The sequence below is a fragment of the Tiliqua scincoides genome, chromosome 1 (genome assembly GCF_035046505.1).
Source record: "Tiliqua scincoides isolate rTilSci1 chromosome 1, rTilSci1.hap2, whole genome shotgun sequence".
In the NCBI taxonomy this organism is placed as follows: Eukaryota; Metazoa; Chordata; class Lepidosauria; order Squamata; family Scincidae; genus Tiliqua; species Tiliqua scincoides.
The window spans coordinates 206,611,725-206,682,995 of NC_089821.1; the positions used below are offsets into that span (position 1 = coordinate 206,611,725).

The 71,271-nt window shown below is 43.8% G+C and overlaps 2 protein-coding genes and 3 non-coding genes across 9 annotated transcripts; 4 read left to right on the forward strand and 1 right to left on the reverse strand.

Moving 5' to 3' along the window:
- Window positions 1–2,300: 2,300 nt before the first annotated feature.
- On the reverse strand, window positions 2,301–38,511 carry SLC18B1 (solute carrier family 18 member B1). 5 transcript variants are annotated; one of them, XM_066614723.1, is made up of 14 exons: window positions 30,860–31,075; window positions 21,936–22,075; window positions 18,574–18,669; window positions 16,789–16,862; window positions 14,230–14,377; window positions 12,485–12,641; window positions 10,549–10,685; window positions 9,283–9,384; window positions 8,967–9,058; window positions 7,893–7,988; window positions 5,957–6,031; window positions 3,807–3,900; window positions 3,669–3,718; window positions 2,301–2,842 (listed from the first exon to the last, which is right to left on the reverse strand). In XM_066614723.1, the coding sequence occupies exons 1-14, from the start codon at window positions 30,900–30,902 to the stop codon at window positions 2,776–2,778; spliced, it is 1,371 nt and encodes a 456-aa protein (XP_066470820.1). In that variant the 5' UTR covers window positions 30,903–31,075; the 3' UTR covers window positions 2,301–2,775. The 5 variants fall into 5 exon arrangements, with proteins under 5 accessions (XP_066470820.1, XP_066470846.1, XP_066470838.1 ...); XM_066614749.1 differs by having other exon boundaries at window positions 2,761–2,842; window positions 3,827–3,900; XM_066614741.1 differs by lacking the exon at window positions 30,860–31,075 and adding an exon at window positions 38,367–38,511 and having other exon boundaries at window positions 2,761–2,842; window positions 3,669–3,900.
- Window positions 38,512–38,633: 122 nt separating this feature from the next.
- On the forward strand, window positions 38,634–45,003 carry RPS12 (ribosomal protein S12). Its single transcript, XM_066614762.1, has 6 exons — window positions 38,634–38,696; window positions 38,839–38,883; window positions 42,228–42,344; window positions 43,234–43,336; window positions 43,621–43,722; window positions 44,914–45,003. The coding sequence occupies exons 2-6, from the start codon at window positions 38,870–38,872 to the stop codon at window positions 44,974–44,976; spliced, it is 399 nt and encodes a 132-aa protein (XP_066470859.1). The 5' UTR covers window positions 38,634–38,696; window positions 38,839–38,869; the 3' UTR covers window positions 44,977–45,003.
- Window positions 42,849–42,925, forward strand: LOC136638386 (small nucleolar RNA SNORD101). Its single transcript, XR_010793609.1, has one exon. It is a non-coding gene; the product is annotated as a small nucleolar RNA SNORD101 (small nucleolar RNA).
- On the forward strand, window positions 43,466–43,554 carry LOC136638420 (small nucleolar RNA SNORD100). Its single transcript, XR_010793634.1, has one exon. It is a non-coding gene; the product is annotated as a small nucleolar RNA SNORD100 (small nucleolar RNA).
- On the forward strand, window positions 44,413–44,539 carry LOC136638411 (small nucleolar RNA SNORA33). Its single transcript, XR_010793630.1, has one exon. It is a non-coding gene; the product is annotated as a small nucleolar RNA SNORA33 (small nucleolar RNA).
- Window positions 45,004–71,271: the final 26,268 nt, after the last annotated feature.

Genomic DNA, 71,271 nt, shown 5'->3' on the forward strand with positions numbered 1-71,271 from the left:
ATAACACCAGGGGACATCCACTAAAATTGAGTGTTGGGAGAGTTAGAACAGACAAAAGAAAATATTTCTTTACTCAGCGTGTGGTTGGTCTGTGGAACTCCTTGCCACAGGATGTGGTGATGGCGTCTAGGCTGGACACCTTTAAAAGGGGATTGGACAAGTTTCTGGAGGAAAAATCCATTATGGGGTACAAGCCATGATGTGTATGCGCAACCTCCTGATTTTAGAAATGGGTTATTTCAGAATGCCAGATGCAAGGGAGGGCACCAGGATGAGGTCTCTTGTTATCTGGTGTGCTCCCTGGGGCATTTGGTGGGCCGCTGTGAGATACAGGAAGCTGGACTAGATGGGCCTATGGCCTGATCCAGTGGGGCTACTCTTATGTTCTTATGGGGAGCTGGGAACGCCCAGATGGAGCGTTTATGGAATTCACCAACCCCAATCAAATATGGGAAGTAAACTATGCTTGTAGAGTTTGGGTGTTGCTTGGAAAGCAGGTATGTACTTGGGATGCTAAACGGGTTAGAAACAAGGGAAAACTCTGCTGCCCGGAACATAATTCTGCCACACCATGCAAACTCTACCCTAAAGTCATACACAAACGTAGGAACCTATGTTCTGACAATGACATTTCTTGATCTAAGAATAATTATGTCAAAGCCAAAAAGCACTTTTCTGCCAAATTAAGAACAGCACACATTTCAGAATGTCTCATATGAAGATACATATGAATATGTGGATAGCCTCCAATAGTTCACCAACATTAAACCAATGTTGGCTGTTGGCCAATATTTGAGCAAGAGAACATGTCAGTTTAGGTCAGTGATTTTCAACTGATGTGCCACAAATGGTCTGCAGGTGTGCTGTAGGAGTTAGTCAGGGGCATATCAGTAGGGCCATTGGGGATGTGAGCCGCCAGTGCAGTGTGTTTTGTTAATAGTAAAAAAAAAACCAATGGTGTGCCTTGACAATTTTAGTGCCTTCTCAGTGTGTCATGAGAGAAAAATGTTGAACATTGCTGGTTTAGGGAGTTATCAGGTATAGGGAGTTATTGGGTAAACTCAGGACCTGAAGAGTCACATTGAACAAACAAAGAAAATTTCAGATCAGAGCAGTTCTATTTTCACATGGAGAATCATACTAACAAGCAAAATATGAGACAAAGCAAGTGGCTTCAAACAGCACAATCCTATGCATGTTTATTCAGAAGTAACTCCTATTATGTTCGATGTGTCTTACTTTCAGGACAGTGTTATAGTATCACAGTCTAGGACAACTAAAGACAGAAGCTGCCTTCCCATCCCAGCCAGATAGGTCTTCAGAAGGTTTACCTCTTTTGTAGTTGTGCCCCCCCCCAGACATCTTTCTTTTTCCAATTCTTTGAACAGTTACCATTCATTCCTATGGGGAATTAGGACAGTGCTGCATTTGAGGGCATTTTAACAATAAAAGCAAAACCTGTCACTGCTCTTAATGTTGAATGGTCTGGTCCCCATGTTGAGATTCCCTCCAAGATTAGTTGATCATGAGACCAGATTAAATGGTTACTTCAGGCTGCAGACTAGCAGAGACAAATTGATTCTTAGAGCTTCTCAGGGGCACTGAGTGCCTCTTGCATACTCTGTATTGCAACAGGACTTAAGTGATGGTGAACTGATGACATGCCACAATGTTTGGGGGACATGCCAACATTTATCAGCACCTAACAACCAAATCTATTTTACAGGTATTTCATTTTTGTTATTATCTCATGTAGCTTTGCATAATACATAGCACCACAAATGATTGGACTGTATTTTTTTTTAAATAGGTAAAGAATTGTTTCTCTTTTGTTCGGGTGTATGAGACACACACACACAGCATGTCAGGTTTTGGAATTTTTGACATGTTGCTAACCTTTTGGATTCACCAACTGTCTATTCTATTGTTCAACTAAGCTAACTTTTTCATCCAATTGCAATTGTCTTGACTTAACCATCTCTTGAGGGTGTGATGGTGTGATGCCTGCTGCACAACTGGAGTTCCCAGTCCCCTGAGTTTTGTGTGTGACCTGGTCCCTTCAATGAAACAAAGACAATTGTTTTCTACATAAGAAACAGTGTCACATTGCAAATGAGTTTTTCTTTTTCTTTAACAGAAGAGACAAGCCTACATGCACAGGAGCTATATGCACACATTGAAGCACCAATTGCACACATTACAAGCACCTATGGCACAATATGTACAAGTGTCACAATGAAAACAATCAAGGCTGTCTCAGTAAGAATTCAGAGAAAGTACAGATGGATAGAACTGCTTTCATAGTGTTTTATTCTTTTCATTTTAAATTAGTAAACAAGAGTCCATTTTAGTAATCAGTTCAGCATAATGTTCTTTTAAAACTATTAACAAAATAAACTGGAATAAAATGTGCCTTCAAAGAAACTGGACCAGCAGGTATATTTGGTTCCAACCATCAGTGCTATTAAGTACAAAAGAAGAGTATTTCAATACATCTTTCACACTGTGCAGTGTATTTGACATTACAAAAGTACAAAATACTTCTCTGTAGATACAACCACTTCAAAGAGCTGATGACAGGAAAGTCCAAAATAAAAGGCCTCAATTGTCTGAAGTAGTACATGAAGTAGTAGTTATGAAACTACTCCTACATGAAGTAGTAGTTATGAAAAAAATCACAGTTCATTTATGGGACATTATGAAACAAATCGCTACATTTCAAGTGATGCAATTCATTGTTTGTGGGTTACTTTTCTAAATTAAACTAGTGAAGATTTATGTTTCACTTGATAAAAGATGAGTTCTTTCTTGCTCTGTGACCAAAAGGTTTTGAGGACAGGATCTGTTTGGAGACAAAAGGAGAGATTCTTGATGTTCTTTGCACACTTAATGCAATTCATGTGTCATATTTTCACTTTCTCTCTTGGGAGCATCATCATCAAGTGGAAAAAAGTGACATAAATTTAAATGTCGAGTCAAAACTTCTTACATCAGCTTGTTGAAAACTATCCCGATTTCAGCACTTTGCAAACATAAGTACCTCATATCAATGTTACTGTGTGTTTTTGTTCTTTATTCTACACATCTTCAGTTTCATTTGTTCAGGAAGCCATTTTGTCTTTTTAGCTACGGCAACACATCAGATTTTATTGATGCCATGATACTGTACATGAGGAGCATGCAAACAGTAACACATGGGACAGCATAGGCAATGAGACCAGCAGCACAATCCTATGCATATCTTCCCAGAAGCAAGTCCCACTGTATTCAGTGGGACTTATTCCCAGGAAAGTATAGGACTGCAGCCTTAATTGTTCCCATGAGCAAAGAGACAGAGCACTGTGAGGGCAAAGGAGTAGAAATAGAAATAAAATGGAAGCTAAACACCAATGAAACTATGCAAATGTTCAATACAGTGAGTAATTTAAGTTGTTTGGATGCATCCAAAACTCTATTTTCTAACTGAGAAAATGGTAGTATTTGGCACAGTCTTGCTCATAATGCTATTTGATCGTATTCAACAGATATGTAGATTAAATAAAACCAATTAATCCAGAAACAGACAAGAGAAACAGAATATGACAGTTTTTTGTAGTTTTTTTAAATCACGACTACGCTACTATTTTTCATTGATAGATTTGAAGGGGGAAAAGAAAATTTCACAGTACCTTTTTTTACAAAATGACTCATAGATATAATATATTCCAATAGATAATCCCTTGAGAGAGAAAAACAAAACAGTTATAGCATTTGTAATATTTCAAATACAGCCATAAAAAGCCATCAAGACATTTTGGTTTACATACACTTAACAGCGCCCATCCACCTTGTATAGTTGCAGCCCATTCAAAACCAAGCTTCTCATTTAAGAATCCACCCAGTATTGGCCCGACAAAAGATCTAAAGAGATTAGGATAAGAAAAGTGCCAGATTTAATGCAAATGCCCCCAAAATATATGAACATATTTGTATACTACTTTGAGCCAAGTTATTTCCCATTAACCCAACAAGAATTTAGGATTGTTTCTTGAACCGTACTCCTTGCTGCATAGCAGACAGCTTTTCAAAATGACAGTGGGGGAGGAAGTCTTCTATTCAAAAGGTGGGGCAAGATTCAAAAATCTCTCTGGCATTTACAAGTTCTCAGGCAAGCCAAAAAAAAGTTTTGTTGGATCCATGCCCTATTTGTTATCCAATATAATGAGACACTAGGAAATAATTCACACATGATTTTCAAGAACGATTCTACTCTTAGGCTCATGAGCTAAACCTGAAATAGGTATAACAGAACAGACTCATGTCATCAATACTAGAGAACAGCGACCTCATGGGCAAGCACATGAAGCCATTGTAGGGAATGGGAGCAGTGAGCCAACATTACCCACACCCCCATCCATTCCCCCCACTGCACTCAATCAAGGAACTTGTAATCGGAGTGAAATTCATAGTGGACTGATGAAAGCGTAACACCTATTTACAGAAATAAGAAGTCTTGTGACAGATTCAAAATTAGGTTTTTATATAGGTTGATTTGCCAACAGTTTGAAAGGGTTCTTTTATTTATTAATACTCTTCTTCCACCCACATTTTTCTTTTGTGAATTATAGCATTCCAAATGCTTACATTTAACAGTTTCAAGGTTTTATTAAATGTAGGAATTTAAATGACATCTGTAGAGGATCTACATGAGGTTGCTAGAATTTTTTGTCCCCACTCTTTTGTTGATTTCAACCCGGATAGATTATATTCTTCATTTCAGTGGTTTTCAGTTGAAAGTATTTTGTGAAAGGACACACAAGAGAGTTGACTGGAAGAGAGGACTGCAAGGACTGCAGTCATACTGCTTTTTACTCCTTAACCCACTTCTGCCCAGCCCACAGGTGTACACATCTAATCCCTGTTTTGTGTGTGTGTGTGTGTGTGTGTGTGTGAGAGTGAGAGTGAGAGTGAGAGCATTTTCCTGAAGTCTATCCAATAGTACAGGTATGCCCACATATCCACCAGAGATCTGTTCCACAGCCCCCCCCCCACAGAAATGGAAACCAAAGACTGCTTCCTGTTAACCATGATCTAGTTTTTGTTGTTTTTTTTCCAGTTGTCCAGCCTGCTGTGAGGCAGCCTTAAGATTGCTAGAAGCTTTTATGCTCATAGAGACCCTGTTAAGCAAAACATTTTTACTTGAGTAAATCCCAAAAACACATTAATGGGTGTGCGGGAGAGCCCTACATTTGTAGATGATTGAAACTTCAGGTACAGGATCTACAGATATGGGGCCCTACCTATATACAGCAAATGGCCAAGGAAAACTGGGGCAATACTTTGACCAAGTTCAAACAGCTACCTGTAAGTAAATAGTTTATCAAAAATACAAAGGGGTGGGGATGGATTGGATCATTAATATGAGGAAGGAATAAAAAGGGGTTATAGAAGCAATATTTTCCAGAACTTTCCTGCTCTATAGTCCTTCAATGAAGCCACTGGGCCTACCCCACCTCCACAACATTGTGAAACAGTTTGGATTAAGTGCTGTAGGGTGGGAGCAAGGCTTTGCCTACTGTCATAATTGCACGTCCTCAAGAACTGCTAGTGTAATGCCAGTGGATGGCCTTAGCACTACCTTTTGCTTGCATGATAGTAGTGATGGTAGATAAAGATTGTTTGATCAATAAAGATTGTTCAGTCACTCTTAGATTTGATTATGTCAGATTCTAATTGCACACAAGAAACATTTGAATGCTTTGTAGGTTTACAGAGCACACTGATTAGGCCATACACAGCAGAATCAGCCCAGTTGAACCAAATCATTCCGCCCTCCATTTGCCAAGCAAGAGAGGAGTACCAAGACTCAGCATGGAAAAGAGGGGTGGGCTATTGGATGGCATCCTCTTCACCCATCTAAATTGACATGCAGATAGAATAAGCAAAAAAAGTTGACATTCCATGACTTTCTACTTACCCAAGGGACCATACTGCACCGAAGAGCCCAGAAACTAGTCCTAACAAGCTTAATCCTTCCTCAAATCCATTCTCACTACAGAGGGAGAGATACAAAATGGTTACTTCCAGATATGTAAATACGTTCTACTGGCCCAAACAGCTTAAATGTAACATCAATGTAATAGAGGAGCTACTGCAGGTCTGCCTTTTTCATAAAGGCATAAGAGGAACAGTGATCACCCCTTCTCCTACTGTATCCCCTGCAGAAAGAATAAGGTAATGGAGTGTTGCCTCTTTGTCCCATTGCTTGTAGTACTCCATCCTGTTATACTACATCAGGGCTGCCCAAACCCCAGCCCCCAGGCCACTTGAGGCCCGCAGAGGGCCCCAATCCGGCCCCCCAGCGTTAGCCCCCATCTCAAATGGGCACTCGGCCTGCTGGAAACCGCCTGGACACAACTGCTCTTTGCAGGGACAGCAAGGAAAAGGCTAAGAGCAGGAGCCGCACCCATCCACAACCCTCCCATTAGGTTGGGGAGGCTGCAGCTGAGTGCAGGCTTTGGATGGGGTGAGAAGTCTTGGGTCTGTCTGTGCTGCTTGAGTTTGGCTTGGGGGGGAGGCACTGAGGAGGGAGAGGAAACCGAGTCTATTTGTGCTGATTGCTGCAAGGGAGAAATCGCAGGATGTTTGAATGCTGCTGGAGAGCATGTCTACTCAGCAGTAAATCCCATCAGGCTCAGTGGGGTTCACTCCCAGGAAAGTGTGGATCCGATTGGACTGTGAGTGTGCTTGGGGGGGGGGGCTGGCACTGCAGGGGAGAAGTCCCAGGGATGTTTGAATGCAGCTGGAGAGCATGTCTACTCGGCAGTAAGTCCCATAGAGTCAGTGGGGCTTACTCCCTGGAAAGTGTGTGTGTTGGAGGCGGGGGGGGGGGCTGCAGGGAAGAACTCATGGGATGTTTGAATGGGGAGGAAACCTACTGCTTTTGCTTGTTGGGGCTGCTGGCAGAGAGGGAGGAAGGTAGAGGTCCATTTGTGAATGGGGAAATGCACACAACTCTCTGCCTGCTTCTAAGTTTGTTTGATGCTGGGTTCAGGCTGGGGGAGGGACAGGGAGAGAGAGACAGGCAGCTCCCTTCTCTGTGTGAATGAGAAGAAACAAACTCCGGTCCTGAGGGGCTAGGTGCCCACCAGCTCCCTGACTGATTTGCTTTGCTCCTTTGGGTCTGTTTGTGCTGTGTTTTGTCCTTTGGGTCCGTTTGCTGCTTTGCTGCTGCTTGTTGCCAGGATTGGGGGAGGGGAGAGTGAGAGTAAAAACATGCTCCTGCATGGGGGGGGGGAGAAGCCCACTCTGACTCCTCTTAAGTTTGTTCTGTACTTTTCCCAGGGAAGAGGTGTGTTATATGTGTCAGGAATTATTTTAACAACACCCCTTTTCTGGATCTCATGTGTATTACAAAAAAGCTCAGTAAAATTCATCCATTCATATAAGTGCCATCTCTAATATATTCATTTATGTAAATGTATTCAAATTTGAAATGTAAATCCCCCCGCCCCCCACACAGTGTCAGAGAGATGTGGCCCTCCGGCCAAAAAGTTTGGACACCCCTGTACTACATCATACATTATGCAAGGATTTAAGTTACAAAACAGGGAGATAAGCTCCCCCTGCAGACAAAAGGCTGAAATGCAAGCAGCCTGGTGGTAAGTAGCCCATACCAGCAGGCAAAGCCCCTCATGCACAAGACAGCAAATGAATGAAAGGGGTGTCTGCAACATTCATAATTCATCCTTTATCACAGTAATCAATTTTGCACATTTAAACCATTCTAGCACAGATCGGTGGTTAATTACTTTGACTATTCAACCACCAGGTGCTGTCGATTAGCTCTGGAATGTGCTGTCCAAGAACATTTATTTTGTTCTTGCCAAAAGGAAAATTAGAAAGTAACTTACCATGCACAATTGAGTATCTCAGGGAATACTGCGATACCATTCATCGCAAGGGAAAAACCAATCAGGACCAGCATGAAAACAAACAGCCACAGTTTACTAAAAAAGAAGCATTTTAACGTAAACTGAGGGAATGGTACAATCCCATTATAGCTTTAAATCAATTAACTATTTAGAGTTCACAGCATCTTTGTCCTCCAAGTGTCACTCCCACTGGTGGAGTACCATTATTGCAGTCACCAGCTTGTTAATCAGACATCAACATTTCATATTCCTGGCCAATCTTTTTGGACCATCTTGAATTCAAACACTTTTTCACCTTTAACTTGTCTATGTTACTACTCAAGAAGGGATGCGAGTAGGGGACCCAATCATTTGCCCATGGATGCCCACTGACTTTGTGGCTGAGCAGAGATGTGAACCAATATCTTCCACTTTCAAGTCAAGCAAATGTACAGTCAAATAACAGAGTCAACATGGTGCCACAAATATTGTTCAATTTTCAGCTCAACCATGAGGCTCACAGGATTATCAAGTATCAGTCATCTCACAAGAAAACATCATGTATATCAATTGGAAGAAAAGAAAGGTACCAGTGAGTTTTGTAGTGATTTTTACTTAGAAATATGGTTTAAAAAAAAAATCTAAGCATCCCAACCATGAGGACCCAAAAAAAATACAGTTGGTTAGTACTCATTTTCATCTTGGAACTGTGAACAAGCTGAACAAAGAAATACAAAGAGCACATGCAAAGGGGGCAGCATTTAGTTTGCTTTTTCATCAAATTAACATTTGAATTAACATTCAAATATATCAAATATTCAAATATATATTAACAAATATATATAATATAAATCAAATATATATCAAATATATATTTGAATTATCAAATATCAATTTGAATATTCAAATATATATTAACATTCAAATTTGAATAACATCAAATTAACATTCAAATTAACATTTGAATTTTTTTGTGGAGGGGTGACGGATGAAACAGTTATGTATTCTCAATCAGTGTAAAAACTTCAGAACATGCAAACTTTCCCTTGTAAAAAAATCAGCAACATGGGTTACCTTTCAATGTGCAAGATAGGAGCTGGTCCTAACATAAAATAGCATAATGCTGTCATTAACCCTCCAATGACCAATAGCCACTTCCTCAAATGCTGCAAGAGAGAGAAAGGGCTGAAAAAATTCAGAGTACCAAAACACCACATGTGAAAAACCAACAACATTATTCAGTGGCATCATTGTCATTCAAAAGGAAGAAAACAGAACTTCCACTGAGCATGCCCAAGGATCTCTTCGGATTCAAGCTAGTCCCTAAAAGCCACTTTGTATGTTCTATGGCAGAGATGCAACATTTACAATGAAGGAGTTTCATACTTACCGGCATTTTATCACTTAGAAAACCAAGTAATGGCGATGATAAGGAATAGGAGAGTGCTAACCCCAAGAACACTAATCCCACATAACCAACTTCCAGGTGAAACTACAAGAAGAAAAGTAGTATTTTAGTTATTCCATAAGAACAGCTTCATAAATCCAATCTCCCTAGTCCACAGGTGAAACAGTGTTCCCATTTTGGGGAAGAGAAAAGGAAGCACGTGCAGATCAACTTTGATGCTAAATGAATGGGGAAGTCTTTGTAGGCCTTAAACTGCATTTGCACACATGATGCTCTTGTACCTGGTAGCAACTGCAGAACCAGGGAAAGGCAAGGTTTACAAGGAATGCATTCTTCTGCAGCATACACAATATATACAAGAGTAACATTCATACAGGTGGGACCTCGGTATCCACAGGGGATCTGTTCTCAGACCCCATCCCCCTCCAGATACCAAAAACCACAGAAGGAAATTTGTGGTTTTCAGTCCCTTATGCCCTCCAAAGGGGATTGGAGCTGTGCTCAAGTCCCCTCCTGAGGGCTTTCTAATGCCTGCAGTGACCACGCGCATCCACCCAGGGCCTCTGTGGGCTTCAGAAAGCCATTTGAAGAGGACCTTCAGAGAGTTCAGATGGAGGCAAGTCTGGCTCAACATGGGTCCAGGGGATTAGCCAGATCCACAGATGTAAAAACTGTGAACAAACAGGCTCCACCTGTACAAGGTTTTTTTTAAATGTAATAACTGGATACACACAAGTAAAAGGCAAAATTATAAATTATCTGCCTGAAGTGGGTAAGAAATTTAGATTTTTAACTATGTATTACTCCAATAATTTTGGTTCTAAGCACTCTGAGTTCTTAAGTGTTGAAAACCAGACCTGCTTGGCATATTCCCTCTGAGGGGTCTGTGAGACTGTATGGACCCTTTCACCGGCTGCACAGCAGCTTGGCAGCAGTGAGATAGCTGGACTTCCAGAAACACTTAGCTGTGTGGAGCTCAGTTTGGTTGGATTTGAGCTGTGTGGCTTGAAGAGAACAATGCTTCGCACCACCTTGCACAGGCTGGACACCTGCTCACTGTTCCTTTTTCCTGGGCATTCCCCCAACTCTCTTCCACTCCTTCCCACACCTCTGGCTGGCTTTATAGCTACAAGCCTGGATGCCAACTGAATGACTGAAGGACTGCTCCAGCAACTGACGGTCCACTGCCACCTCACCCAAACCATTATGAACACATACTAAAGAGGAGCCTTATGCAATTGTACCTACCTTATTCAAGACAAATAGTGACATTGTAGGATCTAGAAAGCCTAAGCAGGCACTTAATGAAAACATTGTGGAACAGAGGAGCATAATTTTGGGTATAGCAATAAGCTTCCAGAATGAATCTTTGCTTGGAATTGAATCTGCAGAGAGACAAAAAAGAGTTAATATTCTGAAAGATTACCTCAGGCCCAACTTGCAACATGTTTTCATAGCACAAAGATGGAGTAGCTCTCTATTCCCTAGGTACAATGCTTCTTTGAGATATAGCAAGGAGGATAATCAATGTGTATTCAAAATATTCATTATATTTATAGGCTCAGTTTGTCTGCATCAAGTTGACAAAGTGGTATCACCATTGCTTTCCAAGGTAAAACAGATTGAGCCTACTTAACCGCAGATTTGATCAACAGATTTGGCTCGACACAGGTCCTCCAGACCTGTGGCTCGACACATTTGGCTCGACACATTTGGCCCAAACTGAAGCTTCCAGAGGCAACTGGCGTTGTGCTGTGGTCATTTCTGGGGGCTCTTCTGAGGCCCATGGAGGTTGCATGCAGCCTCCAGGGGCCTCAGAAGGTCCTAGAAGGGGACTTCCAGTTTTCAGTCAAAAACTGAAAGTGCTCTTCAAGAACCTCTGGAGGCCATCTGAGCTCACTGGAGGCTGCATGCAACCTCCATGGGTCTCAGAACAGCTCCAGACACAACCGGAGCAAGGCTTGGTGCCTGAAATCCATGCGATTTGATATCATGCAGAATTTGGTATCTACGAAAATGGAATGGAACCCTTGCAGATAATGAGGGTTCACCAGTACATAGGTTAGAGCAGTGTTTCTCAAACTGTGGGTTGGGACCCACCAGGTGGGTCATGAGCCAATTTCAGGTAGATCCCCATAATTTCAAAGTGCATTTTATTTTTACTAGACTTGATTGTCTATCGCATGGTATGCGACTGCATTCGGGAAAATGTTACAGATCTGTACTTTTAACAGGCTACTCTGTATATGCTTTTAACAATGATAGTCAATGGGGCTTATTCCCGGGTAAGTGTGGACAGGATTGCAGCCTTTGGGATGCTTGGGGATTTTTTTTTTTAAACAGATCAGCAACTGCTTGGGAGGGTTTGGAGGGTTCTTTATTTTAAATACATTTTGAAACTTGTCAACTTTTAATTTACTTAATGATTTGATTTTGTGATATGGGAGGTGCTTTCCTGCTTGATGATGTCACTTCCAGCCATGACATCAGTTCTGGTAGGTTCCCTACGGGATTGCCATTCTAAGAAGTGGCTCCTAGTGCTAATAAGTTTGAGAAGCACTGTGTTAGAGGTGTGGTTCTTAGTTAATGTGACAATGTCATCACTGCACTTATCCCTCTGGACCAAAGAGGTTTCCATGGAGGTTAAGAACTGCTACATAAGTCAGCAAAACATATTTACCAGAGGAGATGAAGACTGTGGCATATAGCACAGGTGATGCTGCTTCAGCACTCCAAACATATCAGCGTCACTGAAAACTTTAGACTTCAATCATATCTCAAAGATCCAAACCTCCCTCACCCCACTGAAACACACAGGAAACTGCAACAAAGAGTGGGTTTTTTAAACTGTGCTTCCCAAACGAATCCCTATATTCCCATTCCTGTACTCCACTGATTCTTGAGCATTTTATAAGCATTTGAGACAATGCTACTGTTCAGAAAAGGCAGTCAAGAGGCCCTGCTGCACTTAAATTCACACTTATACACAGAAGGGCTCTGTGGGCTGGGTAATTAGCTACTAATCTCATAAATACAGCAGATAGACAGTGTATTTCTCACATTCACATGAATGTGTGTGTTAACAGTAGGCTCCAAGAAAACAATTTCATGAAGAAAACAAAATGTGCAAACAATGCTGGCCTATTCAACTGAAATGGAAATGGTAAGAAGTTATACTACCTACCATATTTCGGCAAGAAGAAAATGTTCAGAGGCACCATGACCAGCACAACACATCCAAGGACAATGAATGGAATTTCGTAGCCATAATTTTGGTATAAAAAGCCACCAATAGGTGGTCCAAGCACTAATCCCAGTCCAGTAAAAATTTCAAGACTTCCCTAAAAAGAAGGAAAAAACAAACTAAAGTCAAAACCAAAATCAGACTGGGTATCATTGGGTATACCCAAAGACACATGTAGCACACACAGATAGAGGTAACAGATGACATGCACAGGAACCTAGTGCAGTGGTTCATGGCAAAACTCAGTGGACTGGCATGAAATGAGGAAGACAACAAGGATATACTGGCAAGAATATCCAGCTTTTATTTCAGCAATTTATATCTCACCTTCCCCCCTGAATAAACAGAGTACTCAGAGATACAACAACTGGAAAGAGGGACTCAAAAGATAATGCAATATAATAGTTGCACACACAGATAAGCCTTAAGAGTCAGTGGTTTTTAGGTAGAAGAAAAAACAAAATCCTTACAAAGAAGAGGGGAGCACATTATAGTGCAAAAATGGAGGAGGGAAGAAAGGGGGGGGAGAACAAAATGTTAACATCATCACATCAGAGAGATTACCCAGGAGAAGAGACTGGGGAACTAGAGGTTATGCCATAGGAAAGTAATAACAGTGATTCTTTCTGTTCTCAAAGTCCTTAACAAACCATGCAATGGATGCCAGGGCTAATTCCTAGGCCACCCCCTTAAATGGTACAAGACAGACCAAATTGTCTTGGACTTAAAAGCACGCACAACTCACACTGAACAAAAAGAGAAAGGGATAAACATAAAGCATGTCATCAATTTGATTGCATAGGAGACAGAAGATGGGGGTCTGAGGGCCAATAGTCAGCAGTGGCGAAGGCCATGACTACCTAACTATTATCTGCTGGAATGAGGCTTTGCACAGATTGTAGGGCTAGTTTGTCAAGACACTGGAAACTCCCAATTCAGAAGTGGGGCAAAAAACAGAAACATGTTTGATGAGCAAACCCATCTTCCCACACCTTTTCTCCAAGCACTACTGCAGGTCACAGTTGAAGCACCTGCTGAACCACCTTTCGATAAGCCCTCCCTCAGGAAAGCAGCCATGGCTCTTTTGCCTTGCTTCCCTTCTTGAAATGAGCGTAAACTACTTTCTCTCAGCCTCATCTACCTCACAGGGTTGTTGCGAGGACAAAAGGAGGGGAGCAGCTGCGTACGCCGCCCTGAGCTCTTTGGAGGAATGTCGGTATAAAAATGTGAACAAATAAATAAGTAGAGGCAGATACCACTCAAGGACTTCTGTTTCTTTATAGATAATTTGGGCCCTAGCCTGTTTACTCCCTATTAGCCTAGGAAATCACTACCCTCTCAACCTTTAGGCAAAAGGGGAGATATCAGTGGGGGGCGGGGAGAGAAGGGTCCAAACTAAAGATAATTTCTGCCTAAGAAGGCCCAAACAGTATCCAGGCTGGACCCTCTCACTCTTAATGCTCAAGCATCTACCTCTGGGGGATTCACAGTCTCCATTCTAACAAGACTGGAGTTCCCAGACAAGGAACTTCTTCTCCTGGCTTCTATTCCTTCTACTCCATATTCCCCTCACCACCACCCCACTCACATTGTTTTCCTGGCACTACCATTTTTAGCATCTCAGTGACAATTATAGGGTTACATGTAGTGTGGGTCACCCAAGCAGCGACTGGCTTCATACATACCAGAACTGTGGCTATGTTGTTGGGAAAAGCCTTTGCAAGAATGGAAAAGGAGGCAGTCATTGATGCAGCAAAGCCAATTGCATCTACTGCTCGAACCAAAAAACACAGTCCTATGAATACTGGCCCATCAGGTGCTCTGTCCAACATCCTAAACACAAAAATGAAAAGATTCCAGTTTCCAAGCTCGTGACACACAGCTGTATTTAGCACAGTGCTTCCTTATAAACAATTTAATTTGGGCCCAATTCAAGTGGCCCATGTGCCTGCATGCATGCCTGTGACACCGAAGGAGTAATGACCACTGCCTGGAGCTCCAGGTGAGTGCAGGGAGGCAGAGAGGCAAACTGGGGCAGGGGGAAGGTGTGGCAGATGGTGGCTGGCCCTGCTGCCATATCCTATATCCCCTTCCAGCCTGGGAGACCTCAAATCACAGGTATCCTCAAATCTGGGTCCACTCAATAGCAAGTACAGATCCACCGAGTCCCATCAGGATCACGTAGGGATCACACAGGGTAAGAGAGCGAGTACAGTAGACCCCACATTGCTTCCCAGCCCCATAAGATGCAGTGGAAGCCATTTCGGCACCGCTGCAGCCCTGGGTAGCACAGGATTGGGCTGCTGGTTTGGTAAGAAGCATAAGCTGTGGCTCTTTGTGGCAAGCATTTGATCAATCCAGCTTGGTCAAGCTGCTGCTTGCAGTAAAGCCATAAATGAAACACTTCATAGTTAAGTTTGAATGCAGTTAAGAGAGGCTTTGAATGAGATCAAACAGGTCCATAAGCAACTTCTGTGTTTCAGGATTCTGTTGTAAAGAAATGGCTGAGAACCAATATTCACATCTTGAATTTGCATCTCTTTTTCAGAATGTCCGTTTGGAAAGTCAAAATTCAGGGTGGCCCTTGGTATTCATGGGGGATCCGTTCCCACCCCTTCGGATACTGAACCCACCAATATTAAGGTCTACCAGGGGAGGAATCAAGGACCTCTGGATACAACTGGCCCTTCTGAAGGAGTTCCAAGGTACCTCAGAAGGTCTCTCAGAGGCTTCCGAGAAGCACTTTCTCATTTTTGTCAAACTGGAAGTGCCTTTCAGAAGATTCTGGGAGGACTTCTGGGGTGCAGAGGCTGCACATGACCTCCTCATGCCTCAGTACACCTTCCAGACATGACTAGAAGACATTTCTTCTGAATTTCTTCTGATCTACTTTTGAAATCTGTAGTACATCCAGAGGGAAGATAGCAGGGAAGGTACCAGAGGGAAAGGTACCAGCTCTCTATCCATCTTGCCAGACCTTCTGACTCCTTAAACACAGGGATAGTTCTTATATTACCATGGGCCCAGTTTAGGTATGCAAGTATATGGATGGCCGCACCACATAATATGCCTTTTCTGTTAAGCAGTGTAACCCTTGATAGGGTGCTGGATCTCCTGAACAAAACTTTGTTGCCATTTCTTTTGGGAAGCACAGTTGTATGTTAGCAGGAGAGTTCAACCTTCTCTGTACTTCTGACTGGAAGGAATGTGGGTGTCCATGTGAAACCAAGCACTATGAGAATTTACAATTGTCATAGCTCTTTGAAGCAGGAAATCTTGCTATCAAAGATTGCAAGAGCTATATGTAATGAGTTTTGCTTCAGCACAACCTTTTTAAATGACTGAAACCCAAATCCTAACCAATTTTCCAGCTCTAGCATTGCTGTATCAATGGGGCATGTGCTGCATCCTGCAGTTGAGGGGCAGACATGGGAGGCCTCCTCAAGGATTGGGAATGTTTGTTTTCTTACCTCGAACCTGCATTGCCCTTACTTCGCTGCTGGAAAGTTGGTTAGAATTGTGTCCTGAATAACTAGAGTAGGTTTACAAGATTACCCCAGTTAGAGACAAACAAATTAATTCCCATTTAACTATTGCACATATAGGTAAAGTTGTACCATACTTGTGATACATTTCTTAAAGAGTAATAGATACAGCAATGGACATTTCAATAATTATATATCAAAAGATACCAACAACAATATATCTGGCTTAGGAACACAGTGGTAGTTCAGAGATTACTGCCTTTTATTAAAAATGGGAGCGATTCCGTTTCATAACAAGGAGAGAGAAAAGAAAACAATTCCAAGAAATTCAGCAACTTCCCCAGTATTTGGAACAGAAAAGTCTCATAAGTACTTCCAATTATTAGAACAATTTTTGAAATTTGTAAAAAGAAACCATATGAAACACTGTACCACTTTTTAAGATGATGCAGAAGATATATACTGCTAATTGATGCAGAAGATATACCCCTGCTAATTGGGTAAGAGGCACTTTTTCAAGTGGGTGCTCCTTTTTTTAGCAGGGGGAGAGTAACTGGCCCTCTTCACCCCAGCAGTGTCTTTTCTAGTGGCTAGCTGCTGGTATTCTTTTGCATCTTTTTAGATTGTGAGCCCTTTTGGGACAGGGAGCCATTTAGTTATTTGATTTCTCTGTAAACCGCTTTGTGAACTTTTACTTGAAAAGCGATATATAAATATAATTATCAGTATTAATATTAATAATAATAAATATACACTTACCCAAAGAGAATTGTGACACATCCGGAGACGAACATTCCAGCCACAAACATAAATTTTGCTCCAATCTGGACAAGCTGTAATTTGTTGAACAAATAAGTTGTGTCTCAGTGTTTTGCAAATGAAATTTTTGACAAAGGTAATTTCACAGAAAAAAGTTTTTCAGTATTTTTCTAGGTATAATTTTGAAATCCCAAGCTTTTCATTCAGCCAACAGAATATCATTCCCATATTGTATGTCCAGTTTATCATCGCACCTAAACATATTATATCAAAATTCTTCCCAAACTCCTACAACAGAGTTGGGAGCACTATAAGTTGTAGCAGGGGAGGGGCTATGGCAGTAACATGATCCCCAGGATTGCTCTGCTGCCAGGGATAGGAGGGGGTTGCCGCTTACCTGCAGCCTGCGTTGCAGTCCGGGGGGGGGGGCCTGGGGAGCTTTCCACAGGGCTCCTTGTGCCTGCCAAGGTCTTTTAAAAAGAACGTACTTCCAGTTTTCATTATGAAAACAAAAGTGCCCTTTAAAAAACAAAAAAGACTTCAGCAGGCACAGGGACCCCTGCATAGAGCCGCCTGCACAGACCCTCCAGTACTGCAGCACTGGCTGCAGGCAAGTGAAAAAAACCCCTCCTGTCCCTGGTAGCAGTGTTATCCTGGGAATTGTGTTGCTGCCTTCCCTTCTCTCTGCCTCTTAAATGGGCAGTGACAAGTGCTTCCCTGGCTGGTGGATCACAACCCACCAGTTTGGGAAGCACTGTTCTATCATATTCAATCATAAACTGGTACAATTAACTGTTTTAGCACTCTGCTACTGATACCCTTACATAGCGATATAAAGAAACTTTGCCTACTGCTATCATTAGAGCACTTCAGGCAATACGTTCAAAGCATCAAAGACCCCCGGAAAAGACTCTCCAGCAAAAATGAAGTATTTCATCTTACAGTATAAAGGAGGAGACTGTGGGTGGGAGAATGTAACTATTCAACAAAGCAAACCTATGCATAGCACTACATAGTTCTAATGAGATCCCAGGCTTTTTGTGCAAAAACATAAAAGGGATCTTTACTATCACAATACATAGTTGTATGCATCTCCTGAAAAGACTAATTTTACTGTCTTAAGCTTAGAGAAGTGTCCTGCAGGCCAGATCAGAGCTGCCAATTTTGCATGGAGACTACGCTCTTCTGTGGACAAAATATATGCTTCAGAAAGTAATAGCAATAATGACTGCTTAAATTGGATGGCAAAATTTGTGATCGTTTCCAAATGGGATTCTCCTGGGAAGCTTCAATTGCTATAGAATGAGATAGTAGTCCCTCTCCTAGGTACAGTTGCACCAATGGCATCACTGGGTGTATTTTCCATTGTCTTCCATATACAGTTCAGAGTTTTGTTTATAACTGCAAAGGTTCTTAGTTACCTGAGTGCTACATACCTTGGAGACCACCTTCTTCCTCCCATACATCCCACCATGATGTCCCAGACCTGGTACAAGCACCCTTAAACAAATCTACCTGTTTGTCAAGTCCATATCGACACAGGCATACTGAAAGGCATTCTGGGTGGCTACTCCAGAAGTATGGAACTTCCTTCCTTTTGAAATGTGCCAAGGCCTTTGGCAGTCTGAGCCTTTTTCAGAAGTCTTATAAAAGGTCTTACCAGGCTGTGTTGGAGCAAAAGGTTAAGATGGTGCAATGTAATTTTCATTTAATGGAATTTTGATGAAGGTAAACAATATTTTTGTATTATACAGACCCTATGGAAATTTAAGATACTGTACTTACATAGTTTCCCATTATCAAGGAGGTCAAGAAGTTAAATAAGGCAAAGCATCCAAAAATGAGTCCAACTACTGTATTACTAGCACCTTTTTTTTCTGCCTAAAAAGAAAGGAAAAGAAAGGCTTTCAGATAAAAAAATTCATAACACAATGCTCAGTGTTTGTTACATGAAGGAAATTATATGACTAATGGAAGTTGGTTGTGGTCCATACAATTCCCATTCTACAATCTTCCAAGTACCAATTAGTATCAGCCACAGAGTGCAACCTCAATGTTGCTAAACATTCTAAACTCATATCGCAGACCTACTTATATCTTCACAAGTGGTGGGGTCAGGAATCACATGGACAGAATGCCATAACAACCCTACAACCTACCAGGCATACCTCCAAGCAATCAGGGCCAGCCCAAGGCCTCTTGCCACCCGAGCCAAATGCTGCCCCTTCTTCAGCAATGATGACCCAAGCCTCTCCTCCTCCCACTGCATGGAGAACAGGATGGTGGACTACAGCTTCCAATCCAGGCAATGGAAGAAAGAGGAGCAGCAGTGGAGATAAATCAGCTAAAAATGGGCACTTCCTGAGGCAATGACCCTCATGGATGGGCTGTCCCTACAAACAGGTTTATCAGAGAGCATCTTCCATGCAGCCTTACAACTCAATATGAGAAGGAGACACATTCTTCCTGTCTATGGCTTGAAATGCCCGAATAAGCTAGCAATGCAACTGTACATGCCCTCAGTGCAATTGATATGGGTAGCCTTGGAACATAAATCAGAACCATTTTCTCCTATAAAAAATACCAAACCATGCACTTGTGCTCAAATGCTGAAGAGTGGAAGCACACAGCCTAGGAATAACCCCAGAGAAAGTATTTTAAACCCAAGGGAAATCTTGGGCAGCAATTCACAGGTGAAAGGGACGGGGGAATAGACTAACACATATTATTTATTTACTATATTTCTATCCCACCTTTTGCCCAGCAGGAACCCACGGCTGCTTACAACATGACTCATAATATAAAAAATATAAATCACAATTAAACAAATTAAGCATTAAAAGCCATCACAATTAAAAACAGCAATCAGACACTGATACAATGAAAGAGCATTAGCTACAATTTTATAAAACCCCAAGCCTGTAAGAACCAGATGTTAAAAGATGTTAAAAAGGCTGAGAACTCAGAAGGCTTGCCTAAAAAGAAATGTTTTCAGGCCACAGTGGAATGTTTCCAGGGAGGGAGCAGTTCACAGATCAGTGGGAGAGAGTTCCATTAATGTTGGTGCCACTACTGAGAAGGCTCTATTTCTTATCGCCGTCGCCCCCCCCCCACCTCCTTGGGCAATGGCACTTGTAAGAGAGCCTTCTCCAATGACCTAAGGGGACGAGCTGGACTGTACGGAAGTAGGTGATCTCTTAGATACCCTGGATCTGAGCCATATGGAGTTTTAAGAGTCAAAACCAGTACTTTGAATTGGGCCTGGAAACAAATGGGTAGCCAGCGCAGCCGCCAGAGAAGCTGCCCAACAGAGTTGAACTGCCTACCTCCAGTAACTACACAGGCCGCTGTATTCTGAACTAATTCCCGAACTGTCTTCAAGGGCAGCCCCACTCAGAGCATGTTACAATAATATAACCTCAATGTTACCATTGTATGGATCAACATGGCCTGGTCTACAAAATCCAAGTATAGCCACAGCTGGTGCACCAGTCAAAGCTGAGCAAAGGCCCCCCAGCCACAGCCACCACCAGGGAATCCAGGAGTCGCTGTGAGTCCAAGCACACTCCCAAGCTGCAGACCTGCTCCTTCAGGGAGACTGTAACCCCATTCAATGCAGGACGATACTCCAGCACCTGCATAGAGGATTTCTGAACCAGGAGAACCTTTGTCTTGTTCAGAATTAATTTTAGCTTGTTAGCCCTCATCCAGATCCCCACTGCCTCCTGGCAGCAGTCCATGACCTCAGTGGCTACCCTGGAGTCTTGAGGAAAGGAGAGATAGAGCTGGGTGTCATCAGCATACTGATGGCACCCCATTCCAAATCCCAGATGACCTCTCCCAGTGGTTTCATGTAGATGTTAAATAGCATGGGGGACAAGATCAAACCCTGTGACAGTCCACACCTCAAGGGCCAGGATATCCAACAGGCATCTCCCAGCACCATCATCAGGGAGCAATCCAGTTAGGAGTAGAACCACTGCAAAACAGTGCCCCCAACTTGGCCAATTGGCCCAGGAGACCATGGTCAACAGTGTCAAAAGCCACTGAGAGGTTCAGCAAGACTAACAGGGACACACTCCCCCATCCAGTCCCTGGTATAGGTCATCCACCAAGGCAACCAAAGCAGTTTCCATCTGAAAGCCCAGTATGAAACCAGTTTGAAAGGGATCCAGATAATGCACTTCATCCAGGGCCCTCTGGTGTGTTGGGACACCACCACCCGCTTGATCACTTTGCTCAGAAACAGAAGGTTAGAGACTGGCCAGTAATTGTCTAGCACAGTGGAGTCCAAGGAGAGCTTTTGCAGGAGGGGCTGACCCACTGCCTGCTTCAAAGCAAGCGGCAAGACCCCCTCCATCAAAGAGGAGTTGACCACCCTCCCCGCCCACATATATTTATTTGCTCTTTCAAACAGAGAAGAAAGAGGCTGGAAAGTGTTTCCAACAGAATGGTACAACAGGCGAACACTGCCTCTAGAAAACAGTGGGAAAGGTTTAGTCCAAAATTGTCACACTGTTCATGTGACATTATCATTCATCTATTGCCCATCAGCCCTTCCCCCCATGGCTAAGTAGTCATATCTGCTAGCAGGGACAATTCATTAATAATGAGAATGGAGTTACAGTAGCCCAATGATAGCAACTGAGATTTTCACTTTACTGTTCCATCTTTCTTTGAGAAGTCTATGCCCATATACTGCAGAAGACGGCAGCAGCACAGGAATGTAGGAGGGAGAGAAAAAGGATCCATCTACTATGTTGCCTTTGTGGGAAACAACGCCAAAATTCTACATGTGACTGTGAGCAAAAAAATGCCTGGGGCACTGCAAATAACTGGTTCAGAAGTGTCCAGTGAGGACGGGAAGAGGTAGTTGAGAGAGTGGCATGTTGTTAGTTGGGTGTTGTATGACTTTACCACAGTGGGGCTTGCAGTCATACAGTCTCCCAACTGCAGCAGAAGTACTTGCTTGGGGGGTAAATGTCATTTTCCCCAGCAACAATACTGGGAAATAGATTTCTTCCCAGGCAAATGAGATCATTGTTACATACCTTGCATAGTAGAAGTGAGGCACATTATGCAATTCCATAATTTTAAAGCGTATTAGAAATTTAAATCTTAGGTTATCAAGTTACATATCCATTTACCTCTGTTGGAAAAAAGGGTCCTAGAATTGAATAGCAAATCATTGAGCTGAAGTTGATAGTTGCTATTCCCACCATGGTAAACACCTGTTCTTTGGTGAGCCTTCTTGATTCTTCACTGACATCTTGATGTCTGTCATTGTCTTAGGGATAAATACATTTCTATTAGAAAATACAGTAGAAGGCAAAGGAATCTAAACCTCATTTTAAGAACATAAGAACAGCCCCACTGGATCAGGCCATAGGCCCATCTAGTCCAGCTTCCTGTATCTCACAGCGGCCCACCAAATGCCCCAAGGAGCACACCAGATAACAAGAGACCTGCATCTTGGTGCCCTCCCTTGCATCTGGCATTCTGACATAGCCCATTTCTAAAATCAGGAGGTTGTGTATACACATCATGGCTTGTAACCTGCAATGGATTTTTCCTCCAGAAACTTGTCCAATTCCCTTTTAAAGGCATCCAGGCCAGATGCCGTCACCACATCATGTGGCAAGGAGTTCCACAGACCAACCACACTGATTTTAAAGTCCACAGATTGACAAGCCTCTTTCAAATACAGGTTTCACAGTTTAGACAACTGGTAAAGATATAAGCACACATTTAAGAATTACTAGTTAAGTCTCACTACAGTCCTATACACAATTATCTGCAAGTCTCTTTTAATTCATTGGGACTTACTCCCAAGTACTGTAAATATGAACAAGAAAACTATAGCTGTCCAAGATCCAACTGCTTAGGCCCAAATAATTATAAGTGTAATACTATGAATAGCCCATCATCTTTCCTCCAAGTCATTCAGAGTGGCTTGTGTGGTTCCCTGCCCATCCATTTTATCCTCATAGCAAACCTGCAAGGCAGCTTAGATAGAGAACACGCCCAGCTCAAGGTCACATAGGGAGCTTTATGCTCACCCAGGAATTTGAATGTGGACTGCTCTAGTCCAAGTCTATGCTTGGGATCATTAGGAAGGGTATTGAGAACAAAACGGCTAATATTATAATGCAGTTGTACAAATCTATGGTAAGGCCACATCTGGAGTACTGTGTCCAGTTCTGGTCGCCGCATCTCAAAAAAGACATAGTGGAAATGGAAAAGGTGCAAAAGAGAGCGACTAAGATGATTATGGGGCTGGGGCACTTTCCTTATGAGGACAGGCTACGGCTTTTGGGCCTCTTCAGCCTAGAAAAGAGACACCTGAGGGGGGACATGATTGAGAAATACAAAATTATGCAGGGGATGGACAGAGTGGATAGGGAGATGCTCTTTACACTCTCACATAATACCAGAACCAGGGGACATCCACTAAAATTGAGTGTTGGGCGGGTTAGGACAGACAAAAGAAAATATTTCTTTACTCAGCTTGTGGTTGGTCTGTGGAACTCCTTGCCACAGGATGTGGTGCTGGCGTCTAGCCTAGACACTTTTAAAAGGGGACTGGACAAGTTTCTGGAGGAAAAATCCATTATGGGGTACAAGCCATGATGTGTATGCGCAACCTCCTGATTTTAGAAACGGGTTATGTCAGAATGCCAGATGCAATGGTGTTACCAAAAAGGCTGTTTTGTTTAGGGGAATTATTTATATTAGCCTTCTGGAAACTTTTGGGACCATAGGCTGGATACAAGACAGTGTAGAGCAAAGAAATCTCTTGTTTAGCTTAATGAGACTGGGAGAAAGGTAACTTTCAATCCAAGGATTATATTTTTATTGCAAAAATACACAAAGGTAAAACATAATACACATGGAGAATCGATAAGTATAGATTTCTAGTACTGGTCTGGTGTACCTAACTAGTGGTGGATGTGTGTGCTATGTATTTTGGGGTGCATCCGAAAAAGAATCAGAAATGGACAGAAAGTAGGGAGGTATTATAGGGGTTCCTTAATCTGCTAAACCCAGTTGCTGACTAAAGATGGGGGAGCAGGGAGGAATAGGTAGGGAAGAAGGGGGGGAAGTTTAGACGCAATGATATCTTTACCTGTCCGGGGGGGGGGGGGAGAGTTGGAGGAAGAGTCTGGCCACTCCGGCCGGTGGGCAGTCAGAGAGAGAGGATGTGCTCTGAGTTCTCTCTTAAGAGTTGTCTTGGACCTGGAAGTCAATTCAAACTGACCGGAAGTATCCCAGAGCTGTAGGCATGCTCAGTAACACTTGAAGTATGTAAAGAAAAGGTGGAAGGGTCCAGAACTCTGTTATCAGCAAAGCTTGGCTCTGGGGGAGGGAGGCAATTTGCATAAGGTGCTTAAGAGTGTTAAAGCTACAACAAAAGAACAATAGACTTCCTCCTCCATAGGTGCATGCTTGTTTTGCATAATCAGGAGACACAGTGATTAGGTTCTACATTGACCTGCAAGGAATTGGGGGTTGTGTAATTCATGTGCTTGTAGCTTGGCCATGGCCCTTAGAAACATGTGCTGGGGGAGGAGTGGCCTGCTTGCTTGGTCTGTATAGTCCAAAATACATAACTAGATATAAAAACACAACTTGGAAGGGAAAAAGGGGATTTTCACGTAACAGGATTCCCCGCCTTGGGGCCGAGATCACGTGAGTGGTCTCATGGCCCCACACCAAATCAAACTAAGTAAAACACATTGAGACAAGATTATTGCAAAAAAACAACAACATCAATAATAAAAATATCTTGTGAACATAATAAAATCTCTTGTACTTGAGAAATCATGTATGCTTAAAAACACAGCTCATTAGTATGGTGCCTTGTGTGTGGGGCGGTACAGAGCAGCTTGTCACCAGCATCAGGGTGGCGAAGTTGTGGTCTTCCTCGAAGGGGTGTCGTCTGGCACAGCTGGAACTCAAGAAGGTTGTGGATCCCGTTGCATACCTTGGACCTATTCATCTGGAGTGATCGCCATGGCGTGTAGTCACCTTGTTGCCTTGCTGTCTCGCTGAGAGAGAGTCCACAGGCTGAGTGAAAAGTCAGATTGTTCTGACAGCCATGCTGCTTCCAAGAGAGGTACAGTCCAACAGAGCACGGGTCCAGCTTGTCTTGCAGTCCACGCCAGAGTTTCCAGGGATGCGAGGTTGCTCAACTTGTGTCCACTGATGGATGCTTGAGGTGTCTTTTTTTATTTCTTTCCCCGCCTAGCTAATAAACATCAAGTACACCAGATAATGCTGAGCATTCATGATTTCTGAGGGTACCAAGAGTGAAACACATTAAAAAAAAACAACCTTAAGAAAAACCATAACTCTGTCTTGCTTGGAGATCTGTTGGTTTTAGCTATAGAGTTCATAGAGAAATGTTTCTTGATGCAAAAACTTCTCCTTCTGCTCACTGCATCTCAGGTTGCCTTGCTTGGAACAGAATACATGAGGTAGACTTGTTGGGATCACATTTACATGAATACAGGTTACATGCATAAGGTGTATAGAAATTGTGAAGAGAGAGAGAAAGAGAAGAGAAAAAAAACTGATTTTGAAATTTATAGTCACCCAATTTGTGCTGCGAACCAGATTAGCATTGGATAGCCAATTTCTCTATAAACTGGACTTAACTGAGAATCAGAAGGGCTGATAAACATTCTGAGTCTCACACTGTCCATCAGTTAAAGTGTCTGTTGTGGGTGACATACAACAGGCAAAGTGAGGTATTATTTGTAAATAAACGACATAAATTGTCCTGAGAATACTTGTACTATAAAAGGAAATCACTTCATATAGGCTCATTGCTCAGCTCCTGTGAAGGAATTTGAGATTCAAGTAAATTTTTGTTCTTTGGAGGACATTTGTCCTTTGGAGGACATGTCCTCGTTCCTTTTCCTTTGTCCTTACTTGCTGTTGAAGCAAAAAAAAGGGTTAAAACTAAAAGATAGCCTTTGCTAAATTAGGAAGTAGAGGTTCTGCTTTGTTTGCTTCTTGCATTAAGTTGCTGGAACAAAAAAAACAATTAAAACAAAAGATTGCTACTAGTTTGCACTCTGTGCATGCCCTGAGGCACCAAGATTAGGAGAGTTCCTCCTGCTTTTCTTTTCATTAGGAACAATGCATTGGCTTCTTGCATTGCTTACATAAGATCTAGAAAGTTTCAAGGAAACATAAAGTTATTAGTAAAACTTTTGTTGCTAGCATAGTGGCAGGGAGTTCCAACGGCCACTATAATCTAAACTTTTAGCATCAAAGAAGAAAAAATGTTAATAGGTTTTAAAATGCATTTTACACACACATGGTTCAGTCTTTGTTCCAAAGATAATGTCTTCTTTGGAGTGGAAATCTTCCACTCCCTACTGTTCTTTTATCCCTAATTCTAGGTTTGAAAGTTATTTCTTCTTGGCTGATGGAAGAGATGACTGAAGACTGCTCTCTTCCTGCTTTAGCAGCCATATGTCCATATGGACTTCTGCCTACTGGAGTTTTCCTATTATACTTCTGCCTGTTCAAAACATCAGAAAAATCTTGTCCTAAAAGAAATGATGTAGGTGTGTCTGAATGTACAGCCACAACACGTGTACCTTTCCATCCTTTAAATTCTAAATGCACCTTTGCTTTAGGTACAAAAATCTCTGGACTTTCATAAGGCTTTACCTTATATGTTTCTCCAGGTAAAATCTGACATTCTTTCACTAAGTTTCTATGAATTGAGGTCAGTCTGGCTCCAGAATCTATGTGTCCCCGTATCTTTTTCCCATTAATAGTCAAAAAAACTTGATTTTTGCTAGGAGGGGGCTTGGAAGTGCAAGCACTGAAGAACATCATGGGGAAAACTGGTTCTGAGGCAGATGGCTCTACCTGTTGGACAGCTGCCACAGGCTCAGGAGCTCTGGGACTGTATTTTGTGGCTAAATCCCTTAACTCTCCCAGAGTAGCTCTGTCCCATAACTCTTTTGGAACTTTCCTCTCTGCCAGGTCTTTCCTGAGGTAAGCTTTAAGCTCTTCTCGTTCTTTGTTCCTTTCGGGGGAGTTATTTCTTTCTCTGCTCTGATTCTGACTGTAAAATGGATTGAAATCCTGGTTCCCATTGCTCTCCCAATTTTGATTATCATTTTCATATGGAGAGTGAGAGCTATAATTAGAGTAAGTTACTGCCTGGATTGGTTCTTCTTGGATAAAGGGATTAACTGAGCACTGTGTCTCTCCTTCCCATTGAGGGTTAAATGGAGACTTTTGCTCTGATTCAAAAATTTCTTCTGTCTCTCTTTCCCATTGAGGGTTAAATGGAGACTCTGGCTCTGATTCAAAGGTTTCTTCCCCTTGGATAAAGGGATTAACTGGGTACTGTGTCTCTCCTTCCCATTGAGGGTTAAATGGAGACTCAGCCCTTGGATCAGAGGGCCAAATTTGCTCTGATTTGAAAATTTCTTCATTCCCATAGACTGAGGCTATTGCAGCTTTGTGTGAGTTTAGAGCCTCTTTTAATTGCTGTATTTCCTTCTGGCAACTCACGTGGCTTACAGACTGTTTGTTTTGTTGGGCCTGGGTCATGAGTTTTAACACTAAATTTCTGGTTTGTTCAAGATCCTCCTCTAGCTTTCTATTGTCTCGTTCATATTTTTCTATTGACTTTTTCCTTTCTATGGTGTAAATGGCAAGTTTGTTTGTGTAATGTTGTAACTGCCTGTTCAGATCAGTTATCCTAGCCTCTTTCTCTGCTATCTTCTCTAACTGAATCTCTTGATCTCTTTTAAACTCTGCTATCTGGGCATCTTTTATTTCTATGCTTTTCTGGAAGGTCAAAATACCATTCCACAAAGCATGAGCAAAAACTGCATCCTTCTTAGCCCCTCTTGGTCTGTATTTCTTTTTGAATTCTTCACAAAGATCAACTATTTTTCCACAAATATCATTGCTTTCAAAGCAGCCCAATTTCCATGGATTCTGTCCTTTTTTTCCTAACCATTTCTCTATACAATTAACTCCTGAACTTGTGTACAAGTTCTGGGTTTCTTTAGATTCTGCTTCATTCATTTTCATGGTTTTGTTTTTCCTCTCATATATTGTGCTTGCTAATTGCTTCAGTTAAAAGCACACTGGGAAGGAATTTTTATTGAGGCTTGCTTACTCATAAGGAGCAAACAGCTGACTCCTTTTAGCAGGATCAAGAGCAAAAAGTGAGTACTGGAGGGTCTGCTTCTTGCAGACTGTAACCAGAGCCACGGGTGTAAAATTTTCCCTGGTCTGCATGCAGGTACTGCACCCAACTCCAAAAATCACAAATCTGTGAGTCTAGCATTTCTCAAATCTATGTTCCTACTCCCTATGCTTTTTCCTTTAACATTCAGCAAGGTTTTTCCTAGCATCTCCAAACTTTCAAAAAGGATCTTTGCAGAACTACTGTCTGATCCTGTGTTAGCTCTGTCACACTGGCATCACCAACACATGCCTGCCCAGCTTTCTCCACCAATAATAATGTTACCAAAAAGGCTGTTTTGTTTAGGGGAATTATTTATATTAGCCTTCTGGAAACTTTTGGGACCATAGGCTGGATACAAGACAGCGTAGAGCAAAGAAATCTCTTGTTTAGCTTAATGAGACTGGGAGAAAGGTAACTTTCAATCCAAGGATTATATTTTTATTGCAAAAATACACAAAGGTAAAACATAATACACATGGAGAATCGATAAGTATAGATTTCTAGTACTGGTCTGGTGTACCTAACTAGTGGTGGATGCGTGTGCTATGTATTTTGGGGTGCATCCGAAAAAGAATCAGAAATGGACAGAAAGTAGGGAGGTATTATAGGGGTTCCTTAATCTGCTAAACCCAGTTGCTGACTAAAGATGGGGGAGCAGGGAGGAATAGGTAGGGAAGAAGGGGGGGAAGTTTAGACGCAATGATATCTTTACCTGTCCGGGGGGGGGGGGGAGAGTTGGAGGAAGAGTCTGGCCACTCCGGCCGGTGGGCAGTCAGAGAGAGAGGATGTGCTCTGAGTTCTCTCTTAAGAGTTGTCTTGGACCTGGAAGTCAATTCAAACTGACCGGAAGTATCCCAGAGCTGTAGGCATGCTCAGTAACACTTGAAGTATGTAAAGAAAAGGTGGAAGGGTCCAGAACTCTGTTATCAGCAAAGCTTGGCTCTGGGGGAGGGAGGCAATTTGCATAAGGTGCTTAAGAGTGTTAAAGCTACAACAAAAGAACAATAGACTTCCTCCTCCATAGGTGCATGCTTGTTTTGCATAATCAGGAGACACAGTGATTAGGTTCTACATTGACCTGCAAGGAATTGGGGGTTGTGTAATTCATGTGCTTGTAGCTTGGCCATGGCCCTTAGAAACATGTGCTGGGGGAGGAGTGGCCTGCTTGCTTGGTCTGTATAGTCCAAAATACATAACTAGATATAAAAACACAACTTGGAAGGGAAAAAGGGGATTTTCACGTAACAATGGAGGGCACCAGGATGAGGTTTCTTGTTATCTGGTGTGCTCCCTGGGGCATTTGGTGGGCCGCTGTGAGATACAGGAAGCTGGACCAAATGGGCCTTTGGCCTGATCCAGTGGGGCTGTTCTTATGTTCTTATTAACCACTGCTCCATACTGGCCACTTACACAACCAGATTTGTATAGCTAGCAAGTTACAGTTGTAAAACAATCAAAATAGGGTGGTATTTTACACAAACCTGAGAAAGCTTTGCTCATGCACCAATGACTATTAAAGGCCCTGCCATGTGGCATGATCGAGGACAAGAAGGTTACAATCCTTGTCCTAGTTTCCTACAGGCTTTCAGTCATATCGATATTTATTTAAAAAGCACAAGTGGTATTGTGTGGTTAGCAAATGTGGTTAGCAAATCAAGAAGAATCACTAAGTCAAGAAGATGCAATCTAGTTATCTTTAGTGAAAGCTACAATGCAGTTTGCTCAATTTTAGCTACCTTTGAAAACTGTAATCCTAGGCACACTTTCTTGGGTGTAAGCTCCACTGAACTCAGTGGGTCTTACGTCTGAGTGAACATGCTTAGAATTGCATTGCAGAGAAATAAACAGTTAGAAATAAACTGCAGAGAAATAAACAGATTAGACAGTCTTCTGAATGCTCATGGCAGGGGCAGAAAGGTCAACAGGTGCAAGCAAACCCACTTTCCTCCATTACATAGCATTCCTTTATATCTCTTGCCATCCAGGCAACCTAGCCTCTATAGCAAGGGGCAGGGAAAAAAACAGAACTAAAGCAGACTAGCATCATTATTTTCATTTAGAGAGACTGAAAGAAAGAAGTAACTGCCAGGCACAAGAGATTTGAGAATGATGTTGAAATCTCAAGAGTGGTAAAAGTAACACACAAACCTCACCCAAGAAGGAGGAAGAGGAAAGTGTTCATGTGTCATCCTATCAGATTGATATTTTGGGAGTGCCTTTATTTCAACTATCCAAGTACTTGGAGTACTATCCAAGTAAGATACTTAGATAGTAGAAGAAATAGGAGAAGAAAGGGTCACTAAAAAAATTAGAACACAGAGGCTTCCCTTTCTCATCACTTGTGAAGTTACAGAACAGAGACAGCAAAGAATAAAACAAACAAACCTTCCCACATTATACATTAAAATACAGGATTAAATCAAGCTAGATTTACTGGAGGTTTAGAAAGAAAACCTGACAGGCACACATGCGCTTTCTGGCATCCCACACATAAAACCATATCTGAGCCAACCTTCCCTTTCACTGCTTTTGATTTTGCACCCTGTTGCAAGAACGTGGTAGGGACACTCCACGTGTTACTCACTCACGCGTGTTAGTGAACAGCTCAATTCTAGGCATGTCTACTCAGAAACAAGCCCGCTTAAAGTCAGTGGGGCTTATTCCCAGGAAAGTGTGGCTAGGACTAGACTGTAAACCGCAATCAGATAACGCTTAAGAGGCAACCTCCGTGGAAGCCACTTTCTGAGCACGCACGCGGTTCCCTTCCCTCTCCACCGCCGGCGAAAGGTTCCCCAGGAGCTGTTACGCAAGCAGAGCAGCAGGAGCGCATTGGAAACCGACCTGGAAACTGGCCGCTCTCCGAGGCGGCTTGGTGACTTCCCATGCCAGAGGAATGCCAGCAGCGTCGTTCTAGTTCTCGCGTCCTACAGGTCCTGCCAGCAGGAAAGGGCAGGCTGGGGACACCCGCTGCTTCAGCTGATCCTGGCCAGCCCCGAGAAAAGCAGAGATAAAGGTGAAGCACTGCAGAAGCGCCCGGCACTGAAGCGCAATCAGAAGCCTGCGGACTTCACTCTTGCGGCTAAAAGCTCTGGTCGGAAGTTGTCTCATCCAGGAGGCTCGACTGCCCCCCCCCTTTATTTAAAGGCATAATCAGGCTCCACTGATTAGCAGTGGTTTTTATGCAATCTAGGATGACTGGTTTGAAGCGGAGAGTAAGGTTGCATAAACTAGCCATACTTTCCTGGGAGCAAGTCCCATTGACTAGAATGGAACTTACTTTTGAGTAGACATGCGTAGGATTGGGTATGGAGTTGGTAGCTGGGAATCCTGGATGTGGCTCTCACCAGTGCTTAGAAAGAGAAATTAGCGAGACTGACGTTGACGTGCGTATGTTTACAACAGGGAGTAAACGTTTTGCAGAGCAAAGGCTTTGCTGGGCTAGGTCGTCTACTTTGGGAAGGCAGGGGGTGACGCCTTCTCCCCCACTCCCGCTTGTCCCCAGCATATAAACTGCTGACCCCTGGAGGTTTCATTGAGCGACCACAGGCTGCGATCCTATCCATGTTTACCTAGGGGTAAGCCCCACTGACTCTAATGGGACTTACTTCTGAGTACACACGCATAGACTTGGACTCCTAGATAATAACCACGAACAGCGCAGAGGCATGTCTACTCGGAAGTAATTCCCGTTTTCCAAAGGACTTACTCCCAGGGAACGGAAGCCTTAGGTTGCAATCGTAATCCACACTTTCCTGGGAGTAAGTTCCATTGATTATAATGGGACTTACTTCTGAGTAGCGAGGTATGGGATTTAGGTGTTAGCCATTATTTTGGGCGAATCCTTCTCCAAGCGATCTAACCGGCAGTCCAGTGGAGAAAGGGGCACTTTTCACAGAAAAGGAGCACTTTGCAGGAACAGCCTGCTGCCCAGGGACATGCATAGGGACAGCGCTATCGCACGCTTGCCTCCTCGGCATCTTCAGTACAGGTACGCTGCCCCAGGAAAAATCCGCTCCCGAACTGGCAGCAACTGTTACCTGGCACATGCCTGATCTTGTCAGCTAAGCAGGGTCAGGCCTGGTTAGTACTTGGATGGGAGACCACTTGGGAATACCAGGTGCTGTAGGCTTATACCATAGTCTTTCGAGACTGAAGGTTGCCAACCAACCAAACTGGCCGCTCTCCAGCGGCGGGATGGACGGACAGTGCACCCCCCACAGAGGGAAGGGGGGAGATCTCACACTTCAAAGGATGAATGTTGTACATACAGTGTCTCGTGACTCCCTTCCCACCTGGCAGCTTTCATAAAATATAACCTCTTCTTTTGCAAAAAGGTAATATCAGTGACTGTCTCCACTCTCCTGGAGAACGCCAGGTACTCCAACTGGCCAAACACCCATCTGGAACCCTTTTTTAGGATCACAGCACATGGGGCAGGACAGTCACTGCCCTGTTAATCATTCAGAGCAGTTAAGTATTCAAAGAAGCCTGAGGTGGGACATGATTGAGATGTTCAAAATTATGCAGGGATAGAGCGATTTTCTTTTCCCTTTCTCACACAACGACAGAACCAGGGGATATCCACTAAAATTGAGTGTTGGGAGAGTTAGAACACACAAAAGAAAATACTTCTTTGCCCAGCATGTGATTGGTCTGTGGAACTCCTTGCCACAGGATGTGCTGATGGCATCAGGTCTAATTGCCTTTAAAGAGGGATAAGACAGATCTTTAGAGGAAAACTCCATCACAGGTTACAAGGCATGATGGGTATGTGCAATCCTGGTTTTAGAAGTAGGCTACCTCTGAATGCCAGGTGCAAGGGAGTGGTATTATGATGAAGGTATATTCTTGCATGCTGCCTGACACACTCCAGCTTGTAAACCCTTTCCCCCTAGGAGGCCTTGGAGTTTTGTGTGTAAACTACCTGACTACTTGGCATTATTCATTACACAGCATCCAATCTGGTCATGCTATCTCCTTCTGCCCATCCAGCCAAGTTTAAACATTTTTCATCAGCTTGCTTTAGTACCTCCTTCCTTACTTTGTTTAATCTTTTTTTCCCCTTTTGGGTATTTAATAAACTAATGAGTCTTTATCTGCCCCAATCCTGTTGGAGTTGGTACAACTCCGTCTGCTTCCACAGGTGGCAGGATACTGTCCATTGAAAGGGTTAAGCCATAGCCCAGTGACCCTACCTGTCCCCTTTGGATGACCTATGTGGGGGTGTGGCCCCAGACCCCATTTAACCTTCCCTTTGCTCGGAGCACGCCCTCTTGCTCTCTTCCTCATGACTGAGCAGACAAGATGGCATGCAGCAGGGCTCTGCTGGTGATGCCATCTTGACCACATGGCACACAGGACAAGGCAGCTTCAGGGCCTTGTTATCTTTTAAGTTAGTGTACCTCTGATCTCAATCAGATGCTGTAACCTTACTTCCAATGAATCGAGTAAATGAATCTCCTTTGCAAGGGGGGGGGGGTCTGCTGCTGAAGCTACTCTGCTTCCCCCCTAAGGAGGAAACCAGTTTTAAGAGATTCCTCCAACAAATCCATGCTCACTGACAATTTAGTGGCTTGTCACATCTGATTGCTTTCAGACACTACTGTGATTTGATTTTAAACAAGAGTCACAAGGTGTTGTGCTTTCTTGGAAAGGAAAGTCCCTCCCCTCCCACAACTCTTCTGCCTACATTCATTAACCTGGGATGGTGACACTGAACAATCTACTGGTCCCATCCACCCCCTTCAGCTGCTGATTCAGTAAATTGGTGAAGATGAAGGAGTGCACTCAGTACTAACCACTAGACACTACTCCCCTTAGGTTCCAGTCCTATGCATTTCTACTCAAAGGTGTCATTATAGTCAAGGGTGCTACTTTTAGGTAAGTGTGGATAGGATTGCAGCCTTAGCCTCTGGCTTCCTTGACAACCTACTGCCAAATTACCTGGGTGACTCTCTGAGTGAGTTCTAATATTTTTGTTTTTGTTTGTTGGGGGAGGGAGAGAAAGAGAATGCCTTATACAGGTCCAACCTTGTTATACACGGATTTTTTTTATACAGGGATTTGACTCAACACAAATGGCCACTGCAAATGAGAAGGAATGTGCTGATCCCTGGAGAAGGAGAAAAATGCACCCTTTAAAATGCTTTTCTTACTGTTGTAGAGATTTTTATCTCAAAATGATGAGAAGGGCCCTTTAAATTAAAGGAAAACAGTCTTTTACAATAGTTAGGACCCTCTCCCTTCCCCCTACACACATGAAAGAAAGATAATCCTTTCTAAGTGCAGGGAGAGAGACTGATTGTTGGATTGTCCTCTTAATGACTAGCTCTTAACATCACAAAGGTAAGCAAGGCTGTTTCTAAATCAATGGAGCATTGATTTGCTATAGTGTGCATGAGTTCTGGGAACCCTTGCAAATAATGAGATTCAGCCTGTACATTCTCTCCACAACACTAATAACTTAAAAATTTCTTTCATGTTTCTGATACCTTAGAATACTATGAAGACTTACAGGAAAAAAATACTTATTGCAAACAGAGAGCCTTACTGCTGAATAAACCTGTTTAGGATTGGCACCATACCCAGGGCTTTTTTTCTAATGGAATGTGGGGGGACGGAGTTCCGGCACCTTTTTGCAGGGGCCCCTCCCCTTCGGAGGCATTCCAGGAGGGCGGGGAGCAAAACAGAGGTAGAATAGACAGGCACAGGATTGTACTCTAAGGCTGCCATCCTATCCACAGTAAGCCCCATTCACTAAAGTGGACTTCTGAGTAGACATGCATAGGATTGGGCTCTTAGGCTGCAATCCTAGGCACTTTCCTGGGAGTAAGCTCCATTGACTAGAACGAGACTTACTTCAAAGTAGACATATCTAGGATTGGGCTCTTAATCCTGGCAGAGATATATATCTGTACCTGTTTTCACATGCTAAGGGCAGGTGAAAAGGGATTCTACGTGTGTACAACATGCTGTCCGGCCTTGCCAGAGATCTTCCTCGTCCTTCCCCCACAAGCATGCTCTCCGCCAGCCAGGGTTTGCAGCTCCTCTCCAGCAATGCAAAGCAGTTGCTCAGGGCAGCAGAGAACATACAATTGCATGCCAAGCACCTTCCCAAAGACACAGAGTATTCTGATACCTGAATTAAACCATATTTAATCGCTTGTTTGCAAAAGTAGCTGTTTCTATGTGCACCTAAGGACCCCTCTCATGTAAGAATTCCTTTTTTGTTCTTACTCCCACAGTTGCTTAGAGTAATTTTACTACATGGAACTCATGTAAGCCATTTTTTGGAATCCATTCACTGCTTCCTCTCCTCGAAGTAGTGCCACACTACATACTACATGTAGTACAAGTGCACCTGTACAGTATTTTTCCCTGTGTGTAGAAAAAGTAGCTAGGGGGAAGGGGATGTGGAGATTGACAGCCCAATCCTATGCATGTCTACTCAGAAGTTAGTTCATCTTTAGGGGGGGAAGCACATAAAAATATTTTATTTCTCCAATAAAAAATGGTTTATAAATAAATAAATAAATAAATAAATAAAAGATGAACAAGTTGTGAGTTCCTGCACCTTTTTTTCCACAAAAAAAGCACTGACCATACCTAATCTCTTTTCTAAACCACGAATACCCAACCCACTAACTATGTCTTATAATTAACATTAACTGTGTAGTTAACTATGTTTTCTAGTTCCCAGTTATTCCAGGGGGAAAAAATCTTCAAAAAATGTGTACATCTGACAAGCTTTTGAATTGCTTTCATAAAATTGAAAGAGAGGTTGCTGATAATCAACCGAACTGATTCAAAATGCAAGTAAGTAGAAAGTAAAATTTCTACTGAAATTCCCACCAGTACACAATGGTTACACACCATTGGTGATTACACACCAATACATGAAGGGCACTGTTGTCTTTGATGGCTCCAGATCAGACCCTTTTGACATCCGAAGCAGAGTGAAGCAGGGCTGTGTTCTTGCACCAACCTTGTTTGGGATTTTCTTCGCTGTTCTGCTGAAGCAGGCCTTTGGAACTGCAACAGAAGGCATCTATCTCCAGACCAGATCAGATGGAAAGCTCTTCAACCTCTCCAGACTGAGCGCAAAATCCAAAGTCCAGCTGAAATGTCTGCGTGACTTCCTCTTTGCCGACGATGCAGCTGTCACTACCCACTCTGCCAAAGATCTCCAGGAGCTCATGGATCGTTTTAGCAAGGCCTGCCAAGATTTTGGACTGACAATCAGCCTGAAGAAAACACAGGTCATGGTTCAGGATGTGGACTCACCTCCCTGCATTACAATCTCTGCGCATGAACTGGAGGTTGTCCATGACTTTGTGTACCTTGGCTCAATGATCTCCGACACTCTTTCTCTCGATACCGAGCTAAACAAGCGCATCGGTAAAGCAGCTACCACGTTTTCCAGACTCACAAAGAGAGTCTGGTCCAACAAGAAGCTGACGGAACATACCAATATCCAGGTCTACAGAGCTTGCGTCCTGAGTACACTTCTGTACTGCAGCGAGTCATGGACTCTTCGCTCACAACAGGAGAGGAAACTGAGCGCTTTCCACATGCGCTGCCTCCGACGCATCCTCGGCATCACCTGGCAGGACAAAGTTCCAAACAACACAGTCCTGGAACGTGCTGGAATCCCTAGCATGTATTCACTGCTGAAACAGAGACGCCTGCGTTGGCTTGGTCATGTCGTGAGAATGGATGATGGCCGGATCCCAAAGGATCTCCTCTATGGAGAACTTGTGCAAGGAAAGCGCCCTACAGGTAGACCACAGCTGCGATACAAGGACATCTGCAAGAGGGATCTGAAGGCCTTAGGGATGGACCTCAACAAGTGGGAAACCCTGGCCTCTGAGCGGCCTGCTTGGAGGCAGGCTGTGCAGCATGGCCTTTCCCAGTTTGAAGAGACACTTTGCCAACAGTCTGAGGCTAAGAGGCAAAGAAGGAAGGCCCATAGCCAGGGAGACAGACCAGGGACAGACTGCACTTGCTCCCGGTGTGGAAGGGATTGTCACTCCCGGATTGGCCTTTTCAGCCACACTAGACGCTGTGCCAGAACCACCTTTCAGAGCGCGATACCATAGTCTTTCGAGACTGAAGGTTGCCAATACAATACAAAATACACAATGGTTAAAGGTCCTGAAGCCCTAAATTTGAAAAGCTGGCCACACCCTGATACAGCACTATAAATACACGGTTCTTCTGTCATCTTTGCCAAAGAGACTCTTCTGAGAATATTACAATTTTTTCATATCCAAATAGCCATACTTTGCAGCTGGAGAAAAATGTAATTCTTTAACTCCAACTAATGCATCACTGCAAATTTGTTGTGGCTGCACCTGTTTTGTCTCCAACACAACAGCATAAGTAAGCCTATAGTTGCTTACTCTGAAGAGCCCAATCCCATGCATGCCTTCTCAGAAGTAAGCCCCATTCTAGTCAGTGGGGCTTACTCCCAGGAAAGTGTGGCTAGGATTATAGACTTTGGCTGCAATCCTATGCACACTTTCCTGGGAGTAAGACCTATTGAACATAAGGAGACTTACATCTTAGTAGAGTAGCCTTTGGTTGCAATCCTATGCACACTTTCCTGGGAGTAAGACCTATTGAACATAAGGAGACTTACATCTTAGTAGAGATTCATAGGCTTATGTCCTAAGCCCCACTAAGTTCAGTTGGACTTACTCCTGGGGAGAAGTTGCAACCTGACTGAAAGGAGCCCTGGCATTAGGCTGCAGTCCTATGCACCCTTACGTGACACAGAGCTAAATCCTATTCAACTTTCTAGTGCTGATGCAGCCAAAACGCAGCTCTGAGGTAAGGGAGCAAATGTAAGGCAAGGGCCTACATGATTGCCCCTTCATTGTGCACAGCCCATAGACCATGTTTGCATCAGCTCTAGAAAGTTGAATAGGATCAGGCCCACAGTAAGCTTTGCTGAACAAAATGGAACTCTGGCCACAATCCTAGCCACACTTACCTGGGAGTAAGCCGCACTGACTCTAATGGGACTTACTTCTGAGTAGATATGGCTAGGATCGGGCTGAGGCTGCAGTCCTACACACACTTTGCTAGGAGCAAGTCCCATTGACTATAATGGGACTTACTTCTGAGTAGACATGAGACGGGCTGCCATCCTATCACACTTACTTGGGAGTAAGCCCCATTGACTATAGCAGGACTTACTTCTGAGTAGATATGCACAGGAGTGGGCTGTTACTTCCAAGTAAATGCTACAGGCTTACAGTGTTAAAGACTGAAGAGGTTTATGGCAGCATGAGGTTCGCCGGACGATGCAGCCCGCCCATTCCCCGCGCGTCAAGCAGGCAGGCACCTGGGCGAGTGGGAGCAGGCTGGAAGAGACTGAGGGCAGCTCCGCCTCCAGCCCCCTCAGCCGCCTGCTGCAGGGACTGAGCCCGTCAGGCAGCAGCACAGACAGCTCTCTCTCCAGGGCGCTCAAAGACCCGCCCGCCGTCATGCCGACTCACAGCGCGCGGTGCGACGCAAACTACTGGCGACCTCGCACCATCAGGCGCGCGAGACGGACACCTACTCAGGGGGCGGGGCGAAGGCGCGCGCAGGCGGAGGGGTCCTCGCGACCTTAACTAGGCGGGGCTGGTGCTCCGCCCTTTCCTTTCGACCAACGGCTCGTGGAGGCTGCGAGGTGAGCGCGTGGAGCGGCAGGCCCCGTGCGGTGGAACGTTCGCTTGGCCCTCCTCCCCTCCCTCCCCGGCCCGCGATAAAGGAACAGCATGAACCCCCTTCCCGTCTCGCGCCCCCATTAATCCTTTCTGCTCTCGTTTCAGCACCCCCCCGGCGGACGAGTCGCCACCAACCATGGCCGAGGAAGGGTAAGTGAGCGCGCGCGCGCATGGCTGTAACGCTTTGTCCCCTGGGCGCATGCGGTCCGCCTGGCTGGCCTCGCTCTGGAGGCGCCTTGCAGGAGGAGCGCGCGCTGCCTCTTTCTCCTCTCCCCCCCCCCCGCTGCACGTGGCTAGGCCTGGGTAGACCCGTTGTCCGTCCACTCCCCAAAGACTTCAGTTTCAGTGTGCAGCACATGCATGTAGTGCACGCTCATACATGCGTGTGTGTGATAGGGCAGCCTCGTGCCAGTGATTACCATCGGTAACGCAGACTGCATTGTATCCACACTTACCTGGGAGTAAGCCCCACCGACCGAAGTGGGGCTTACTTCTGAGTAGACATGCATAGGATGGGGCTGTAAGGCCTGCCTGGGAGTAAGCCCCTTTGACTGCAGTGGGATTTACTTCTGAGTAGGCTGCATGGGACAGGGTTGTAAGAGTGCAGTTGTACACACACTTGCCTCTATTGACTTTAATGGGATTTACTTCTGAGTAGACATGCATAGGACAGGGCTGTCAGGCTGCAGCCCTATGCACACTTACCTGGGAGTAAACCCTACTGACCACAATGGGACTTACTTCTGAGCAGGCCTGCTTAGGATTGGGCTGTTATTGTGAGCGGCCTGGGATGGAGAGCTGCTTCTTAAAGTGTTAGGTGCACAGGTGATTCTTTAGAACAAAGAACAAAGTTTTGTTAAAAGTTAGTTATTTAGGTTGTAGTAGCAGACCTTCAATCTGGACTGATTCCAGAAGAGTTGTAGTCTGTTGTAGCAGGAAGCATTGGGCTGCCTTAGCATTCACTTACACGTTGTACTTTTGGGCACTAGAGCCTGCTTGAATGAAGTGGGTGCTCTTGCTTAATAATTGGGAGTGAAGCTGGAATTACTGGGCCCATATGGCCATGGGTAGAAATAGAATAGAAACTCAGTGAATTTCAAGGCTGCCACCTTAGAATTTTTAACTTCTTACCTGCATGTGTGTATAAACGCCTTTCTTGATAACTGAAATTACGTATATCAGTGGTTCTCAAACTTTTAGCACTGGGACCCACTTTTTAGAATGAGAGTCTGTCAGGACACACCAAGAAGTGATATCATGATCAAAAGTGATGTCATAAAGCAGGAACATTTTAAACTATCCTAGGTTGCAATCCTACCCATGCTTACCCAGGAGTAAGTCCCATTGACTATCATTGTTTAAAGCATATACATAGTAGCCTGTTAAAAGTACAGAGCTATAACGTTTCCCCATATTCAATCACATGGTAGCATCTGGTTTAATAGATTAAACATAGAATATTGAAATGAATAGGGACCCACCTGAAATTGGCTTGTGACCCATCTATTGGTTTCTGACTCACAGTTTGAGGAACACTTATGTATACAATGAACTGAGTAGTAGCTTACAGAAATTTATGCAAGTTAATCTTGGGCTCTGATCCTATACGTACTTGGGAATAAACCAAACTGGAGACTTAATGCAATGTTCTTTTAGGTGCTATAAGCTTCCTTTTCTGCTCTCTACAGTGTATGGCCCTTTGTACCTCTCTTTTCCCTAAGATTTTAGTTTTGGCTTTGCTCTTTACCTTTTTGCACTTTGTTATGTGGTGCAGAATTACAGTTTGTTTAGTAATGCATGAATTCAAGCTTGTCATTAATTTTCTTGATTCCTTTTTCTCTTCACCTACAAATTCACTATTAGTTATTAAAATATTACTGCTGTTCAACAGAAGTTGACAGAAACTAGATGAAGTAATTACTCCCTGTTCCAGGAGGCTTACAGTCTAAAAGATGCTAGTTAGTATCCACTGCAAAAGGTACAGGGAGAGGCAGTTCTGCTCTCCTACTAAATGAGAATATTTAAGTACACCACTTCAGAGATCCCTCTTAGTTTAGCTTGCAGGTAATTTTATTTGTCATTAAAAGTGCCTTTGCAGTTTTCTTATGGACCAAGGGTGCCCAAACCCCGACCCCGGGGACCACTTGTGGCCCTCAAGGACTCCCAATCTGACCCGCAGGTAGCCCCCAGTCGCCAATGAGCCTCTGGAGACTTGCTGGAGCCCATGCTGGCCCGATGCAACTGCTATCAGTGTGAGGGTGACTGTTTGACCTCTTGCATGAGCTGTGGGACTGCTCGCTGTTTCATGTCTGTGATGCAGCAGCGAAGGAAAGGCCGGTCTTGCTTTGTGTAAGCTTGAGCTATTGCAAGACCTTCATTCATTCATATAAGTACCATCTCTAATATATTATGTAAATATATGTAAACTTATTCAAATTTGAAATGTAAATTCAATTTTTTATTCCTGGCCCCAGACACAGTGTCAGAGAGATGGTGTGGCCCTCCTACCAAAACGTTTGGTCACCCCTGCCATGGAACATTTACTGGTTTAAGAAAAGAAGCAGTAATTAGAAGTAGACCATTATTGTAACTGCAAGGAACAAATGGTCTTATGTGTTGAGCCTGCTGCAAAGCTTAAATGAGAGCCCAATCCTGTGCTTGGCGGCACGGCTCCGTGCCGCCGAGCACTGTTGTAAACATGTCATAAGGCATGTTGGCGAGCCTCACCACCGGGCTCCCACCTGTGGTAGCCCAGTGCCGGCTGGTGCTGAGCTAGCGCGGGGGTCTCCCGGACCGCCGAAGCGGGGATTGGGGCGGGGAGGAGGCATTCCAGGGAGGGAGGCCGGTGGGGGGGGAGAGGGCGGGGGCGGACTAGGCGTGCCTGGGGGAGGGAGGGAGGCGGGTCCGTGGAGCTCTACTCAGCAGGATCCAAGACGCTGGGGGAGGGCTCTGCGCCCTACACAAGCGCCTTTACCTTACCGCTGACCTTTTGGTTGGCAGTAAAGTGAGTAGCCACATTGCGGGCTGCTCACCTTTTGCAGGGGAAGGGAACGAAAGTCCCTGTCTCCCAAGGCGCCTCCTGTGGTAGCCCAGGGCGCGCAGGATCCGGCAGCAGCCATTCTTGGTGCTGCTGAGCCTGGGCACTCTGGGCAGGTCAGGATTGGGCTGTCAGTGCACAGAACTAATTTTGGACAAATTCAATTTTAAGAAAGAACATTTAAGAAGTGGCTGACTAGAAGGATCCAATGTAGGATGGAGTGTTTAAAAAGATGCATAAAGGAAAGATCCATTAGTGTCAGCTATGATAGCTAAATTAAATCTTCCTGCTTTGGTTCAGTGTGCCTTACAATACAGTACAGACCACCAGATTCCTTGCTTGTGAGCCTTTCAGATGTCTTTGAGTGGCCAACATTAGAACAAATCCTGGGCTACATGGGCTTTGGTATGGTTCAGCAAGGCAATTCTTGTGTGCTAAGATTTTTTAAATTGTCTAGCATTGCTGCTGGAGGTGTAATGGATGTCAACACCGCCCTTCAAGAAGTGCTGAAGACCGCACTTATCCATGACGGATTAGCCCGTGGAATTCGTGAAGCTGCCAAAGCCTTAGACAAGTAAGTGCTGGTTATTGCTGGTATGAGTGCTTCCTAGTCGAAGCTAGGCTATATAGCCTGCTACTTTTGGTTTTCTTTCAAAGTATACTAGAAGGGCAGTCCAAGTGCAGACAGAGGGCTCTTGATTAAATGAGCTGGAAAATTCAGGGGAACTGTTCAGGCAGTAGTTTTTCCTATACTAGGCAGTATCTTACAGATGTTTGAGAATAGATTTTGAACTTGTTTATTTCCTCACCATACAAGGTACATTTTAATTAATTTAAATGTGGTATTTTCCTGGCATTGACTTGGTTCTGGCAACAGTAGAGTAATGCTGAGGGATGTGTACAAGTCTGGGACCTATACTCAGTCTTATGGAAAGATAAGGGGGTAGAAGTGTTGCCTGAATAGCACTTACTGATTTTTATTTTTGCATGCTAATTTTACTCTCTAGGTCATAAAAAATGCAGTAGGTCCATGCTAAAAGGCTCTCTAACAGTGCACTTAAGGAGTGCAAACTGCAGAGTTTGAATGATGACTGCATTTATAAAGTCGGATACCCCTTCACTCCTGTTATGAGTGAAAAGAGTAGTCTGACAAACCTGCAGGTATAGATTTATTTGAAAGGTGGAGGAACTGGAAATAGTTTGGTACAAAATTATCAAATGGTTTGGCAAGTTGTCTCCCCCAGATGATAAAATTGATTTTTCAGAACCAGGTCTAAAATATTCAAATGATGTAGAATTTCAAGTGTTATTTAAAGTGCAGCAATGGTGTAAAATCCTGATGTTGGAGTTCTGTGAAAAGTTTCTTTTGATAAATGAAGCTTAAAACCACAAAAGCAATAGTTATAGTTGTACATTTGGATACTATTGCTGAGGAAATGACATAGTTTCTTTTCATTTGTTAGACGCCAAGCCCACCTTTGTGTTCTTGCATCCAATTGTGATGAGCCCATGTACGTCAAGCTGGTTGAAGCACTTTGTGCTGAACACCAAATCAACCTTATAAAGGTAAGGATCATGACCTAGTTTAAAATTGGTGATGTAAGGCAAACATTTTTTGCATTTTTGGTAAAATTCTTGTAACTTTAATTTTTTTTAAAGTTGAAGTTAGTGTGTGACTTTTTTGGTACTGTCTGTGCTGTACAGTGATGATAACTTGGCTCCCTCTACTGAGATTTGTGAGGAAAGCAACCATAAACGTTACCCTATTTGTCTGAGTGTACAGCTTGCTTTGAGCATCTTATTGTGTTCTAGCCAGTGTGCATCTAATAAGAGGCAAATATCTTTAACAGGTTGATGACAACAAGAAATTGGGAGAGTGGGTAGGTCTCTGCAAGATCGACAGAGAAGGAAAACCTCGCAAAGTTGTGGGCTGCAGTTGTGTGGTTGTTAAAGTAAGGACACAAGTTTTCCCTTTTTTAAAAAAGTACTGTTTACTCATGCTTTTTATACATTCATTTTCATCCCATTTGGCAGTCATTGACATCATTTGGTCCATACCTGAAACACTGCAATGGCTGCCTTGCTAGTAAGCGTGAAAAGAAGTGAGGAAATTGAGAGTGTTGAGTGGATGGGGTGGGGAGGATGCAGGTGGAGGCTTGCTGTATTGTATGAATGGGAAATGGGATTCCCATTGTATGAATGGGAAATGGGATGGGGTAGTTTCTGAAGTGAAGTGAAGGCCATGTGTGATAGTTGTAAACGCTTTTATAAACTGTTTTTTTTAAAAAGTTCACAAAGCAGTTTGCATAGCAAAATGAAAAGATGGCTTCCTGTCCCATTGGGCATCTTACAAAAAGATGCAAGTTTTTGTTTTCAGTTTTGATCTAAACCCATTTTTGTTATGTGCAAACTAAGAACTGTTGTTTATCCAAATTGCACCTGAGTAAAATGAAACGGGATCAAACCATGGCTTCAGTTCCCTGAGTTTATATGCAGCAGGAAACTGGTTTAATGCAAACAAAGAAAGTGAGGGTGCATCGAACTGTAGCTTTCCTGATCTTTATTTTTGTAGCAAGAAACCATGGTTTCCATTATGTCTGAACCAGATAAATTTCCATTCTGTTTTCTACTGTAAAGAGCAACTGCCAGTAAGCTAAAATTTGCTTAACTAATGTGTTTAGCAGATATTGAAATACTGGCAATATTATAGCCAGGGTACGAGCCTTGAAGACTTCATAGTCATTGAGGTCCCAGTAAATGGCTACATTATGGTGTTCTGGATTGCAAATATGAGTTGGTTATTTAAATGCACAGGTTTTATCTAAGGCAGAATGAAGTTTCCTTACGGAAACTCCTCATAGCAGCTCTCTGTGACCCACAAATCTAATCCAGAGCAAAATGGCAGAGTACTGGGGGCTTGCCAAGGGAATGGTGGATTAGCAGATTCCCCCCTGAGGTGTGGAAATGAATGGAAGTACCTTCCATTTGCATTAAATCGACTCTGGATATAAGCTATTTAATGCATCCTGCTGTTTGTTTTCAACAGTTAACTTGTGGCTGTTTTGAAAAAGTAACTAACTCTATTTATGCAGTTAATTCTCTTTTGCTAATTACTATCAAATTTATACATTGTTCTGTTGTAGGACTATGGCAAAGAATCTCAGGCCAAAGATGTCATCGAAGAGTACTTCAAGTGCAAGAAATAAGCAAATAAAATATATTTGAGTCTGAAAGTGTGTGTTGTATTACTGGTTTGAAGTTGATCTTTGGAATAGCTTCACTATATTTATAGAACTGGCCTTATAGTAGCTTTATTCTGTCTATTACTTTCCAAAGTACAGAGGTTGGAAATGCTCTAGAGGTCTACTGTTACTGTTGTCTAAAGCAAGGGTGCTCAAACATTTTGGCAGGAGGGCCACATCATCTGTCTGACACTGTATCTGGGGGCTGCAAAAAAATTAATTTGCATTTCAAATTTGCATAAATTTGCATAAATGAATATATTAGGGACATAACTTATCTAAATGAACGAATTCAAACCAGTTCTTAGGCACTTTCACACATAGGAAGGGGGTGCATCCCCCAGCCAGTTCTTAAGGATTCTCACACCCGCCAGCTCATCTGCCCCATCGCCCTCCCTCCCTCTGTCCATCTTGTGCTGCAGCCTGGTCACCCAACCGCCTGCCTGTGCACCTGCTCTGGCTGCCTGCCTGCCCATCCTCCCTCCCTCCAGCAGCTTGTGCCGCAGCCTGGCCAGCCAGCTGCCTGCTCACTCAGCCCTGCCTGCTCACTCACTTGGCCAGCCGGCCACCCGCTCACCCTCCCTTGGCACCTTGTGCTGCAGCCAGTGCGCCCACCCTCAACTGGCCAGGTAGGGAAAGCGTGCACTCAGGGCCTTTTGTAGTGGGAAGTAATGTGAGACTTGCAAGTCTTTTGTTACTTTCCCACTATTAAAGGTCCTGTGTGCACACCGGGCTCTCTCCTTTGCTACAGCTGAGCTTTGCAGGTGTGAAGGTCAGCAGCAGTGAGGGAAAGCCAGACCCGTACCTTGCCAGTGCGAGCTGCAGTGAGGGCCGGGTGCCCACTGAAGATGGGGGAACCCCAGTGGGCCACAAGTGACCCACGGGCCAGGGTTTGGGCAGTCCTGGTCTACAGTTGACTTCTACAGTACGTGTAAACACTGCTTTTTAAAGTGCTAAAGAAACAATGGCCTGGATTGTAATTCAGAACTGAATAATAACTTAAAAAGATTGTTTAATGTAATGAAGACTGGAAATGGTTGGATTAGATTTGAATTCCAGAACAAATCTTCAAATGGATACTATCTATTCTGGACTCTAAATATGTAGAGGGACTCCTTAGATGAAAGAATACGAATGGTAATTAGAAAAGATTATTCCCTGTATTTTCACAAAAATAAAACTAAGAAGGGAAAGGAATTACATACTTCGACATTTACAGCATGCTCTTCACATAGGATAAGAGCAACTGAGTTATAAGGCCTCCTTCCTAACAACCGGTGTATTCCTCTTGCCCAATTTCTTATGTATTTTCAACTGCATTGGGTATCATCTGTTGCTTTACATACAGATGCCACACCACAGAATTTGAAAGCTGTTGACTGTCAATTCAATTTCAGCAACCTTTAATGGCATAGCAAAAAAGAAAAAACTACAGCATAAATAAATAAATAAACTACACCAATACGAAATGTCAATTATAATTGACCACAGGGGGATTGCACCCACACGTACACCAATCAGGGCTACTTAGAATTGTTAGCAGTAAGGACATTTGTGAGGAATTCAGCAACGAGAGATGTAATATCGTGCGAGAAGTCATGTAAGAGAAACGCTATGAGAAGATGGGAGCTGTTGACTGTCCCTGTGATCTTGGTCTTTTTTCAATGTTGATATAGATTGCATTGGGTTTTTTTGAGTTGTACTGCTTTACAGGTGGGAGTATGAGGCATGCAGGCTGTTTTTGTAGTGTTGTGCTGTGAGCTACATGTGAATATGTTTTGCCAGTTGTAGGCAAAATAGGATAGGCTAGGCAAAAAAGGATTTTAAAATGGAATTTTAAAAAATATTCCTGCTAGAAACCATAAGCACTGTTAATTGTATAGAATTTCTCTCCTGACCCAGGCTTTGCATCACCTCTAATGGATCTAGAGGACTAGTGTACCTTGGTTTTCATTTGTAGGTCAAGATACAGGCCTTGAGAGCTAGATTGTTGAAGGAACTGAGTACTTGAGTTTGATATGTGTTGCTGTTCTTACAAGATCAAAAATGTGCTGCATTTCTTTAAATCCATCACTGGCCACAGTTTTAGAACTTAATTCTAGCTGTGAATTGATTTAGGCCCAAATCCTATCCAACTTTCCAGTCCGTGCAACCATGCCATTGGGGTGTGTGCTGCATTCTGTGGTGTGGGGAGTCTTGGAAGCCTTCTCAAGTGTTCCCTTACCTCAGTCTGCACTGCAGCTTCATTGGCACTGGAAAGTGGGTTAGAATTGCATCCTAAATCAGTTCGTTGCTTTAGCATGAGATGGAACTTCATTTAGGGTGCAATCCAAAGTGTCTGTTCAGTTGGCGCAAGTCCTTTGCACTGGCCAAAGAGTGTTGCAAAAGTACTGTAAAGCACTTCTGTGCCACTCTCCAGGTAGATAGGCTGGCACATGGATGTGGACCCAGGGCCGGGTGAGTTTGCGTCAGCTGAGCTTGGCTTGCGCAGGGGTATACAGGGGCATGGGGAGGATGGGTGGCAGGCATTCCCAGGGGTGGGAAGGGAGTGGCACTTATACCAGATCCTAACCCCGTTCCCTGGTGGCCTGGGACTGTCCCAGTCTGCTCCGTTTTGCACTACTGACTTGGTTAGTGCAGATCTGATTAGACCCAGTGGGGCTGCTGTAGCTCTCCAGGGTAAGGGGAAACTTTCCCCTTGCCTTGGGCTGAGTGTGGGACAGCCCAAAACTTGCACTGGATACAGCAGTCCTTCTGGCCTGCCTCTTCCAGCGTGAATTCAGATTGAGTTGTTATATCTGGTAATGCCTTTGTGTTTGGAACAGCACAGCATGCAGATATTTAGTAGATGTGACCTTTTTACCATCATTGGCAAGTGTCCAGTTTATGGAGTGAACTGGGCCAAAAGCTCAAAAATCCAAATGCTTATGCAACATTTTTTAAAAATTCCCTTTACAGAATATCTGACAGTTTTTGTTGAATACTTCTTGTGAGCCAAAATGATCTGGAATTAGGGGTATGTGATGAAGTTTGAGTTGGTGAATTGTGGAAAGATGGTGAAAAGCCATATGGATTCCAGAGAGCTCCAGAAAGATGAATAGGCAACAAAATGGAAGATGAATGTAATTGTGACTTACTGTAAAATGATACATTGGGACAAAATTCTTTAAGTTTGCATATACACTGATGGAATCTGAACTGCTGTGACTGACCAGGAAAGGAAGTTGGCTTTGGGGTGGGTACCTCAACAAGAGCAACAGTTTGGTGTGGTAATAGTGGGAAAAAGTCAAATTCTAAGGGGATTATTAGGGAAGAGCTTGTAAATAGAATTCCAGTACTGTATTGCAATCTTGTACAACAAATCCATGATGTGGTCACATTTGGGTTACAGTGTGGTGCTCTTGTTACAGCTTCTCAAAGAATATAGATACAGAAAGGGTAATCAAAATGATCAGATGGTTGAGTGCCTTCCCTGTGAAGAAAGAAGGAAAACCAGGACACTTCCTGATAATCTCTTTGAACCCTCTGATAGGTATTTCTTTTCTCCTTGCAGTCATAAGCAGTACTGTGACATTCTTCTCACTCAGTGGTTACAGTAGACTGACTGCCCCCCCCTTTTCTGTATTTGGACATGTGCTTCTCAAACTCCTGCACAGCAGTATTCCAACAGCACACTACAGTCATGCTACTTGTACTGCTAAAAGATGTTTCACATGAATGAAAGGGAATTATAATTTAGTTATGGGGAAATACAAGTGGAGGATAGATGGATTAGGTTATGTGAACCCCCCTCCCATGCCACTAAAAAGTGACAATTTCAAAGTAAATACTGCACCTGCAAGTGCCACTAGTCTTGAATTTGTTAGGTGGCCTTAGGTGAGCCACACTTGGACTCAGCTGCTCACTTGTCATATCAAAGTTCATAATACTGCCTGCAGCTTGGTGTAAGGATTACAAGTAGTTGAGAGAAGCAGAACCTCAAAAGTTATGTCCATATACTAAGTACTGTATTAACATCCTAGGTGGTGGTTTAGGATGGAGTGAATGGTATTAAGCTGATTAAAATCATAAGTTGCCAACATGTGTTGTCAGTAACAGGTTTGTGGCTCATGTTGGCAGGATATGGTACAGTCAGGCCTATATTCCATGCTTCTCTGGTGTTGTGCTGTTGCATGCTTTTCTGCCTAGAAGAGTAGAAGCAAAGCTACATGATGGCATTGGGGGGGGGGGGGAAGAGAGCAAAAAGCTTTGCCACAATTGGCTGAAGGACACTGGTATACAGTACTCTGCTGGCTGCTTTTGAGGCACCACATTAAAAGACAGTTAAGACTCTTGATGCCATCAAAAGGGCCTTTATCTGATCTTTATTTAAATTGGGGCCTTATCTTTAAGCATTGAGGTGTAGGTGTTGATATATTTTTGTCATGAGACATACAAACAGTGCAGGATTGTATATTCTACCCACTCTTACGTGTATAACTTCATTTTCTCTTTTACTTAACCTCACTGCATGCTTTAAACTTATAAACTTATAAAAATCTTACTTGCATCTGGTAACACTTCTTTAAAAGATTTACAGTATTTCATATTGCTGATATGAGATTATTATGTGTGAAGGGAGGTATAAAAATAATAAATCCTGTACAGCGTAATAGAGAAAATAAGTGTTTATATACACATTAGTGCAAGATTATGACCTTGTTTGAACTTGGGTGTATACCGTCTCCCAAGAAAAATCATGTGTTTATATAAGTTCAGTAGGTCAACAAGTGTATCGACTAGTTAGTATGTGGGAACAATTCATTCATTCAGTATTCCACTCAAGTGAAGGGTGTTGCAGTAGGGAGAGATCTGAATCTTATATTTATACAGTTTCATAATAAAAATATATATGGGAAGACCACCAAGTGGTATGGAACAAGCTTGCTCTAACTGGAAAGTACTTAACCACAGTGCTGCTTTTTTCATTATGTTAAAACATTGCCTCCAGTTTTTTTCTCTTGGAAAACTTGGGAAAACGGCAGAGGAGAGAAGGAACTGAGGCAAGATGGAGCTCTGAACAAATCTTACAGCGTATGGTCTGGAACAATGTCTCTCAAACTGTGGGTTGGGACCCAATAGGTGGGTCGTGAGCCAATTTCAGGTGGGTCCCCATTGATTTCAGTATTTTATTTCTAATTTATTAGACTTGTTGCTACCATGGTATGTGACTTGCATTTGAAGAAATGTTACAGACCTGTACTTTTAACAGTCTACTATGTATATTTTTTAAACAATGATAGTAAATGGAATGTACATTGTTAAAAATTTTCTTGCTTGATGATGTCACTTCTGGTCATGACATCACTTCCGGTGGGTCCTGACAGATTCTCAGTCTAAAAAGTGGGTCCTGGTGCCAAATGTGTGAGAGATACTGATCTGGAAGACTACACTTCTGGAAGGGGCTGAGATACTGGAGGAGTGGCCAAGAGAGAAGGCCTTGGAGACCAATCCTATCCCCTACCACCAGCACCAATGCAGCTACACCAGAAAGATGTGCACTGCATCTCATGGTTAGAAGGTGGGGGTGAACAGACAGCCTGCAGGGAAATCACCACATTTGTCCCATCACCTGGGTTTATAGCAGAAGACCCTGGGAAAGGGTAACTTGGAACAGATACCTGCCTGTCTAAGCGATGGAGAATATAAACCAGGGTTTATCATCATCCTCTGTAACTGGGGCATAATTTCTAAAACGATAAGTGCAGGAACTTATGACTGCTGGGAAATTCATGCTCTACATCAGGGGTGCCCAAACCTCAGCCCTGGGGCCACTTGTGGCCCTTGAGAACTCCCAATCCGGCCTGCTGGGAGCCCCCTGTCTCTTAATGAGCTCTGGCCCTCAGGAGAATTGCTGGAGCCTGCGCTGGCCCAACACAACTGCTCTCAGCCAACTATTCGACCTCTTGTGTGAGCTGTGGGATGAGGGCTTCCTTCACTGCTTGCTGTTTCATGTCTGCGATGCAGCAGTGGCAGCAAAGGAAAGCTGGAACATTCTCTGGCCAGTGACGGAGCAGCTGACCTGCCCTGTACCATGCTGTTTATCCTGGGGAGGGGGGTCTGAGTGCAGTCTTTCAGGGGCTCTTGGTCCTTAGTGAATATCTCTTTACAGCAGTTAGGCATTGTCAGGATAGAGGAAAGGATGAACCAGCATAGTAATGCTTCATTGTGCAGCCAAGCAAACAGAACAATTCAAGCCATGGAAAATGGCATGGAGGAAGCTAGTACCCTGTGAGAAAGAAAGAGCTGTCTCATTGCCCTGGCCTCTACACAGGCAAGTCAGTACGTAAGTACATAAGAAAAAATTGTGAAAAGAATGGGGAAATGTTGGTTTTGAGGGGAACAGGAGTGGAGCATTCAATTTCCCCCACTCCTAACTAAGAATCCAACTTTGTTCCCTTCTCATCTGTGCCAGAGAATCCTCAGCAATGGAAGAAGCTTCGCTGCTGATCTAACACCTTGTTGGTGATTGGAGCCCAAAGGTCTATACTGAAGAGCAGCCTTTTTGCAGGTGCGTCTCACAATCCCCTGCCATTGCCAGATGCACTAGCACCTGGATTGATGTCCCTCTTCACACAATGTCTTTTTTTCCTTCCAGCCAACCAGCAAAGTGGAACCTTCCCTCCAATGGGAACGGAACACGCACTCCTCTGATTGGCTCTAAGTATGCTCCTTCTTGTCCTCTCAAAACTTGAGAGTAACCTTAGCTGGGACAACTCTCATCAGCACTTCGACAAATACTCCTGCTGGCCAGGTGGCTCAGCGCACCTCAGACAGGAAAGGAAAAGGTTAAGGAAAGTGGCCATATGATGGCTTCCTCTTTAGAACATTCAGCATTCTGCTGCAGGGCTGGTTGGGGTTGGACCCAATGACAGAACACCCTGTGCAAATGTCCCTTCTGTTTCAAGCAGGAAGAAAGCCTCCCCAGGGAAGATTGCCCTTTAGCTGCACGTCATCAGCAGAATCAGCCACTTTGCTCCTCTGAGGCTCTCTGTCTTGGCAGGTAAATTAAGGATGCAGGAACACCATCATGCCACATCTCTTGCCTTGTACTGTTGAGTGGCAGTAAGCACAATCTTCAGGTCCATAAAGAATAGCTTGGAAATAAGAGGGAGAAAGCTGAAGATTGTAAGACCTAAAACAGAAACACCTGGTTATTAAGATACTAAGATACCTGGTTATTAAGATATTAAGGTTCACCCTCCCCTTCTAGTCTTCTGATCATGTCTGAGACTGCAGAGAGGGCTGGACACCTTTAGCCTTTACTTACCATCATTATCTAGATGGGTGGTTTCCAACCTGGGGTATGTGTATCCCCAGGGATACTTGCCAGGACCTTTAGGGGTACTTGGAAAATACTGAATAATGGCAGAAAAAGGCAGATTTGTGTTAGAATGCCTTGTGGGGCTGGCAAGGCATGAAGGAAGGCAGCCAGCTGGCTGTGAAAGCCCCAGAAACTGCTAGTTTTTGGTCATCAATTTGTGCATTATCAGATATGCATCAGTAGTTGAAAACATAAATCTGAAATAACAGCAACTATTTTGATTACAAACATTCTGCTAATACAAGAGGTACAATTTATGGAAATGGACTGCCAAGGGCCTCCAGCACTTAGACCGGATTCTAACCCCCCTGCCAACAGCCTCGTGTTATATCAGGCTGTTTGGATCTGCCCCAGTGATTTAGTTGGTGCAGATCCAACTAGCCCCAAGGAGGTGGCTGCTACACAAAATTGGGTATGGAGAAATAAATCCACCTTTATCCACCTCCAAGGACCCACCCCCTACCCTGCTCTGGATACAGTGCAGAGCAATTGGCCTGCCTGTTCCAGCACAGGATAGGATAGCGCTGTCAACCTGCAAAAGAAAGGAAGGCAGGCAGGCATACAAGAGAACTAAGCAGTGGCCAAATTGAGCCTGAGACTGGAAATGGAGGAGGGGGAGGAATCACAGGAAAATGTTGGCCAAATTGAGCCTGATAATTATAGGGAAGGAATTCTGGAATAAGGGAGAGCCCAGTGAAAATGGGGTGGGGGAGGAATAAGACACAGGAAAGTGTTGGTTGATAATTGTCAGAAGAAAATTAAGTTTGACCAAATTCAGCCTGCCATTCACGAACAGACAGACAAGAGAGCTAAGAAATGACCAATCTGGATTAGGTAAAGTATGAAACTGGATAACAGAGCGCTCAGTGGACAAGGAAAAAGGAAGAGCTAAATGGTGACTAGGCAGAGCCTCATAATGGAGAGAGAGAGAGAGAGAGAATGTAGCACCCTGGAGGCAGACCCCAGTGCCCTGGGATTGTTGAGCTCCTAAGAGTCCACGAGGGGTAGCTGCAGGACTCTGCTGAGGTTGGCTGTGGCATAGCTGATCCAGTCCACAGGCCTCAGTTACAAAGGGGGGTTATACCACCCTGGTCCTTCTCCCCATGGTTGTGACTTGGCTCCCAGTTCACAGGTTTCCTGGCTTCCTCGCCAGCCAGTAGCCTTGCCACCATGGCCTGCCCTTCATCCTTAGTCAGGTTGGGCCACTGACACAGCTACTGGAAGCATGTCTGGCCAGCGTGCCATTGGCTCAACCCTCCCTGGCCCAGGCTGCTTGCCCACGGCTGTCTTCTTGAGAGGGCTGAGCCTGTGGCCCTGCCTGTGGCAGTCACCTCCCTCTCAGGCAGGCTGCCAAGTTGAGGAGAATGACCCGCAGGCTGCCACGGTGGCCACCAACAGCAGCCTGGGCAAGCATGCCTCTGGCCCTGCCCCCGCCAATGCCCAGCAGAGCAAAGTTGCAACTTGTGCTTGGCCGGAGACCTCTGCTGGTGGGCCACACGCCGCTCCACTGTAGCTTACCCATGCTCACCCAGAAGTTTCTTCCAACGAGTCATGTCCTGCCTCACAGCGGCTAACCCAGCGGGCCTGTGAACTCCACTGCAGCTGCTCTGCTGGCTTGCTACTGCAGTCAGCAGTGGAGTTGCCTCTGGCCCACCCCTTTTGGAGCCATCACTGCAGATAGTGGTGGGGGCTGTCTCCTGTCTTCTTCCCCCATGGATTCAGGTAATCCGGGTGGGCCTCGACAAGAAGGAATAAAAGAAACATTAGTGTGGAGAAATGGAGCCTCATAACAGGAAAAATACATGGAATGAGGGAGAGCTCTGGGGGAAGTAAAGAAAAGGAATAAGGCACAGGTAAGTGTTGGCCTAATTAAGAGCCCAATCCTGTGGTGTGCGCTGCACCTCCGTGGCATGGACCACAGTCGAAAACGTGCATTAAGGCACGTTTGTGGGGCTCACCGCCGGGCTCCCACGGAGGTGGCTCAGCTCCGGCCGGCGCTGAGTCACTGTCCGGCAGGCATCTGCGTTCCGCAGCTCAGCAGTGTCTGCGACCGCCGGGCTGCAGAACAGGGAATGGGGCAGGGACGGGGGCGTTCTGGGGGGGGGTGAAGTCAGTGTGACGCGGGGAGGGGGCATGCCAGAGGCGTGCCTGGGGGTAGGCAGGAGGAGGATCCATGGAGCTCCACTCCGCAGGATCTTAGGTGCTCATGGAGACTGCGTGCTTTACATGAGTGCCTTTACTTTAGCGGCGCCCTTTGGGCACCGCTAAAGAGAGTAGCCCCATTGCAGGGCTGCCTCCCTTACCTGGGGGAAGGGGATGAACGTTCCCCTACTCCAGAGGTGCCTCCTGCGGTAGCGCAGGAGGAGCTGGATTCGGTGGCAGCCCTCGTGGTGCCGCTGAGCGGGGGCTCCCCAGGTAGCTCAGGATTGAGCTGCCCCTTAGGAATGGGCAGTAAGCCTGATAAGGGAAGAAAGAAAAGAAAGATAGCTTAGTGTGGCAACTTAGTCTGATAATGTAGGGAAAAAATGGAATAAGAAAAGCTCAGTGGGAAGGGGAAAACAGTAATAAGATACAGGTAAGAAGTGGCCTAATAGAGCCTGATAATGAAATAAACCAAGGAATAAAAGGGAGCTAATGGGTCGTAAAGAAAAAAAAAAGGTATAAAGGAGAAATAATCAGTGGTCAAATAGATAATTGGTAATGTCACAAGAATAGAAGGAAGAGAGCTCAGTGTGGCCAGTTTGACCCTGATAGCTAGGGGAAAAAGGAATAAGACAGTAGTGGTCAAATTACATCTGATAATGAAAGGCAGAAAATAAGCAAGAAAATAAAGTCATGTGGCACCAAAATTAGCCTGATAGTGCAAGAAAATAAAAGCTATATGGATTTCTTGAGTCTGATAATGTAGGCGGGTAAAAAGAAGGGGAGAGCTCTGTGGTATAGGTAAAAAGGAATCAAACACAGGTATGTGGTGGCATATTGAGCCTGATGAGGTAAGAAAGAAAATGCTGAAAGAAGAGAGCTTAAGGCCCAATTCTATCCAACTTCCCAGCACTGATGCAGCCTTGAGGTGAGGAGGTCTCTGTGACTGTCCCACCACCACCGAATATATCACACACCCCACAGGCACAACTGCACTGACACTGGAGAGTTGGATAGGATCGGGCCCTTAGTCCGGCCAAATTAAATTCACCAAAATATGAAGAGAGGAGGAGGAATAAAAGAGAGTGATGGTAGTGAATTTAGGAAGGATGTTGAAAAGGAAGGGAGAAAGGGAATAAAAGAGCCAAGTGGTAGAGAAGTGTGATTATGGAAGAGAGAGATGGTGGGAAATGAAAGAAATAAAACTGAGGTAGATGGTCAGAAACTGCACAAGGGAAGGTGAAAGCAGAACCAGGAAAGAGGGTAGGGTGTTGGGGGAAAACAGGCAGAGGTCAGAAGAACAATAAAACTCACAACTGTTTATCATCTGAGGCAGAGATAGGAGAGTGAAATGGGGAGAAAAAGAAAGTGAGAACACCTTCATGTGCAGAGAAACTTTTAACACATCTTCAATCAACATTATCAACTCTTTCCAAACAGTCCAATCTTATTCTCCCACCATTACAGAAATGTCAAACTGGTGAACACTGCATTCCATGGTGGGGGGGAGGGCGGCGGTGCTAGCTCCCTTCAAGGAAGAGGGAAATTAAATCCCCCTACCCTTGCGTAAGCCTCCCAACCCACAATGAATTTCCATGGACCTGCACCAGCAATTTGCCAGCACAAGTCCAAGGAGAGAAATGGGGTGGGAAGGCTGCTGCCAGAAGGGATAAAATCCAGCACTTCAGTTTGTGATGGATCCTCCCCTTCCCACAGCCTCCACACCCTGTTTCACCCACTCTCTACCCAGTTTTGCCCCTCCCCACCTCTGTTCCACCCTCCCACCACCCCTCCCACCTCTTCCGTCATATCCTGCTCCAGTGAGCAGGGACATCGGTGATGGTGGAGGTGGGAAGGCACTACTCATGTACTGTTGGAGCACGTTTCACAACAGGCACTGACTACTTTTTGGCAGTCAGTTGTCACAGGAGTCTCTTCCCCATTGTGGTGGTAAGGCAAAGAGATTCTACCTCTTCCCCAGGTGGTGAGGCAAAGATTGGGCTTAAAGTAAGGTAGAAAAGACAAGTACATATAAAACACAAATTCAGTACAAGAATAGAGCACCATGAAAAATTATATCCTGTGTTCCACTTTCAAAATTTCCTCTGTCTTCTTATCATAACATTGTGGAGACAGAGGTGCTGCTGCTGCTTTCATGGAGTCCTTGCTGCAGTTGTAGGGAGGGGCTTGTGTCTATTTAGACTGGCACTTTTCTTGGAGAGAGGCAGACACAGCTAGGCTGTAGGCACTCCTAATTCTTGCCTTATGTGCCCCAACTCTCCCTTGCCTGCAATACAGCATTCTTATAGGGTGGCCACCATTACTCCAACTGGATAACCTCAAGAATAGCAGTCTGAGCAGTATATGATGGCTTCCACCCTAACCTCTTTCTTGGAAAGGTCCATGCACAGGAGACAAGAGAAAATGTAGAGCACATCTATGTGACCAACGTCCATATGGTTACATTGAGTCATCAAGTTCAATTCAAGAAAAGCATGGATTATAGAAAATAATTCATTCCTATTTGACCAGGAATTGGTTTGACACACATTTGAACAGACACTTTCAACATCATATTCCTCCAGAGTCTTATTCCTGCAAAGACAACAGTTATGTCACACAATCTTGTTGCTTCTCAAGTTGACCTTTTATCAAAGTTAGCAACAGTGTTGCCAGATAAAATGGATGAATGTACTCTGGATAAAAAAGAAAATCGTTGTATTAAATCTTAAGAAAAATATGATTTGTTTTTTTTATTTATTTTATTTATTATTGTTTTCTGAGGTGGTTCCTACCTTTGCATCACACAACAGTAAATCAGTGTTTCCCAAACTGTGGGTCATGACTTGATTGTTGGTGTGTCAAGCTGATAACTGACAAGAAAAATGCATTGAGCCCTACAGGAACCAAGAAGAGCAGTGTATGTGTGTGTTTATGTATGAGTAGACAACCATGCCTCAGTCCACTTTGAAGGGCAGATTGAGAGGAATGCAATGCCACCAGAATTGCTCCAATCCAAAGAACACAGGTCCCAAAAGACAATTGAGAAGGAAGTCCCCACCTCCATGCTAACTAGAAAAATGTATTGAACTTCATGGAATGTGAAACACAGCAGCACATGCACATTTACTCATGGGTAGGCAAATGTGCCTTGGCTCTTATCAAAGACCAGGTGAAGGAGAATGCAATGGTACTGATCTGATGAACATGGAGCTCAACAAATGCTCCAGAAGGTGGCCATCCCCACCATAGTAAAAAGGATAAAAACACGGACTTGAGCAGCTGGTAAGGTAAAACTATTTTTTAAAACCTAGTAAAGCTAGGTGGGTCCCGATATAGTGTCATTTTAAAAAGTAGGTCCTAGTGCTAAAAACTTTGGAAACCACTGCACTAAATAACTTCTCCAGTACAGTATGTTAACGGATCACTCAAAGAGAAAAGATGTTCCCATCTGGCATAAAGGTGGGAATGATTTGGAATCCACTGATTTGACTCACCCCTTATACCCACACCCACCTTTAAATGCCTTGTAACAAGGGAAAAACCACCAAAATCCCATTTCCCACCTTTATGCTGATAAATAATTATTTCATTCCACTAGGTTCCATTATTCACCTCATCTAGTGACTGAATGTGGTATAGCATCTGTAGCAATGCATTCTGGGGTGACAGTGGAGTAGCAAGAAACTTGGAAGTGGATCTTTGTTTTTCCACTGATTTGTTATCCACTGATTTGATATCCACTGATTCCATAATGGAACCCCAGTGGATAATGAGGTATGACTGTTATTATGGTCCATGTAAAATTTCCCCACCCGGGCACGTGACAAGTTGTCATGAGAACAGTCTTACCCTAGCTGCAGGGAGAAGAGCTGTGTGGACTTGGTTTGCTTGGAAGATGTGATTGACTCTGCCTATCTTTTCCCTTTGGGGCTATCAACCCATTTCTGCCCAGCCCACAGGTGTACACATTTGATCCCTGTCGCGTATAAGCAACATTAGGCAGAAAAGGCTTTTAATCTCCAAAAGCTTTGGCGATAAGAGGTGTGAAGAAGGTCCAGAGCAAATGATAGTAAACTCTGCTTTCTGCCTTGAAAGAAACACGCCCCTCCTCCAAAATCACCCCCTCCTCCAAAATTACCCCCTCCAAAATCAGTAAGGTTTTCAGCCCTACCCAGAGCCCAGTTCAATTTAAGAACTTCTGTTTAAACCAGATCACTGTCAGGATCTACCTGGCTTTGCAAATTGCAAAAAAGTTCACCTTATCAGCTGAAGCCTCTGTTTTGATGCCTTTTAGTGTATGTGTGGGTGCGGAGGCTGCCTTCTGGAGCACTTGTTTAGCTCCAGGTGCATAGGATCAGGACCATTCTGGTAGCCTTGCACTCTCCTTCACCTGAACTTCCACACCAGCCAAGGCATGTTTGCTTACTCGTGAGTAAACGTGACCGTGAGGCTTAGTTTCACTTTCCATAGGGAGCAATACATTCATCTGCTTGGAGGGAGGGACTTCCTTCTCAGGTGTTTTTGGGGGCTGCGTTCATTGGATCAGGGCCATTCTGGTGTCGTTGGATTCCTCTCCGCCTGCCCTTTCTGACGGACTAAGGCAAGGTCACCTACTTGCGAGTAAACGCAAGATACAGCTCAGTTTCACTTTCTGTAGGGCTCCATGCATTTCTTGTTCTCCAGTTTTTGGGCCATAACCTTTGATAGAAAGGGGGATATTTCACTCTGGTTTTTATGCATTGCATTCCTCTGGAAATTCCGCATTCAACGGTATATAACATGATGGTTTTACTCCTAATCACCGCAATTTTAGCATGTCACCCCCCTGTGTGTGTCACGGTGCAGCCCGCACCACCCTCACTCCCCTAGCGACACCACTGGTACAGAGCTAGGTGAAAACATTTTGCTCTTACCTCCTGGTAGGCTACCTGATTGCCAATGGGTCTCCTCAGACATATGCAACCTCTTTTTGTGGCACGTGTCACAGGAGATTAAAAGGGTAGGGAGGCTTTAAAAAGAGGGGATAAGATCCAGCATGTGCCATTGTGGTCAGATCCACTCCTCCCTGTCCCCGGTTCCTCCCCATCTCTGCCTGCAAATGCACTCCTCCCACTCCCTTCCATGGCCCACCCTTGCTGCTGCCCTACCGGCCTGCACTACTGGAATTTTGTTGCAGTGGTATAATGAAATTGGGCCCCTAGTCTTTTCATCCAATCTGTATCTTACCATAATATTGCATTATTATAGGGCTACAAGCTTTAATTGATTACAAACTGTTTAAACAACTAAACCAGGTTCATCAAGTTACTTGGACAATACATTTTCTAAAAATGTAAATTTTTTAAGACAAGCATTTATAGAAAATTTAATGACCAATTAATGTGGCCATCCCATTTTGGATATTGGACATCCCTTGGACATTAGAAAAAAATGTCATATCCCCTTTATTATCACACGAGCGGAATAACTACCACAGATACTCGCCTATAAGTTGATCACACAGATGTTGAGGGCAGGTTTTGAGCCAACAATAATGGAATTTTCTATGAACTTCGGGTAAGTCAGGGTTAAACTTAGGGGGGTGAATGACTATAGTCTGATTTTACCGGAGGCCAGATTCTGAAAAATAACCTACCACTAATTACCTAAGAACTATAGTCTCTAATTTATTAAAAACATAGTAAAAGATCATAAGATACATTTTTATTCTTTTTAAATTCTGGTCTTTACCACCTTTTTGTAAACACTATCAGAGTAAGTGTACTGTAAACTACATACCAGTAAAACAGTGTTTCCCAACCTGTTATTCATGTACTCCCAGGGACACTCCAGGACCTTTAGGGATACTTGAAAAAGAACGGAATAATGGCAGAAAAAGGCAGGTTATGCTCCAGAATGCCTTGTAAGACAGGAATGCCTTGCAAGGCAGGAAGGGAGCTAGCTAGTTGGCTGCGAAAGCCCCTCCAATAGCTAGTTTTTGGTCATCAATTCTTGTATGAACCAGTGATTGAAAACCAGCACAGTAAAAAAGCTGAAACATAATATGGAAAGTGATCAGTCACCAAGAATGTCTCAGGACGCTTGTGGTGCAAAACAGTGCAAAGGCAGAGTCTTCTGTTCTTCAAACAGATGAAAAGAGAAAGTATGTGATGAATACATGTGATGAATACATGTGATGAATACATGAAGTCTGGGTTTTCATAAAGAGGAGAGCTTGTATTATTAATTACAAACATGTTGCTAATATGAAGGGTACAATTTATGGAAATGGGCTGCCAAGGGATATGCAAGTGAAAAAGATTGGGAACCACTGCAGGAGATCCATGGATCAAATCCACCTTTAAAGTGTCTAGTGCAGGGGTGTCCAAAGTTATTGGCAGGAGGGCCACATCAGTTCTGTGACACTATGTCGGGGGCTGGGGATAAAAATAATTAATTTACATTTAAAATTTGAATAAATTTACATAAGTGAATATATTAAAGATGAACTTATATGAATGAATGAAGGTCTTGCAATAGATCAAGGCCTATACAAGGCCTTGCACAAAGCAAGACTGGCCTTTTCTTTGCTGCTGCTACTGCATCACAGACATGAAAAAGCAAGCAGTGGAGGGAGCTTTCATCCCACAGCTCACGCGAGAGGTCAAACAGTCGCCCTCACGCTGAGAGCAGTTGCATCGGGCCAGTGCGGGCTCCAGCAAATCTCCAGAGGGCCAAAGACACATTGGAGACTGGGGGTTCCCTGAGGGCTGCATTGAGAAGCCTCGAGGGCCACAAGCGGCCCCAGGGCCAGGGTTTGGGCACCCCTGGTCTAGTGTGTTAAGCTAGAAGCTCTACATACAACCCATAACACATAACTGAGAGTGTGCAGTTCAATTCACAGCAGAGAGATACAGCTGCATATATTTGCAACCCTTTTTACTCAGAAGTAGACCCACTGCTTTCCATGGGTGTTATTCTTAAATAATGGTGCACTATTTAATTGTAGCCTGGGACTTTGTTTCACATGGAAAGGAGGATCCCATCCTGCTGTTGAAAAAAAACAGACTTGCTTTGCAAGCATTTGCACAAAGGAATGAAGGAAGGAGAATAAAAGGTTAACTTTGGCTGGAATTTCCCAGTTGCTGTAGAAACAAATGATCTGCTTGAGAAACAAACTTTTCAGAGTTGAAAGGCTCAGCCCACTGGTTGACCTGGAGATAAGGCGAAGTGATAATTGGAGCTTGATTACTTGGCAAAAATTTTACGTACTATATACGGTATTCTAAAATGGTGTCTGTTGCAGCCTAAAATGAACAATCAAAAATTGGGATTCCCCCCTTCAAAATGACTGTTTGACATAAGCAGATTTAATTGGTTAAAACAAATTAGGACGCAATCCTAACCACCTAACCTTTCCAGCACCGACATAAGGCCTTTGCAGCTCCGAGGTAAGGGAACAAACATTCCCTTACTTTGAGGAGGCTCCATGAGTGACACCCAACTGCAAGATGCAGCACATGCCCCACTGGCACAGCTATGCCAGTGCTGGAAAGCCCTGACATAAGGGGTTAGGATTGCGCCCTTAGTTGACTAACAGTGCAAGCCTATGCAGGCTTACTTAAAGGTAAGTCCCATTATGTCCTTTGGAATGTATTCTTATGGAAGTGTGTATAGGATTGCAGCCTAATATTTCATTAATTGTGTGACAGTCTGAAAAATGATCCACTGTAATATTGGATTGCTAGTCGTAACTACCATATTAGAAAAAAAAAATGGCTGAGACAAAGTGAAGCCAGTTAAACAGAAGGTGGCAGCATTGCTACAGGTCAAAAACAGGATGCCAAAGAAATAAAAAAAATAAAAATTTTGAAAAGTGCACTGGGAGGAGGGGAGAAGACAGTGCTGATTGGGAGTGGAGTTCTAGCAGCAGGTGTTGCTGTGATTTCTTCAAGCTGTGGACATAGGCATGAAATGTGAAAGGATTCTGTTCAGTGCCACCGAACATTGAACAGTTTTGGAATGCCTTTTCCAGCACTGCAATCCATTGCCTGGTAAAATATTCAAATGAGCATTTGTTTTTATTTTACAAGGGAGCTTTATCAATGTGCTTTTGAAACATAGTGAACTATTGTACAGCTGCAGACATCCTGTCCCATTGTTCTGAGCACTGACAATGGATTGGGGGCTGAGGGAGAAGTGGCTTGACAGCCACCTGTAAATCTCAGAGAGAGAGAGAGGGGGGGGGGAAGGGTCCGATTTGAACTTGGTACTAGCTGCTCACACACTCCTTTCACCCTCTGGAACGTGTTAGGACATGTCTGTCCTGGGCTGTGCAATACAACCACATTAAAGTACAGGTGCACTGGTGGTTTTCCACACAGTTTAGAGTATGCTACTCCTCAAAGGGGGGGGGAACACAAGCAAGCAAAATGATCTGTGAACCCAAACAATTTTCCATAAGCCCTTGGGGATGCCAATATGTCTCTAGGGATGGCTAGCACTGGCGTAGCACAGTGGCTGAGAGACTGAGCAGGAAGTCCTGGGGTCCAATGGTGTCTCCACCATGGACTTTTTAGGTGGACTTTGGCAAGTTGCTCTCTTTTGAACTTAGCTGTTTACTTGCAATATGGAGGTGATAATACTGATTTACCTTACAGGGTTATTATAAGAAGGGAATCTGTATCCAAAGATACTTTGGATGCTATGATGTACAACAGGAATGTTGTGGCCCAATCTGGAGCAGCAGAGCCAAAATGGTTGCTACTGCATCGAATGGCCACTGGGTAGCTGCCGCAGCTCCTCAGGGAAGTGTTTTTGCTTATGAAGTGTTAGGTCTTCAGTGCTGTAAGAGAGTCCAGGAGAGAGGCGGTTTCCCACAGTGCCCACAAGACAGAGTTCCACTGTTCTGAGTAGTAAGGCAATCCTACAAACGTTTACTTGGGAGTAAAAGACCAATCCTACGATGCCTTAGTGCTGGCACTAGGACTGCAGCACCAGTGCTGGGTGTTGCAAATATGTGGTAAGGCACTTTGCCAACCCAGGGAGTAAACTGTGCCAGCAGGGAAGCCTGGGCTACCCCGTTGATGCCTCAGTTGGAGCCCTGGCCACCAGCAGTGACCAGGTAAGCACCAAGTGGCACAGGAGCATGGGGAGGGTGGTGGGAGGGCAGAAGCTTTCTTGGGTTGGGAGGGCTAAGGAGGTTGGAATGGGGGTGGGACAGGCCTGGGAGGGGGTCGGACTGGTGGAAGCCTCCTCCAGCGAATCATATCTCCCTTCCTGGGCTGGGAAGACCTACGTAGGACTGCTTGAGTCTGCACTAGCTAAATAGCTGCGGTAGCTCCATAGAGCCCCATTGAGCAGGCTGGGGCTTTAATCAGAGAAAGGGGATTAATGTCCCCCTACTCCAAAGAGACCTCCAACCTGCTCAGCTCCAGCCCAGGATGCAGCGGTAGCCATCTGCAGCTGGGTCAGGCCAAAGATAATCTTGTTTCCCACAGTGGTCCACCAGCTGCCTCTGTGAAGCCCACAATTAGGACATAAGGGCATACAAGTCTCTCACCATTGCTCCCTTGCAAATGATATTCAGTGACATACTACTGCTGAACTGAAGGTAATGCACGGCCACCATGACGGGGAGGTATTGATCCTCTATGACTGTGAGTTTGTCCAGTCCCCTACTCCGTGTAGTTCTTTGCTCTTGAAGTTAACATTGTTATTGTAGGTTAGATCCAGACAAATATAGGAACTTCCTTAGCCAAGGCTAAAAATTAAGTTGATAGAGGTCTTCCAGAAGGAACATTGCTGCCAATCTTTTAAGACAAGATCAGCAATATGCAAGAGTTCTTTCTCAATTCTACTGTCCTGTCTTGATACATTATGGCATTTCAGTAATATTGCAGTATACTCAGACAAGGCAAAGTATTTAAAGCATTCCTGCCCCCAAAGCTTGCGGTTAAATCCATAATGTACGGCTTGCTAGATTTTCACTGTAAGTAACATGATCTCCACATGTGTAAGGGCATGAAGTATTTTACTTTTTGCCTAAGTCAGGGAATGTGAAATTAAATTTATCAGTTGTGGAATTTGCATCAGGGCTCATAAATAGTTCTGACATGTTTCCAATGGTACAAGGAGAAGGGAAGTGAGGAGGATGCAAACAGCTAGAAAGACAAGAGGAGAGGGAAAGATCTTTACGCCTTTGTTATTGAGAAAACATATAACTCTCCTTACAGTTGAAGCAGTTCTACTCAAGCGTCGTAGTCTGCACAGGAGAACTTGATCACAAGTTAAAGCAGGCTAGAAGTAATAATGATATATAAGAGATAAAAACAGATCGTGGGGGGATGCTTCTTTTTATTTATTTTTTATAAGGGTATAAAAACCTAAGCTTTAGCACACTAAGCAGTAGCACACTCTTCTGATTTAATTTGAAATGGGTTTGGAATTTGGATCCAGATGAAATGAACAGGGCACACCCTCCATCACTAGAGTCCTGTGACAAAGTCGCAGGGCCCAAGCCTTCATTTCCAAGTTGCTTTCTAAGTGTAGGTGCTGCATTCCCCATGAGACATAAGAAGAGCCCCACTGGATCAAGTCAAAGACCCATCTAGTCCAGCTTCCTGTATCTCACAGTGGCCTACCAAGTGCTTCAGGGAGCACACAAGGCAACAAGACACAACCTGCGTCCTGGTACCCTCCCCTGCATCTGGCGTTCTGAGGTAACCCACTTCTAAACAGAGCGCCTGCACCTTTAATAAATGCATATTTAATTTCTTATGCATATATTTATCGGAATTTTATACTGCCTTATCTTAATAGCACAAGGTGGCCCGCAGGTTATCATCTACAGCTCCTGTCATAGTGTTACACCGGAGGGCATAATTCCAGCCACCCAAATTCACCTCTGTATGCATCTAAAAGAGTCCTGCACTGAGTGCTCCATTGTAGAAGTATGTCTTCTCCCTTATTATTCTAGTTTGCTTGTGTGATCTAATGAATATTGTTGATATGTCAACCAACAAAGGACTTTCTCTTCCTTCTTCTGCTGGTATTGTCGAACAGTTGACCTAATGGCCTCTAAGGAGAATGACATTCGTACCTGGGCACTGTTTTGAGAACAGAGGGCTTTACTCTAGTAGTCGAACATTAAAGGAGTTCAGTAGAAATGAAAATAAATATACCTTGCTCTTCCTTTTAAAAAAGGAGCCTTTCTTTCTTAGTGTGCCTTTCCTTTGCTTCTCACATTTGGCATTTCATTTCTTGGGGCTTCAGAGAGATCAGTAAGTTGCTATCTTATTGCTGCCAGGAAACAAGTGCCAAAATTTTCATATGTAGTTTGCCTTTTCAAAAGAACATCATGTGTTTGTCTGCCTTTACCCCAACAAAATCATTATCAACATTACCATAAAGCTAGCTGATATCAGAGGGGTTTTGGGGGGGGGGGGAAGGGGGAGTATATTTTACAATTGTATTGGCAACCTTCAGTCTCGAAAGACTATGGTATCGCGCTCTGAAAGGTGGTTCTGGCACAGCGTCTAGTGTGGCTGAAAAGGCCAATCCGGGAGTGACAATCCCTTCCACACCGGGAGCAAGTGCAGTCTGTCCCTGGTCTGTCTCCCTGGCTATGGGCCTTCCTTCTTTGCCTCTTAGCCTCAGACTGTTGGCAAAGTGTCTCTTCAAACTGGGAAAGGCCATGCTGCATAGCCTGCCTCCAAGCGGGCCGCTCAGAGGCCAGGGTTTCCCACTTGTTGAGGTCCATCCCATTTTACAATACAGAACAGGAAAACCTTTTCAAAAGTTGTTATAACTTCCTCCTATTTTTCCACATTTATGGTGCAACTTTAATTAAAGTGTTATGGTGTTTCACACACCATAGTTATGTGTGTGAAACTTTCAAGTGGCACTGTGAGATTCTGAATTGTCTTTCACTGAAGCCAGATCAAATTGTCTCATTTTAATTGCTGCTTCCCCACCCCCACCCTGAAACTACCAGCCTTGAAATTCCACCTGGGCAATGAAAAACTAAAGCTGTGTATGAGTATCTCCATCTCAAAGCAAATGACATTCCTTCAACAGCACTTAGCTAGCCAATTTATTAACGATGGGGCAAGGAAAAAAAAATCCAGCCTGTGTGTTGTCTCTGGAGTACTACTGAAACCAAGACAAGAACAAGTCCAGTCAGTAAAATGAGAGTAAATATATGTCTGGGAGTTCAAGACAAATTCTAAGCATTATCATCCTGAACACTTATGGGAGCACAGGAACCCCCTGTATTTTGCTGCTTCATCTTCAGGAATATTCCACATGGATACCACTTTTATGTATGCCAGTTTACATATGCATGAGTTTGTGTACTTTGTAGGGTGGATATTTCATGGAAGCTCACCATCAATGAGTATACTGTGCACAAAACAAAGCAGACATATGTGCATAAACAAGTGAAATGTGGTATCTACAGGAAACTCATCATGTGTGAATCAGGCTTGTTTGGGTATATTATGAACATAAGAACAGCCCTGCTGGATCAGGACATAGGCCCATCTATTTCAGCTTCCTGTATCTCACAGTGGCTCCCCAAATGCCCCAGGGATTAAGGCAAGGTGTTGTTTTCCTATGTGCATGGGCTTTTTGTAGTTGTCCTAGACCAGGCCTGGGGGCCAGATCCGGGGTTTGGACTAACCCGTTTGCCCCATGAGTGAAGCTTACCATTCCATTTGGGGGGACAGGGACACTCTGGGCAGTTGTGTCTGCCCAGATTATTCCTGCCACCTGATTGCACTGAAAGTCATGTGACAACGTGGGGGAATGGTAAGCTCTGGTCCGAACGGGGACTGGTTTTTTGTTGTGCAGCGGTCATGAGTTTAGCAACTGCTGTCCTAGACCAACAATCAAATTAAACTGGGCTGTTGGAAGGGAGTCAGCCTTTTATGGGCCAAAAGGAAGACTGTTAAAATAAACAATGGGCTCTGTAGAAAATGTTCATGAGGCACAGTGTAAAAATCTGCTCAGCAAGTATCAGTTTTGGAGTCTACTGTTTTGCACTTAACCCTGAGAAATCAACTTGATTCCCAATGCATGGCGATTGGAAAAGCTTATGAGTGTTGGGGAGGGGGGAGCTTTTCATATGGATTTATCCTGAATTGTTCCCTTTGGATGCTTTTGATTGTGACTTTGTTGATTCTGTTCATTCAGCACAATTCATTCTCCAAAGCCCTGAAAAATCCAAGAGTCAAGATTATGAAGGCATGTTACTTGATCCTATTCAAAGCCAGTTTGCTCCAGGAATTAGTATTTCAACTTGGTTCTGGCAGATGTGTGTTCAAATTCCAACTCAGGCATAGTCTTCTTAGATAATCAAAGGCTGTCTTTCTGCCACAGTTTCACATCTGAAATATGAGAGCTGGAATAACTTGTTTGACAGGGTGGGGGTTAGGAAGGGCCCAAGCTTAAACTCATGCAAGGTTTTGGCCCAGGTGATTTTTCCCCCCCCTTTGGACATCTGCCCCTCTCTTTATGCTCTGTGACAAACTGCTTTTGAAACTCCTCAGTTTCAGAAGCAGAATGTCATGTGGGAGGATGATGACAACTGATGTATGAGGAAAAAGAAATATTCTAATGTCCCTGGAATTAGCTTCATGTTTCTTTGGTTCCTGGCCAAAGACTGTAATTCACTTTGCATACTAGAAGTACTACTGACATACTTTTCTTCTCTGTTTTCCTGGCATGAAAAGCACGTGCCTTTACAAATCTGACTTTCAGCCGAGTTTTGAACACAGGGAAAGATCTTAGTGGAAGACATCCGTTTCAAAAAATACATTCTCCCCCTGTATAATTGCATGTGGAGCTCTCCAAGCACAACTAAACTATGTATCTGTCCAGTCCAATACATGCAAAAACTCTGGAAATAAGTAAAGTTAAGCATTTCTTTCCTGTTATATCATACCATAATTCAACTCAAAGAAAATAAATAGCTACATCAGGTGAATAGTTTAGTCATACCCTGCCAAGAATCCAGAATTTAAAACAATAGCTTAGTTGAGTGGAAAGTTTATATTTTTAAGTAGACACTTAGTCTGCATTAATGGATGTAAATAAATGGATGAACAGCTGGAAGCTGTGAGATATTTGAAAACCATGATGGAACTCTGGTATTAGGCTAATGATAGCTAAATGAAATTGTTGGGGATGAGTCAGGGACAATGTGGCCCAGCAATGGTCCTCTTCTTTCTATACCATTCCACATGTGTGGTCTGACTAGCTGGTTGGTTGTTCTTTTGTAAGAGCTTTTTAAATCTTGTTCTATTTGAAAGTGGAATCTGGAAATCAAACACTTTGGGTACTACAAATAACTTTCATTGTATAAACCCCTCTTGCCTAGGACAATACACCAGTTACAGTCCTCAATATTACTTAAAAGCAGTGAAGCAAGTCCTTATGTCTAGATTAAATTAGTGCAGGATCTAGGTGCGCTTTAATTTTATTCTCTCCACACCATTAAGTCTAGACATTTGTTGCCATGTCATCATTTCCTAGGAACATCATCATAAAGCTGTGAGCAGACCTAAGTAACAACTCGCTGTTCAACAATATTTAACATCAGCTAAACTTGAAGTCATGTGTAATGGGAAATCAACTTCTTACACCTAAAGATATTGACTGGCTCGAGAGCTTATGCAAGGGCATCATACAAATCCAAATTCTATTTGGAAGAACTTTGTTCAGAAACATACAGTAACAGTGCAATCCTATCTCCCACCATTGAAGATGTTGCAGCTATGCTAACAGAGAACCTGCTGCACCCAAAGGTGAGGAGGGAATGATCAGAAGACTATCCAGAAGTAAGTAAAAAACTTTTTTTAACCTTTGGGTAGGCCTCCTGGCTGCCTATAGGTCTTCTGAGTCCCATACCAGCTATGTAACTGGTGTGAGTCTGAGAAGAGAAAGGGGTGGGATGGGCTGAAAAATGGGGGATAGGATCTGGTGTGAGCCTTTGCCACTGAGATCCAGCGCACCCCTGCCCTCCCCCTTCTCTGCCCCAGAATGCTCCCAAACCTTCCACTCCCTGACCCCACCACCAGTAGAGCTTCTGATTGCTGCTGGCACACACACCATACCACTGCCCATTTACAGCAATGACCTGGAAGCACACAAATGTGGCCTGGTTTTGAGTTCCGACCATACACTGGCCAGGCCTATGCCCTTTTCCATTTTTGTACCTTCAATCACCCAACAAACAAGCTAGGCACTTGAATTGCTTGAACCTCTTGCCTTCTATTCCCCAAACTGTTTTAGTGTTCAGTAAAGCTGTGACCATTTCCATCCCAGTGCAGTGGGTTAGTTCTCTTTCATTTCCCCCATTCCAATAGCACACAATTCAACATTTTGACAATCACAAGTTATGGATCCAGTGATACCTAAGGGCTGAAGCTCCTTTAATTTCACTGGGCCAGATAAGCACATCCTGAACTCTCCTACTAAAACTCCTAAGACTTAAGAGTACTTAACTTTGTCCAGATTCAGGTTGGTTGGCAACCTTCAGTCTTGAAAGACTATGGTATAAGCCTACAGCACCCAGTATTCCAAGCGGTCTCCCATCCAAGTACTAACCACGCCTGACCCTGCTTAGCTTCCGAGATCAGACATGTGCAGGGTAACAGTTGCTGCTGGCCAGATTGTGCACTATGAAAATATATCAGACTTGTATATTTCATTGTCAAAGCTAAAGCAGCATATTAAAATTGCATGCATAGTGAAAAAATACAAGCCGTATTTTAAACATTTAGAACTCTGGCCGGGATTTCTAAATTATGTTGTAAAACTCACCTTAATGCTCACAACCACATGAAATGCTGTGCTTGTATACATCACAGTGCATATGTGAGTCTAGAATTCTACCGAGCTACTCTAATGATGTTGTGAACTGCAAGAGAAACCTGAGTGGATTATCAACGTCAACAAACCCCAGATGGAGTTACAGTTTTTAATGTGCTGTTTAGTTATACCTTATTTGCTATAATACACAGCAAAGATAATGTTCTATTAAAAATATACAGAAGAAAACATTTGTTAACCAGAATTGTTTAAAGAGCAGATTGGATTTGACAGTACTTGTAAAATGCAGATTCAGCTTTACAGATGAAGGCTGGCTGGATACTTGGCTGGATACAAGTGTTGTAAAGACAACAGTCTTTTTCTGTTTGACAGAATGAGTCTTAGCACTCATGAGTCTGCAGCTTTAATTCTGTGGCTATTAATGGTAGTAGGTCTTCTAAGTGAATTAATGTGTGTGGACTTATAATCTTGTGGACCGTCAAACTGCAAGACTGCAGATGGCAGATCAGCTTGGTAAGGGTTTTGTTGTTGCTGTTGTTGTTGTAATAAAGATAAGCAGTTTCTTTTACATAAGGAGGAGTTGCCCAAATAGGGCAATTTCTCACATTCTTCAGGATAAACCTGCATTTGCACTAAACAGTGGTTTCACTAAGGGGATGTGGTTGGTACACCACACCACCCGAGCCTCCATTCAGCAATGCTCAGCTTGCTCTGGGCCCAGCCACCTTGTGTTCTCACTGATGATCATGTTTTCACCACTTCCTAAGGAGAATACAAAGTGGCTTGGGTCGGAGAGTGTCAAAAATCACTGAATGGAGGCAGTTCAGAGGCAGGCTTTCACATTTAAGGCAATGTGATAGCCTAGAAGGTCGAGGGCAACGTGATTACATCATTATGTCACCCCCAAACTTCCAGAATGCAGAGCTTTGCAAAGTAAG

Coding starts and splice junctions, on each gene's coding strand:
- SLC18B1 (XM_066614715.1), bottom strand. CDS start 30,902: ATGGGAAGTCACCAAGCCGCCTCGGAGAGCGGCCAGTTTCCAG. Junction 14,378..16,788: donor TGTGTCACAATTCTCTTTGG/GTAAGTGTATAT, acceptor TTTTGTGTTTAG/GATGTTGGACAGAGCACCTG. Junction 12,642..14,229: donor ACAACATAGCCACAGTTCTG/GTATGTATGAAG, acceptor CCTTCTTTTTAG/GGAAGTCTTGAAATTTTTAC.
- RPS12 (XM_066614762.1), top strand. Junction 43,337..43,620: donor ACCAAATCAACCTTATAAAG/GTAAGGATCATG, acceptor TATCTTTAACAG/GTTGATGACAACAAGAAATT. Junction 43,723..44,913: donor GCAGTTGTGTGGTTGTTAAA/GTAAGGACACAA, acceptor GTTCTGTTGTAG/GACTATGGCAAAGAATCTCA.